We start from the raw sequence: 70831 nt of genomic DNA on the forward strand, positions 1-70831 counted from the left end.
TTGTTTCTCCCTTGCTGGTGGGGCTCGGCTTCGCTCCATCTGCCGCTGCGGGGACAGCTGCTGCTCCAACCACCGAGCTACAGCGGAACGCGCGTCGGCTGGGCAGCAAGCCGCTTCCTTTCCCCGGAGCAGGAGAGCAGATCTCGGGGCGCACTTAGCCGCTCTGCCGCTGCGACGGTAGTGAGATCCGCCCATTGTGGCGATCATTACACCCCTCCCCTCTCCTCTCAGGTTGCCCAGCGCAGAGAGTAAGGGGTTGCTTCGTGGCTCTGCGCTGCGACTGGGATGCCTGCTTCAGCCCCGAGATAACAGTTGTGAGGCGCGATCAGGGGATCATCAGCGTTGAAGCGCGGCTGCCAGTTTCCTCTCAACCGAGGCTTCACCTCGCGGCTTCTTGGCTCTGCGCAGCGACTGGGACCTTTCCTCAGACCTTAAGGAAGTTCGTTTCTTTGGTGCGTGTGTGTGTGTGTGGTGTGCTGCCGGCGTGTTCCCCCTTCCTTGCATCCCATACAGGACGTTTGCTCCATTCCCTCGTTCCTCCACCGACCTTGCTTTGCCTCCCGTGCGCCTGTCGGTGCTTGCTTGCTTTGGAAGAGCGCAGTGGGTTAGTTTCGCGGAGCTTTATAGACAGTTGATTCCCCCCCCCCCCCGAAAATTAAACCTTTTCTTCGCCGACCGGTTTTTGCTGTGTTATTCAGCCGGCTGCAGGGCTTCCTCATAGCGAGCTTCCCTTCCTTTCCCTGACAGTTAACACTTTCTTCTCCCACCGGCTTTTGCTGTGTTGAGGCGGCCGTGTTGTTTTTGGCCACGTGGGTTTGATTCCTAGCTTTGTTTACCAGCCGCAACGGTTGCGGCGGCCATATTTGAAGTGGGCAAGCGACCTGTATTCTACAAGTCTGCGAAGCTTAGCTGTGGGCCGCCATTGTGTCGCACCACGTGGTCCGAGCGAGACCAATCAAAGTCTGAAAACGTAGTCTCTTTCAGTTGCAGCAATACCGGTAGTAGCAGGCGTGTTCAAACTGCATTTTGTCTCGGCTTTCTTGTGCTTAAGGCTTTGGCACGGGGAATTTTTTTGCGCCGCTGTGCGGGATTCTCAGGTCTTCTTGCTGCATTGGCCCATAGTGAGCTGCTTCCATTATAAGTACAGTAATTGTGTGCTGAAGTTGATTGATTTACTTAAATTTGATTAAATATCACTTGTTTTTTATTTTTACACAATTAATTAAAATTGATTTCCGGAATTCTGAAGTGAAGCTTCATAGCATAATAAATAAATAAATAAATAATTTGAAATAAAAATAAAAGAAACCAACAAACAAATACATTTAAGTCTACGCTTCACTGCATTGTTCCTCTGTATTTGAACCTGGTTACTTTGCTTCTTGCAATCCTTTCAGTGTTTTCTTAGATAATGGAAAATCCGAAAATCTTAAAACCTCATTTGCACTGATCTGCAAGTAGCTCAGCTGCAGCCTGGCGATGCCTTCCTTCTCCACTTCCCAAGTGGAGCATTTCTTCTTTTGGCACTGTTGGCGCAGCCAGTCTGTGCACTTGGCATAGTTCTTCTTCCAGCACTTGAAGCTGCGCACCGGGCCCAGGCTGGTCCCACCGAAGATCCCCCGGCTTTTCTCCATTTCCTCAATTCAGCAGGCTGCAATTCCTGCTGATACACAAGGCAGCGAAGTGATGAGCAGGCTTCAACTTCCACGTCCCACGCTACAGAAAAAATAGGAAGACCCATTTATCCGTGTTTCCAGAGGTGCTGTGCAACTGGGGGTGGGGCTAGCCGCCCGCGGGGGCATGCCACCCGTGGCGAGCAGTGAACAGCCCAGGAGGCTTGGCTATGTCACCCTCCCTCGGGGATGACTCCCGGGGCGGACTGCACCCACCTCACTCCCCTTCCTCTGCCAGTGCTGCTTCCTTGCTCAAATTTTATAGTTTGAGGCACTATAAAATATCAAAGCCTTAATCACCAGGGCTGGCCCCTCGCAAGACCTATGGGTCCATTTCTCTCTCACACACACAGCTCCAGGAAGTATTCCTGCAAACAACCAGATCTTTCTCAGTTTTCTATCCCTTTGCTGCATATCTCTGTGTGAATTTGTGCCAGGATGTCCTCAGATTAGATGTGTTAGTAATATGGTGAGAGCAATTTTCTGCTTCAACTTCCGTTTCTTGCGTTCCTGTCATAGTCATCCCTGATTGCCTCATCTTGTCTCTCGAAAGGTCAATTGTACTCTTCCTGGATCCAGTGATGGATAACAGGGATGCTCTGGGAAGATTACACCAGGACTCAGGTTTTTAAAACCTGTTTTATTATTAGATGGTATTGTTAATTAGTTTTATGGCAAGAGCTATAAGTGAACATTTGCTGTAACGCTTAGTTAACCTCCCTTTACCCTGTTTTTTTAAAAAGCCAATCATTCTCTATCGTCAAGTAAATGGCACCATTCTTGGGGACTTCCTGGACTTGTCAATAATTATTTGAAAAATGCAAGGGCATGATCCAGACCAATGTAAGCAGTGTATGTCCATGGAAGAATTAACGCCACATTGACTTTCTCACTGAAGCGAATGAGATGCAAAAGTGCTTACTTAACTTGAGGTTCATGCCTGAAGTTTATTAAAAATCTTTGCATCCTATATCTACTCAAGTATTTTTAAGTCCCCTTCAGCAGATGTAGACCAAGTCTGATGCATCAAAGAGGCTACAATCCTTCACACACTTAGCTGGGAATAGGTCCCTTTGAACCCAGGTGGGTTTACTCCTGAGTAGAAATGCATAGGGTGGCACTGGAAATCCATCTGTTGACACTTTATTTCAAAAGTATCTTTTTTAATTTACAGGCTTGCCACGTGACCTCCAAAAACAAGACTCGCCGTTATGCGAAAGCACATCACATCTGGCCTTGAAACAGAGGACTCCTTGCTCAATAGTTTGGTTGAACCTGCCAATCTGAAAGCAAGCTAACATAAACACTGAACTTTCTAAGTTGCTAAAAGACCTGTCATCAAAGTTGCATCTGCATCACACCTCTCCCAGGTCTCTCCCCAATTCTCCTTGCTTCATGATCCACCATTTACTGATAGAAGATTAGTAAGCTATTGATCATGAATTGTTAAAAACTGAAAACACCACCCTACATAGCATGTTTCCCCCATAAGGTCACCTTGTCTGTTACCTTTGCAGGGAGAATTGCTCCTCCAGTAGTGCCTGGAATGCAGACAGACAAGATCCATAGAGAGACCTCTTAAAGCAGTGAGTGGAAACGTGAGGAGGGGAAGCAGCCACCTGTTCCATCCTACCTAAACACACACCAGTGATGCATCAAGTGAGCATCTTCCCAGCAACAGCACATTGCCGTGGTGCTTGAAAAGGTCCTTTGGTGCAATGGTGGAGTTAAGAATCAACCTCAGTCACTGAAGTCACCCCCATCCCATGCTAATACTTTGGCTTAAGAAAAAGGGAGCCAATCGTTATTTGGGCAGTGTGGGATAGAGAGCGATAGAGACACAGAGGGATAGAGAGACATAGCAGTTGCATCGCAAGTAAGCACGGACACCGCAGGGGCTTGAACTGTGTCCTGGGAACCAGGAGTACCAACCACCAGTGTCTTTTGCTTTTTTTTGAGCAATGCAACAAGGGGAAAAGCAATGCGAATGTTCTCTCAGGAAAAAAGAAAACCTTAAGATGTTAAGAAGAGCTGTTTGGAGAAACCCGTGGAGAGACCAGCAGAAAAGAAAATGGGAAAAAGGAGAAGCCAATAAAGACCACTGAGTGGTGGGATGTGAACTTACCTGAAGCAGCACAGTCCAAATGCAGGTGACTCTCACTTCAGGTACAGTGAACTCTGGGAAGTTGTGAAGGAAAAAAGAGCTGGAACAAAGGTATAAGTGTTCTCCTACCTCCGGTGAGCCTCATTGTGGTGACACAGAATAGGGCCTCTTTTGACAACTCAGTCACCGCAACATGAAAGAGTCTTAGCATAATGAGTTGCAGATGGAAAACAATAGAGATTTTCTCCCTAGCCAAGCAAGAGATACTCTGGGAAGCCTGAAGGGAAGAAGAGCTGGAACAAAGGAAGAAGTGTTCTCCTACCTGCAGGTGAGGCTTTTCTTACCACCATGACTTCTGGGACTAAGCTGGAAGAACTGGCTTCATTTGAGGGTTGGGAGCTCTTTGGAGAGACCAGCAGGAGAAAAAAAATGGGGAAAGGGAGAGACCAATACAAAAAACATTGTCTTGAAAAAAGACCACTGAGTGGTGGAATGTGAACTTAAAGCAGCACAGTCCAAATGCAGGTGACTCTCACTTCAGGTACAGTGAACTCTTGGAAACTTGAAGGAAAGAGGAGCTGGAACAAAAGATGTGTTCTACCCGCAGGTGAGCCTCATTGTGGTGACACAGAATAGGGCCTCTTCTGGCAACTCAGTCACTGCAACCTGAAAGAGTCTTAGAACAATGAGTTGCAGACGGAATACAATAGAGATTTTATTCTTAGCCGAGCAAGGGATACTCACCTAAATGTCCTTCAATGATGGAATACCATTTTGACCACCATTTTTGATTGAAGCTGGATGAGCCATTGATCTACCTGTAGAGGGGTACAACAGAGAAATGAGATTCAGACTTCAATCTTTGCCATTAAGCTTGCTTTGGAAAGAGAAATTGCTCAATAGTCACCCTTTTGTTTGTCCATTTCAGATGCGACTTCATGTGTCTGTGATCTAGTCACTAGTTTCTCCCAGGCACCTTCCACCAATCCTACAGAAAATGAGTTTTTTAAAAAAACAAAACAGCTTTTCTTACCACCATGACTTCTGATGACTTCTGGACTCTCCAGGAAGAGCAGGCTTCATTTGAGGGTTGGGAGCTCTTTGGAGAAACCTGTGGAGAAAAGAAAATGGGAATAAGGAGAGACCAATACAAAAAACATTGTCTTGAAAAAAGACCACTGAGTGTGGAATGTGAACTTACCTGAAGCAGCACAGTCCAAATGCAGGTGACTCTCACTTCAGGTACAGTGAACTCTGGGAAGCCTGAAGGATAGAGGAGCTGGAACAAAAGAAGAAGTGTTCTCTTACCTGCAGGTGAGCCTCATTGTGGTGACACAGAATAGGGCCTCTTCTGACAACTCAGTCACCGCAACCTGAAAGAGACTTGGCACAATGAGTTGCAGACGGAACACAACAGAGATTTTCTTCCTAGTCAAGCAAGGCATACTATGGAAAGCCTGAAGGGAAGAAGAGCTGGGGGGAAAGGAAAGAAGGGCTGGAAGAAAAGAAGTGTTCTCCTACCTGCAGGTGAGCCTTTTCTTACCACCATGACTTCTGGGATTCTCGAGGAAGAGCTGGCTTCATTTGAGGCTTGGGAGCTCTTTGGAGACACCTGTGGAGAAAAGAAAATGGAAAGGAGAGACCAATACATGGTGGAATGTGAACTTACCTGAAGCAGTGTAGTCCAAATGCAGGTGACTCTCACTTGAGGTACAGTGAACTCTGGGAAGCCTGAATGAAAGAAGAGCTGCAACAAAAAAAGAAGTCTTCTCTTACCTGCAGGTGAGCCTCATTGTGGTGACACAGAATATGGCCTCTTCTGACAACTCAGTCACTGCAACCTGAAAGAGTCTTAGCACAATGAGTTGCAGACAGAACACAATAGAGATTTTCTCCCTAGCAAAGCAAGACATACTATGTAAAGCAGAAAGGGCAGAAGAGCAGGAACAAAAGGAAAGAAGGGCTGGAAGAAAAGAAGTGTTCTCCTACCCACAGGTGAGCATTTTCTTACCACCATGACTTCTGGGACTCTGCTGGAAGAGCTGGCTTCATTTGAGGGTTGGGAGATCTTTGGAGAGACCTGTGAAGAGACCAGAAAAAAAGAAAATGGGGGGAGGGGAGAGACCAATACAAAAAACATTGTCTTGAAAAAAGACCACTGAGTGGTGGGATGTGAACTTACCTAAAGCAGCACAGTCCAAATGCAGGTGACTCTCACTTCAGGTACAGTGAACTCTGGGAAATTGTGAAGGAGGGAAGAGCTGGAACAAAGGAATAAGTGTTCTCCTACCTGCAGGTGAGCCTCATTGTGGTGACACAGAATAGGGCCTCTTCTGACAACTCGGTCACCGCAACATGAAAGAGTCTTAGCACAATGAGTTGCAGATGGAACACAACAGAGATTTTCTCCCTAGCCAAGCAAGAGATACTCTGGGAAGCCTGAAGGGAAGAAGAGCTGGAACAAAAGAAGAAGTTTTCTCCTACCTGCAGGTGAGGCTTTTCCTACCACCATGACTAAGCTGGAAGAACTGGCTTCATTTGAGGGTTGGGAGCTCCTTGGAGACCTTTGGAGAGACACAGAATACGGCCTCTTCTGGCAATTCAGTCCCCGCAACCTGAAAGAAGCTGAGCACAATGAGTTGCAGATGGAACAAAATAGAGATTTTCTCCCTAGCCAAGCAAGGCATGCTCTGGGAATCCTGAAGGAAAGAAGTGCTGGAACAAAAGGAAAGAAGAGCTGGAACAAAAGAAGTGTTCTCCTACCTGCAGGTGAACCTCATTGTGGTGACACAGAATAGGTCCTCCTCTGTAGTGGCATCCTGATGGCAGAAGTTCCTCCAATTGGAAGCACAGGTCATGACTACATTGGTTTTTCAAGTTCTCATCTGAAAAAAAACGATTGAATGAACAGGATTGCTCAATATAGGCTGTTTAGGAACTTTCGTTTGTATTTTATGTGTTATTACATTTATATCCTCTCTTTCGTCTTTCGTCCAATGAGCTGAAGGTGGTGCGATGGTTGTATCGCGACCAAAAAGAGCCTTAGCAGAAAGAGCTGCGGATGGAACACAATATAAATTTTCTGTCCTGCAAAAGAAACAAAAAAAACCCAACAATATTTTGTTGCCCATCTTCTGCGATTCCCCCATAGCTTCAAATTAGGTAAAATACTCTGACCCGTGATGAGTGCATTTTGCTGCTGCTGCTGCTATTTGCAGCACTTGCTATCCCCTGATATCTTGGCACACTCATCCTAAGGGAGGGTTACAGGTGCTAGATGCCACCCTCGGGGCTAGATGAAAAACAAAGAACTTACAACTTCAACAGGGTTTCTCCCCTTCCCCTTTGAGCCACTGGGAGCCAGCTAGGTGCCCGCCATCTTGCCCGACTTCAAATATTGGTCCTTTATAAGGAAGGATTTCCTCTACTTGAGTGTGTGTGTGATGGGCACTCCTAGCTGGCTCCCAGTGGCTCAAAGTGGCAGGGAAACCTGGGAGGTGGGTGGGTGTGTATACACATGGTGAGTCTTTTAGATGAGGCCCCATGGAACGTGTGTACTCTGTATTCACGGGGCCTCTTTTTAAAGGACTCGCCCTATATATACCAGCCCCACACTTCAGCCTTCAGGTGCTATTGAGCTACAACTCCCATCATCCCTGACCCCTGGTCCTAGTAGCTAGGGATGATGGGAGTTGTAGTGCATCAACATCTGGGGATTTGGGTTTGAGAAAGGCACACATCTGTATATGCACAAATGCACACACATTCACACTTGTCCTTTCTGCACCTGTTTAAAAACATTCCTATTTAGACAAACCTACCCAGATGCTTAGAAAGTCGAGGTAATTTTAATCCATTTTAGTATTTCAACTTTTTACGTTTTAAAGTAGGGTTGTAATTTTTGCTTGCTTTTACTGGCTTATCTCTTGTAAACCACTTTGGGGTTTGTTTGTTTTTTACAATCAAGCGGTGTATAAATTTGATGAACTAAATAAACTTACACAAACTTATGTAGGATAGTATTTTGTCATATAGAATCATAGAATGGAAGAGTTGGGAGGAATCCTGAGGGTCATCTAGTCCAGCCTCCTGCAATGTGGGTATGTGTGTGTGTGTGTGTGTGGAGAGAGAGGGGGGGGGGAAACATATTTCATCATAGATGTCTATTGTTTTAACTATATAATTGTTAACTGGATTTTAGTAAATCTTACTCAGCAGCAGAAGTAGGAATGCCAAGCGAAAACTAACAAGTATTATTCTTAATGATGTTTGAATGAACAAGCACATTTTTAATCTAGAATGGAATACTTTAAAGTTAATCCAGTCACTAATAGTATGAATGAAGGGGTGGGGTAGGGAGAAAGAGAGCAAAACAACTTCCCAACCCAGTGGATGTCAGGCCTGTTTCAACCTTTTTACTCCCCTAAAATTTCATTCCTTTGTTTTTATTTGACATAATTTGCCTGACCCAAAGAGTGCGAAAGAAAGAAAGCCAAATTCATAGAACTTTGCACTCTTATATAGGGCAAAGTTACCCTAACTGGAGTGGTACTTCTTGGTGGTATGCTTCTGAAGGTCAACTGCTGGGAATTGCAGGAGGGGAGCATGGTCACTGAGAGAACAAGATGCTGGACAATGTGGATCACTGCGCTGGTGCAACAGGCTTTTCTTATTTTGTATATGATGCAACTCAGGAATAGGTGAAGTCCCATTGATTCTTGAGGGATTAAGGCAGGACTGGGCCTCCTTAGAGTGTGATATTTAAAGATGATGTATTACATTTTCACCAAGTGATTGGTTCTATAAACACAATATCCAAATAACCAGCTTAATCAAAATAATCCACTGTGTGTATGGATTGTGTTTGTGTTGTCAACTGCTTTGAGAGCCTGTTTGGCAGAAAAGAATGGTGGAAATGAAACAAAATCTGTCAGCAGTTTGTTGTTTAACTCTTGAAGCATGTCTATTTTCATGGGAATAAACTACCTCCAGCCTCCCCCCCCCAAAAAAAAACCCCCAAAACCACCATAGGTATCTGAGCTGAAATATGGTAAGTGCTAGAAATCTGTTGCCCTCTGCAGAGGAAAGAAACAGAACAAGGATGGACCAAGGTCCCTCAGGATGTTGTCTCACCATCATTCTGACCTTATGCAGACAAACACCTGGAAAGGCCCAGAACAACAACAAAAATCCCCTTTTGCCAAATTCATGACAACATATGTACTGTGGGACACTCAAATCTCTGTTACTGTGCAATCTCCTTTTTAAAATGTCTTTTAAAAATATTTGATTAAATTCCCACAAATTTCACATTAATGTTTCAATACATAATAAATTTTTATTTGGTTTTATTGGGGAAAAAAATAAGTGCTGGAAATCATGATGACCTCTGAACTTGAAAATTTTGCTCTCTTTCCTCTTGATTTACTAGCATTGGTGACCAAAAAAGCACATTCCTAAAGCAATTTCTACTCTTTCACGTTGTTGTTATACTCATCGTCATTAATTACACAATCTTTACCAACAGGTCCCAGGTTGGGTTACAATTCAAATTTCAAAATTTAAAACAATTAACAATCAAAGGAATAGAGTGGGCCCTGAAAACACACATCTCCAAGGTGGAGAGGTTCATCTCCATCTTTTGCCCAAAGCTGAGCAGTGAAGAAGCCAGACACTTATCTGTGAGGAGGGAATTCCACAATTTAGGGGATTCTACAGAGAATACAATCTTCTGGGCCACCCCCACCCCCAAATTCCAAGGGCTGTGAAACTCCCAAGAACTTCCCCACTGCTGATCTTAACACCTGTGAGGTTCTGCAGAGGAGGTGGTCTTTCAGCTTTTTGGGCTCTTAGATTATTTAGGGCTTAAAACACTCAAGTACTCCTATAAATTGGACCCAGAAAAGAACTGGCAGTCAATGCAGATCTTAGAACAGGAAAAGAACACCAACGACTTAGGCCAAAATAATGATTTCATAGAATCTATAAATAATTCAAGTCTCTTGTAAGTTTTATTCTTTGAGGTTTGTGATAGAAATGAAATGACAATGCCAGGAGAAGATCTTGTTTCGGTATTCTTCCTCAGCTGGAAAATTAAGAGACCCTCTGTTAATTACCAGTATATCGAAGGTCTGAAGTTGTCTACAGATTTACAAATGCATATATAAAATATCCAAAGAAATGTACAAGGAAAGTACAAGGAAAGTTAATCTTACCTATTAGTGTCTAGTAGGTAAGATTAACTTTCCTTGTACAATGTTCTTCTACAAGTTAGATCTTCAAGCTGTGCATACCGGGTAGTCCAACAGTTTAAGTTACCATTCCTCTTTGGTTGGAACCTCACCCATTTTCCATTTTAAAATGTGCTACTTGACTGATCCCCAGGTGGGATTATTGGGTGAAGCCAATACAGGCAAACCGGGACGCGGGTAGCACTGTGGTCTTAACCACAGAGCCTAGGGCTTGCTGATCAGAAGGTTGGTGGTTTGAATCCCTGCGATGCGGTGAGCTCCCGTTGTTCAGTCCCAGCTCCTGCCAACCTAGCAGTTTGAAAGCACATCAAAGTGCAAGTAGATAAATAGGTACTGCTCCGGCAGGAAGGTAAACGACATTTTCCGTGCACTGCTCTGGTTTGCCAGAAGCAGCTTAGTCATGCTGGCCACATGACCCGGAAGCTGTACACCGGCTCCCTCGGCCAGTAAAGTGAGATGAGCGCCGCAACCCCAGAGTCGTCCACGACTGGACCTAACGGTCAGGGGTACCTTTACCTTTAATACAGGCAACTCCGTGGGTTTTTTTTGGGGGGGGGATTGCGTTCCGGGGCATGCAAGACATGCATAAGCCCGCCCACCCCATTCCTCCTCCTGGGGCCGAAAACGGCATGCGTCAGCAATCGTGCGCATGCTGAATGCGCGCAAACGGAGTTGCCTGCAATATGATTCTGAGAGCATTAACCTGTGGCTACCCAGTTGCTGTCAGCCATGAGCAAGAATGTTGGGATTGGCAGCAGAACAACATCTTGAGAGCTGGGTTCTCCATCCATAACTTACAGCGAGGCTGACTTCTACATTGCAGGTGTGTGCTCTGGCAAGTCAAAGGCATCCACTGTGCTGCATCTTTTCTTATTTTAAAGCAGCACATCTATGCTCACCGGCCAGCAGCTTTTGTCTGGTTCTTAATGACCACATTGGCAATTTGAAAGAGATACTCCCGCTCCCCTGATCTTGCCTTAGGAGAAGGGAGAACTGGCACAGATAAGATGATAAGATTTTTCACTCATTGTTTGACATTTGGCCAAGGTTAATTGTGTGTTTTCCCTTTAGTGGTTAACTACCACTGCCTCATCACTTACTGAGACGATCTTTCCAAATATAGCCATACTTAGCTGCAGCAGAGGGAACGAAGCGAAGCTGGGCTCCCATCTGCTTTTCCGAGAAACCAGCTGCATCAGAGTCCTCTCTCCTATCAACACTCATCTAACAGCAGCCATTCTCGGTGATCTCAGTGGCTCAGAGTGTCCATTTCTAACATCAGCTGGTGTACTGCTCTCCCCCTCATCCCTCCCAAACCCATTTCCTTTTGTGTCACACCTTTTAGATTGCAAGCCTGAAGACAAGGGCTGTCTTGCTTCTGACCTTTGTAAGCCACTCAGAGTATTGGGGGGGGCTGGAAGAGTGAGTCAAAAATGCCCCCCCCAAAAAAAATTATTCCATGCTCTTATCCAGCCAAGCAACCAAGTCTGCATAGTTTACCGGTATATGCTTAGTCTGCATAGTATATATACATACTGTGTAAATCATGTAAGGGCATCATGCAATGTGTGTGGGGAAACACCACTTGACAGCTTATGAATGAGCCCTTGCCATCCACTGAAGGGAGTGGATTGACATTGTGAAATTGGTGTTATTCATTATAGATGCAGTAGGTGTATTAGGTTACATCTGGCAAAAGGTAACAAACAGAGGTTTTTTTTTCCTTTTACAAGTGGCAAAAGAGCTTTAAACAGCTCCACAGCGCCACCTACTTATATGGCCTCTAAGGTGCTACTGGAAGGAATTTTTTTTTATTTTTTATTTTGTTTTGACTATAATGAATAACACCAATTCACAATGTCAATCCAACTCCTTTGGCGATCACTCGTAGCCGAGTAATATTGTCTTCCAAAACAGGGTTTCAGCAGTGAGTCCATAAGTGACTGTGGAGGCCAATTCTGGATCCACATGTCCTTCCACAGCAGGGACCTAGGTTTCTTGGCAGGAGTTAATCACAGTGAGGGTTTGCCAAGCATGCCTTCCTGTTAGCACGTTTCTCCCTTGCATTCTGAGTTTGAGTGTCTTCAAAGTCCATGACACCTTTGGTAAAGGCTGTTCTCCAACTAGAGCGCTCGCAAGCCAGTGTTTCCCAGTTGTCGGTGTTTATACTACATTTTTTAAGATTTGCCTTGAGAGAGTCTTTAAACCTCTTTTGTTGACCACCAGCATTACGCTTTTCATTTTTAAGTTCAGAATAGAGTAGTTGCTTTGGAAGAGAATAATCAGGAGGACTTCCTGTTTGGTGCCGGTTGATGGCGGACGGGAGCTGAACAGCTCCGGCTCTCCGAGGGGTTCTAGGGGCTTCCTTGCCTGCGCCAAGGGCCCCTTAAAGCCACGGGAAGAGCGTCCCGTGGACCGTGGTCTCGTGGGTCCCAGACGTGCCGTCTCTGCTCTTGATTGACCCTCGTAAGGGGGGGAAATCAAGCGAGCGGAGCTCCGACACGGGACTGAAGAGACGGCTGCACCCCCCGGAGATCAAAGCAGCGATTTCGCCAGACTCGAGCACCAAGCATTTCCTGTCAATTTAAAGAAAAAAAGAAAAAATCCTGGCTGCAGTAAGTACGGAATTAATTGGATTACAATTTAACAATTGGCAACCGGGAGGGATGTCAAAAGGAAGCCCGTCCCTTTCCTTTGTTGTGCAGAGAAGATAACTAAGTCTTAAGAAGCTGCAGCTGCATTGCTAATTACAATGTTGCTTTGAAGTACTGTGATAGTTGAGACGGATTAAGTCCCTGCGAGGGGATTGAAGACTATGGAAATATCTCTTTTGTGACTTTTGGGTCTTTCTTGGCACTCTGCCTCAGGGGAAAATGGCGCTGAGAAACTAACAGTCGAGGATGGAAAATTACTGACACTTGATACCCTTTATCTCCTTCGACCATGCTCGCTTACGTTTTCAAACTGGTTTTAGATCCGGGCACCACCCAGGAACAAAAGACAATTCTTTTAAATCTTGAATTGATGAATCAGAAAATGGCTTGGATAAGATTGAACCTCAAAGAAATGTTTTATGGATCAAGAGAAAACAGTCAGCTTTGGGAGGACTTTGATAAACTGGAAGTAAACTTTGCCAGGGAACTGCAGGGAATAATGGAGATTTGCAACAAAGAGTCTGTGCAACCCCAAGGTGACGGAAAGCCCGGGTGGAGTGAGAGACACAGGGCTGATACTTTGGCTGAAAGAAAGGTGAGAAGATTCTTAAAGGCACAAGCGGAAGATAATGTGGACTATGAAGTGGAATTGCTGGAAGATGAGAGTTGGTGTTCCCCGAAGCTCCCAGGGGGGAAGTTTATGAACTATGAGCTGACACTAAATAAAAATGATGGAGGGAGATGCAAAGACGACTGGTGGGTGAGCCTGGGAGGGTTCAGGAAAATGGTTAGAAGGGGGATAGGGTGAAAATGTTAGAAGTATAATCAGGATGGATTTATGGTACCCTGAAGACAGCGTGTTAAGACTTTATGATTTTGAACTAGTGGAGAGATATGTGTTTGTTTATCAGCAGCAGTTTAAACAAGGAAAACTTAAGATTTGATTTAAGAATTATTATGTTATATTATAAGATGTTAAGTTTTAATGATTTTGAACTATAGAAATGATATCTGAATGATTTTTAAGATAAAGAAATTTATTGGAATATTTTAACAATAGTGGAGGTGGATAATGGATTTTAAAGTTAAAAATGGATGTTATCAAAGTATATTAGTAGTGAAGGCAAAGGAGAGAAAACGGGGGAAGTCTTTTATAGAAGATCTGGAATAAGAATTCCTTTTATTTGCAAAAGGTAAAGGGAGGTAGATGTTTTGATATAGATGTTGTATGTTTAGGTTTGTTAAAAAATTGTATGTTGCATTTGTGTATTTGTGTATTGTTTTTCTGTTTGTTTATATGGAAAATCAATAAAATCTTATTAAAAAAAAAAAAAGGAAGAGAATAATCAGGCATCTGCACAACATGACCAGTCCAACGAAGTGGAGGTTGAAGAATCACTGCTTCAACACTGGTGATCTTTGCTTCATCCAGTACACTGATATTAGTTTGTCTGTCTTCCCAAGTGATGTGTAAGATTTTTCGGAGACACCATTGATGGAATCTTTCAAGAAGTTGGAGATGGCGTTTATAAGTGGTCCATGTTTCACAAGCATATAGTAAGGTTGGTAGTACAATAGCTTTGTAAACAAGCATTTTGGTTTCCCTGGGAGTGTCCCAGCCCTCAAACACTGCACTTCAATCAGGAGAAAGCTGCACTCGCAGAGCTCAGGCGATGCTGGATTTGTGGAAAGATAACTGCCCAGGTAGGAGAAGTGATTGACATTTTCCAACATTACACCACTGAGTTGGATTTGTGGTGCTGCAGAGGGGTTATTTTGTACTTGCTGGTGCAGCACTTTGGTTTTTTGGATGTTGAGCGGCAGGCAAAGCCTTTTGTAAGTTTCTGCGAAGATATTTAGGATGGTTTGGAGGTCATCCTCTGAGTGTGCAAACACTACGTTGTCATCAGCATACTGAAGCTCTATGACGGAAGTTACGGTAACCTTACTCTTTGCTTTCAGCCTGCTCAGATTGAAGAGCTTTTCATCTGTTCGATGTATGACTTCTACCTGAGTGGGGAGTTTCCCTTCGATACAGTGTAGGATCATGGCAATGAAAATAATGAAGAGCGTTGGGGCAATAACACAACCCTGTTTAACACCTGGTCCCACTGTGAATGGTTCACTTTGAGAGCCATCGTTATCTGCAATTGTTGCTGTCATATCATGGAGGAGCTGAATGATGTTTACAAATTTATCTGGGCAGCCAATTTTCAGAAGGACAGGGCATTATGATTTACAGTGTCGAAAGCCTTAGTATGGTCGATAAACGCCATATACAGGGGTTGGTTTTTGCTCTCTGCATTTTTCCTGAAGCTGTCAAGCGGGGAAAATCATGCCCACTGTCCCTCTAGAAGGCCGAAAACCATTTTGGGATTCAGGAAGGGTCACCCTGGATATTGTTAAGAGATAGTTTGCTAAGATCCTTGCAAGAATTTTGCCGGCCGCAACTAATAGAATCCACTCCATTCATAAGCTGTCAAGTGGTGTTTCCCCACAAACATTGCATGTAGCCCTTGCATCATCTCTACCTAGTATGTATACAAGCCGAAGAAGCTGCTGTAGGTAAAACAATGAAGTTTATCATTTAGACAAGGAATAAGGTGATGATTTAAGTCTATATATTCTATACATTGTTAAGCTTCACAAAAAATCCCCAAGTCTTGGACTCTCTTGAGACCCTCCTTTGATACTTCCTTTTCACATTCCTAAGGATGTGTTCACCACTGTTTGTTCCTGCAAAAGACAACAAGTCATTGTTAGCATGTTATCGATATTAGGGTGTAAGCAAACAAAAAACAGGAACTGGCAGGAAGACGTTTTGAAGAGACAGACAGAAACCCATCCATGCCTGACTCTCTTTTTGTCTCTCCGTTTTAAGGGTTGTATAGATGCTAAATAAAAACCCATGGACACCTGAGGAGGTGTCAATGACTTACCTGTAACCTGTGAAACTTACCTGTAACTCTATCCGATGTCCCTCCTTTCTATGACGTATTTCTGATGTATGACTTGCAGGCGAGGCCGCAGGGAGATCTGACTGTGGATCAAAAGGTATAAAAATTCTGGTTTCCTTTTGTTCTGGATTCTCCTCCCTTCTGTGTGGTGGGGAACCTGTTGCAACAGCTTATTTTTTATTAATAAAGATTAGGCTTATTAGCTGCCTTGCTTCCATATACTCTTCTTGGCCTCTGCTCCGAATGATAGAGACCTTCCCGAGGAACTGTATATGGGGCTCTAGAAAACCCATAAGGGAGATAGAGATTTTTTTCTTTCTTATAACACTACATTTAACATAGATAAGAGACAGCATAATTACAGCCTGCTCCAATTTATAAGCTAAGAGAAAGGCATGTTAAACAAACGGGCAGCAGAGGGCGCTCAGCCTCCACCTGGTCTATTTTTAAATCCTTAAAGTCAGGTATGATTTTTTTTTATAATAATTTTTATTATTCTATACTATACTACAACAAGAAAATCAAACATACATTCACATATATTTTCCAGTTTTGGCTAACATAGCCGTGACTTCCCTCAGACCTTCCACATGGCTTTCAAAATTATATCTTAGTATTATACTTCTTTAATCAACCATTGCTTACATTATCATAAATCTCATGCATACCCTAACTACCATACTTACAATAATATTTCTAGTTACAGGTGGGTAGCCGTGCTGGTCTGCCATAGTCGAAACAAAATAGAAAATTCTTTCCAGTAGCACCTTAGAGACCAGCTGAGTTTGTTCTTGGTATGAGCTTTCGTGTGCATGCACACTTCTGAAGAATATCTGAAGAAGTGTGCATGCACACAAAAGCTCATACCAAGAACAAACTCAGCTGGTCTCTAAGGTGCTACTGGAAAGAATTTTCTATTTTGTTAATAATATTTCTACACATTAACTACAAAACCTCTTGAAGTCCTATTAGCGTATTCAATTGCAAATTGTCTTTCAAATAGTTCGTAAACTTTAGCCAGTCTTTGATGAATTTCTGGTCCCGCTGTTCCCGGATTCTTCCCGTCATTTTATCCAGTTCTGCATATTCCATCAATTTCACTGTCCATTCTTCTTTCGTCGGTAATTCTTCTTGTTTCCACCTTTGCGCTAGCAAAATCCTAGCTGCAGTCACTGCGTATTGGAAAAGCTTAATGTCCTTTTTTTCAATGTCTGTATGATTTAATTTAGTGAGATCGGTCACAGATTCAGCCTGGGTACAGAGCACACAAGAGTGGACTTTATGACATTTTATAATGTCAAACTCTTATAAATCCAGATAATTCCAGATAGCAAAATCAGAACTATTGGTATTGACTTAGAACTCTTGTATAATTCAAGTGTGCAATATATTTATTGCAATATTCAAATCAAGGGACATTGAAAAACAAAACATTGAGTCAACTGTAAATAAAATTTGCTCCCCAAAGTTTTATGGTTTCAATCCAACAGATAACAGGGTCACTTATATTTCAAAATTAATAATTCTAGTCCAATGCAAGGCCTTTACGTTAGCCCAGCTGAATGTTTCCCCCTCAGCTTTTGCCAAGGGCAGATATTTAAGAACCCCCAGAAATGATAGACATTGCAGATGTTTTTTGAATGTGCCAGGGACAGTAGAACATATTCTTTTCTACTGTCCATTGTACAATTAGCTACACAAACGCGTGCTGTCGCCTTTTCTGGGTAGTCTAACATCACGGCACAATGACAATATCAGTTTGTATCTGTCTGACATTAACCCAGAAGTAACTGCAAGGGTGGCTGAGTTTTTATCAATAGTATTTCTTAAGAGTGGTGAATGGTACTATTTAGTGGGAAGAAACTCCAGTGAAAATTCTCATTATTACATATTTTTACATGGCTGTTTATTTGTATATATTTTAAATTTTTATACATGAATGCTTTGTGATGGCCTATATTTGTAAGAACTGGATATGGAACAACTGATTGGTTCAAAATTGGGAAAGGAGTACGACAAGGCTGTATATTGTCTCCCTGCTTATTTAACTTATATGCAGAATTCATCATGCGAAAGGCTGGACTGGATGAATCCCAAACCGGAATTAAGATTGCAGGAAGAAATATCAACAACCTCAGATATGCTGATGACACAACCTTGATGGCAGAAAGTGAGGAGGAATTAAAGAACCTGTTAATGAGGGTGAAAGAGGGTGAAACATCAAAAAAACTAAGATCATGGCCACTGGTCCCATCACCTCCTGGCAAATAGAAGGGGAAGAAATGGAGGCAGTGAGAGATTTTACTTTCTTGGGCTCCATGATCACTGCAGATGGTGACAGCAGTCACGAAATTAAAAGATACCTCCTTCTTGGGAGGAAAGCAATGACAAACCTAGACAGCATCCTAAAAAGCAGAGACATCACCTTGCCGACAAAGGTCCGTATAGTTAAAGCTATGTATGGAAGTGAGAGCTGGACCATAAAGAAGACTGATTGCCGAAGAATTGATGCTTTTGAATTATGGTGCTGGAAGAGACTCTTGAGAGTCCCATGGACTGCAAAAAGATCAAACTTACCCATCCTTAAAGAAATCAGCCCTGAGTGCTCACTGGAAGGGCAGACCCTGAAGTTGAGACTCCAGTACTTTGGCCACCTCATGAGAAGAGACGACTCCCTAGAAAAGCCCCTGATGTTGGGAAAGATGGAGGACACAAGGAGGAGGGGACGACAGAGGATGAGATGGTTGGACAGTGTTCTCGAAGCGACTAGCATGAGTTTGGCCAAACTGCGGGAGGCAGTGAAAGATAGGGGTGTCTGGTGTGCTCTGGTCCATGGGGTCACGAAGAGTCAGACACAACTGAACAACAACAATATATTTGTAATACCTAATAAAGGTTTGGTGAAGTAAATAGGTAAGACAACATTCCTTTTTGCCCCATGTAAAATGCCCTCTGCTTTTAGGTTGGCCAGTCTGGAGAATTTCGCACGAGCTTCAAAAATGGAAGAAGTACCGGTAGTCACATCAGGCAAGAGAGGGCAAAAAGTGATGCCCTGGGCACCTGACCAGCAGTTGAAGACCCTTGAAATGTACTGGCCGACAAGAGTCTGGAAGAGAACATGAAGATGGCCGCTAGACTCATGTTAAATTCCTTTCTGGAGTGATCAGTATTGTTCTGCTCATGCCTTTCTTAAGGAAAATCTTTTCCCCCATTAGCTGGATTGTCAGTGCTGTGAGTTTTAAGGGATTATTAGTTGAAGCAGTGCCGGATTTACGTATAAACTATACAAGCTATAGCTTAGGGCCCAACTCTCTTGGGGGCCCCCCAAAGAATTTAAAGGGGAAAAACCCAGGATGAACATTTCCAGAATATATAATAAAAAACAAATAAAATAAAACCTACATACAGCAACAGTGTTTTGTGTTGTATAGGTTTCTATGGTGTACCGGTAAGTAATGGGCCCTGCCTGCTCCCTAAAATATCACTGGTTTGCTCATTCCTATATATAGAGTGCCTATCCTATTTTGTTATGTGCAAATGGCTTTAGATACCTATTAGGTCCATAAATTACCATAATAGCATATATTCATCACAAAAAACAGTGACAATTTGTTGTTGACAAAGGACAGCTGGACATATAAAGGGCCCCATTACCTTCAGTAGCTTAGGGCCTCATCAAACCTAAATCTGGCCCTAAGTTGAAGCAAGGTGAGCTCGACTCCACCACCGAAAAAGACTCTGTGGCAGGTGTTTTTGCTGCTTAAAGTTGATGGGACGAGGCAATGGCTTCTTTCACATGCTGTTTTGGGCAAGACTGCAATGCCCATCACTTCCAAAGTCTACAAATGCCACAAGAAATATTCTGTTAAAGCTGCCCCAGGACTCTTTCTAGCAGGCAAACATGCCAAACTCCATAACTCTTTCTTTGCTTATTTAAAACCCTTCGACCACGAAGGGAGCCAATAAAAACTTCAAAACCAGGAAAGGACCATCAGCAATGCAGAATGCAAGTAAGAGGAGGAGATTAAATAAATCACAGCAATTAAATACATCTGGAGCAGGCAAACCCCAGCCAGGTAATTAAATCCCATAAAACTCTGCTGGAATAGGAAAGTTTTCAATTGATGTTAATTATACTAAATTATTGTTAACTGATGTTAATTATTATAAATGTATCCATTTAAAATTAACTACTGCCTGAGGCAAAGTTTTTTAGGAGGGGCAGAGGGTGGCACTGTGTAAACCCCCCTCCCCCAGTCTCCAGATCAAAGGTGATCCATGATGAGGCAAAAATACAACTCACGGGACATTGCAAGGTAGGAGCTGATTGTGATTAAAACCACTGAAATGAAATAACTTAAAGCAGGATGGGGCCGTAGCTGTCAACTTTTCCCTTTTCTTGCGAGGAATCCCATTCGGAATAAGGGAATTTCCCTTTAAAAAAGGAAAAAGTTGACAGCTATGGATGGAGCCAGGAGCTTCCTGCAGGACTGGGGTACTCTGTGCTGGAAAGAACAAATTCTGTGCCAAGGTAACCCAAATTCTGCATCAGGAAATGCTGAATTCTGCATCCGGCATATGTTGTACACATCGGGCATATTTTCCAGTTTTGCATAACCTGCATTGTCTGCATGGTTTATTCTGCCACCATTTCTTCCAGGAAGACAAAAGGAGCTATTCAGGGCACCAGAACTCCCACCACCACCAGGCCAGCCACTGGAAAACTTACTTATTGACATCCCTGGCATCTGGAGTCCATTGCCCACAGCCTTTCAAGTATCTTCTTTGGCGATCACTCATAGCCAAGTAATATTGTCTTCCAAAACAGGGTTTTAGCAGTGAGACCATAAGTGACGGTGGAGGCCAATTCTGGATCCACATGTCCTTCCACAGCGGGGACCTAGGTTTCCGGGCGGGAGTTAATTAATCACAGTGAGGGTTTGCCAAGCATGCCTTCCTCTTAGCACGTTTCTCCCATAGCTGTCAACTTTTTCCTTTTTTTAAGGGAAATTCCCTTATTCCAAATAGGATTCCTCACAAGAAAAGGGAAAAGTTGACAGCTATGGTTCCTCCCTTTCATCCTGAGCTGAGTGTCTTCAAAGCCCATGACACCTTTGGTAAAGTCTGTTCTCCAGTTGGAGCGCTCGCAGGCCAGTGTTTCCCAGTTGTCGGTGTTTATACTACATTTCTTTAGATTTGCCTTGAGAGAGAGTCTTTAAACTTCTTTTGTTGACCACCACCATTCCGCTTTCCATTTTTAAGTTCGGAATAGAGTAGTTGCTTTGGAAGATGACAATCAGGCATCCACACAACACGACCAGTCCAGCGAAGTTGATGTTGAAGAATCATTGCTTCAACACTGGTGATCTTTGCTTCTTCCAGTACACGGGCATTAGTTCGTCTGTCTTCCCAAGTGATGTGTAAAAAAAATCAGAGACACCTTTGATGGAATCTTTTGAGGAGTTGGAGATGGTGTTTATAAGTGGTCCGTGTTTTACAAGCATATAGTAAAGTTGGTAGTACAAAAGTTCGTCCAGGTAGTGAAAGTGATATAAGTTTGATTTAAGTTGTTTATTCTAAAGTTATTGTGACTTTTATATTGGATCAGATTGTGACTATTAATGTTTGATGTTCTATTATGTTTTTATGTCTTGGAAGCCGCTCAGAGTGGCTTGGGCAACTCAGCCAGATGGGTGGGGTATAAATGAATTATTATTATTATTATTATTATTATTATTATTATTATTATTATTATTATTATTATCATCATCATCATCAGGCGGCATGTGTATCTTTCATATTTCATGCCTCAGGCATCAAACTGTCTAAGTTCCAAGTCTGAACTTTTCCAGAATGAGTTGCACCTCTGCTGTTGATCTGAATAGCCAAGGTTTTCTCCTTTGGCAGCAATGGAACTCATTCATTCAGGAATGAAACTTGGTGCCCTTGTGTTTATTTTCAATCTGTTTTTTGCTACTGTATAATAGTTGTCCTGTGGTTTGGAAGTTCTAACTCAACTTGGCTCCCTTGGGAAGAATTGTTCCACTACTACACCATCCGCACAAACCAGACTGTAATTGTAGGGGTTGCCCACAAACCCTACAAGCACTGTTTTTGGCTGCGTGCAGCAGGAGGAAAGGGCAACAATGGCGTATTTTCCAAAATAAAAATATTCTGCTTCAGTTTCTTCCTCATTGCACATGCCGCCAAAACACTCCTTTGAAATTCCTGCAAAATGCATGAGTTTCTTCTCTGTCCACAAGTTGGCACTGTTTTGCATCCTGTTTGATTCTCTGTGCAGGAAGGGGGGGTGGGTGGCTGGATGTAGAATTCCAGTCCTTTCCTCACCCCCAACAGGGCAGAATGAGACAGCTGCACCAGGCTGCAGATTTTGGGCAGCAAGTTATTACAGTAGTTATTTAATCCAAGGGTCCCAACTCTGCAATTGATTCTATCATTCTATGAACCACCTGGAAACTGAGAGTCTTGGTGGCTCGCTTACTGATTTTCCCACCTGTTGCAATTGTAATGCACACTAAATGCTGTGTGGGTTTTTTATTGCTTCTTTCATTTCTTATACAGCGGCACCTCGGTTTAAGAACAACCCTGTTTACGAACTATTTGGTTTACGAACTCCACAAAACCGGAAGTGGTGTCCCGGTTTGCAAACTTTACTTTGGTCTAAGAATGGAAGCCGAATGGTGGAAGGGCACTGGCAGCGGGAGGCCTCATTAGGGAAAGCGCGTCTCGGTTTAAGAACGGACTTCCGGAACGGATTAAGTTTGTAAACCGAGGTACCACTGTATATTGTATTTTGTTGAATTACATTTTGAATTCCATACAATTAAGTGAATTAAGTGTCCTGAGTCAGCTTTCTGAGCCCGTCTGGGCTAAGTCATATTATTCTATGCCTTCAAAAATACCCAAAATCAGTTTTCAAATGACACACGATTTCTTCCTCAGTGCAGAAACACCAAATAGCTATCAGTCCTTCCTCATCGAAAATTCATCTTAAAGTGGAAAGTTCATCTGATCATGTGGATCAAAATTCTCCCATGTTGTAGAGATAACAACCAGTGGCGGAGTAAGGCTCCGCGGTACCCGGGGCGGCAAAGGAAACGCCCCGGGGGCGGGGCGTCGTGACATCACATTGTGACGTCATGACGCTCCGCCCCCAGGGCGTTTCCGGGGGTGCCGGCGCCGCTTCTGCAGCCCTCTTTTAAGCCGAAGAGCTCGCTTTTAAGCTCTCCGGCTCAAAAGGAGGCTGTGGAAGCGGCAATCCGATGACAGAGTGCGCCTGCGCGTGCAGGCGCACTCCGTCGTCGGGCCGTGCGCTGCCGCTCCCAGGGTGGCGGAGGGAGCGGCAGCGCGTGGGAATGGTGGGAGGGGCTGCCTCTTGTCACCCCCACGTGCCGCCGTTCGTTCCGTTGCCCCAGGAGCAGCAGCACCGCACACACCGTGCGCTGCTGCTCCCGGGGGGACGGAGCCAGCGGCAGCGCGTGGGGCTGACAAGCGCCGGCCCCTCCTGCCACTCCCCACGCTGCCGGTCACCCCGGGAGCAGCAGCGCTGCACGGACGGGGTGCTCCCTCGGCCGTGCGCTGTTGCTCCTGGGGTGACGGAGGGAGCGGCAGCGCTTGGGAATGGTGGGAGGGGCTGCCGCTTGTCACCCCCATGCGCCGCCGCTCGCTCCGGTCGCCCCGGGAGCAACAGCGCACGGCTGAGGGAGCACCCCATCCGTGCAGCGCTGCTGCTCCCGGGGTGACCGGCGTTGCCTGGGGAGTGGCGGGAGGGGCGCCGCTTGTGGCCCCCACCCGCCGCTTGTCGCCCCCACCCGCCGCTTGTGGCCCCTGTCGCCCGTGGGCGTACCGCCCCCACCGCACCCCCCTAGCGACGCCCCTGATAACAACCATAAAATCATTACTTATGAAGTCCTGTTCTCTCCCCTGATCCATCTCTAAAGAAACAGAATGCTACAGAGCAAAAGGCATTTGGGTGTCATTAGCAAAAGTTTGTAATTACCCTCCCAGGTAATATAAAAGTGTTGCCATTTTTGTTGTTAAAATATATTTACATAAGGCAACAATATTGTTTTCTATGCAGCTCACATGCATAAAATGATAAAATCCAATTAAAATAACAATATCCTAAAATAAAAACTTGCAGCAAATAAACTCCAGCAGAGAGAACAAAACCAAAGTAAATAAATAAAAAATGCACGGACACATGAAACAGTAAAATGTTATAAACTTGGGACCATTTTTATGAAGTCTTGGTACAGGAATGACCATAAAGCTACCATAGTACCAGGCAAGCCTCTCCAGGGAGGCTATTCCACAGTGGCGCCACCACTGAGAAGGCCGTCTCTCTGGTAGCTACATACTTGATTTCATTTCACCAAGGAACAGGCCTCTGATGATCTCAAGGTTAACGACAGGGGAGGCAATCTTTCAAATATTCTGGCTCGCCATTTAAGTGCTTTTAAGGTTAAGGCCCACACTTTGAATTGGGCATGGAAGCAGACTGGAAACCAGTGCTGCTGGTCAAATTGCGCTGTCCCAGTTAACAATCCTGCAGTCCAATTATGGACCAACTGCAGTTTCAGGACCCTCCAGAAGAAGGTACATAGCTCCATAGGACAGCATCGGCTTTGCATGCAGTTTCAAACCCTGGCATCAGGCTGACATCCCGGAGAGAACAGCTGATGTCAACAATACTAAGCAAGATGGACTCCCTCCTCTGGCCAACTCCATCGGGCCTAGGAGGCGGGCCTACACTCAACCGCCACAGCTTAAGAGGCTCCAGAGAAGCCTCCGGAACACTGCTGCTGTTGCTGCTGCTGTGAGTGCCTGGGAAGACCGCTCCCTCCTCTGGCCAACTCCATCGGGCCTAGGAGGCGGGCCTACACTCACCAACACAGCTTAAGAGGCGCCGAGAAGGGCAGCCTCGGCTCTTGCTATGTAAATTACTATTGTTTGTATAATGTATTTTACATTGTAATGTAGCCAAAGCAAATTCCGAGTATATTGAAAAATGTACTTGGCCAATAAATTATTATTCTATTCTATTCTATTCTAAGCAAGATGGACCGATGGTCTGACTTGGTATAAGGCAGCTTCCTATGGTCAAAGGCAGCACCATGCAAGAATCTCAATGGGAAATGGCCAGAGCATGGATAATTGTGGCCATACCATCTCCATTCAGTTATGGTTGCAAGTGGTGCAAGAAGACCTTCACCAGCAGCTGGTACTTCCGGGAGGCTGGGGAATAGACTATAGTGGCTCTCCCCAGCATTTGCCTTAAAAAATAAATAAAAAAAAAATAATTTTTATTGTTTTATACTATTACTACAAAAAATAAAATATACATTCACATTCATTTATCAACTTTGGCTATCATAGCCATGACTTCCCTCAGACCTTCCACATGGCATTCATATTTGTATCTTGATAATATACTTCTTTAGTCTACCATTGCTTATAATATCATATATCTCTTAATCACTTTAACTACCATAATTACAATATTTCTACACATTAACTACAAAGCTTCTTGAAGTCCTATTAACGTATTCAATTGCAAATTGTTAGTCAAATAGTTTGTGAACTTTAACCAGTCTTTGATGAATTTCTGGTCCCGCTGTTCCCGGATTCTTCCCGTCATTTTGTCCATTTGCCTTTTGCTGCTGCCAGACTCCTCTGGAGTAAGAATATGGGAGCCAGCTGTACATCATCTAGCCTAATGAGAGGATCCCTCCCCTCTGAACTGCATTCAATGGCATAGAGTTGTGGGATATAGCTATTAATGATAAATTAACATGTGTCATTAAGGTAAGACGGGGAATACGCAGGGGAAATGATTTTGAGGAGATACGGAGGGTGTTTGCAGAATTTGTGCTGTTAAAACGGAAAGGGGTCAAACCATTGCAAGAGGTGTTGAAATTTTGGGAGGTTGGATAGTTACAATGGAATAGTCTCAGTGGTGGGGTGTACATTTTTATTCTTACTTATTTATGATTATTACTTTGTTAAAATAAAACAATTTTTAAAAAGTCAATTAATTATTATTATTATTATTTAAATGAACTGCATTCAAGTCAGGCTCCTTGGAATGTAGGAAGACCAGTACCAGAAACTTTATTGTCAGTTAACTTGTGTTTTGCTTTGCATTTATGTACATAAACCTAGATCGGTTTCTTAAAAATAATTATAACATTATTATTTATAATATAATTTTATTATTTGTACCCTGCCCACCCGACTGGATGGCTTCCAACATATACAAAACCATAATAGAACATTACACATTAAAAAGCTTCCCTATATAGAAATTGTTGGTTTCTGGCCTTTTTTAAAAAAAAATACTGACATGCTCTGTATTTCATATATTTGCATTTTTGGAAAGTTTGCTGTGAGCCAGTTTGGGAAGGTGAAAAAAGGTGCTCTGATCTACAAAGGCCACTTGGTCCTGTAACGACGGACTGGATCAACAAGCACCCCAAACTGGGAATCAGATCCTTACACAGGATGCAACCTGCTCTAGAACAGGGATAGGCAGAAGGTAGCTTGGGATTACTTTCAGAACTCAGTGTGGCTTGCGGTAGGTTGGCAAGGATTTCTACCCTCTTGTTAAACAGCAACAACACATACACACAAAATTAAGCCGACAGAATGAAGAAAGCAGGGGAAAGAAAAGGGATGCTTCTTTAGTGCAATGAGTATCTTCTATCATCATAGGTAAAGGGACCCCTGACCATTAGGTCCATTCGTGGACGACTCTGGGGTTGCGGCGCTCATCTCGCTTTACTTCAGTGTGGTGCAGTGGTTAAGAGCGGTAGACTCATAATCTGGTGAACCGGGTTCGCTTCCCCACTCCTCCATGTACAGCTGCTGGGTGACCTTGGGCAAGTCACACTTATTTGGAGTCTCTCAGCCCCACAGAGTGTTTGTTATGGGGAAGGAAGGGAAAGGAGAATGTTAGCCGCTTTGAGACTCCTTCGGGTAATGATAAAGCAGGATATCAAATCCAAACTCTTCTTCTTCTTCTTCTTCTTCTTCTTCTTCTTCTTCTTCTTCTTACTGGCCAAGGGAGCCAGCATACAGCTTCTGGGTCATGTGGCCAGCATGACTAAGCCGCTTCTGATGAACCAGAGCGGCGCACGGAAATGCCGTTTACCTTCCTGCCGGAGCGGTACCTATTTATCTACTTGCACTTTGACGTGCTTTCGAACTGCTAGGTTGGTAGGAGCAGGGACCAAACAACGGGAGCTCACCACGTCATGGGGCTTCAAACCGCCAACCTTCAGATCAGCAAGCCCTAGTCTCTGTAGTTTAACCCACAGCGCCACCCGCATCCCTCTATCATCATACTGGTGAGAAATTGCCATCATTTCGTCCGACATCATTTGGTCTTACTACCAGCCTCTGGATTTGGCCATTTGGGGTAAACCACATTCACCTTTCTCAAGCTGGAATTCAGCTGATGTGTGAATTCCATTAACATGTGACCCTGAAATCCTGGATCCCCCCCCCCGCAAAACTGATGCCAAAGTTTAGTGCTAGCTTTGTGCCGTTTTTGTGCCACAAACCCGTTTCACGCTCCCCCCCCCAACCAAGCAATTGACACATCAAATTGGGGTCACAAGTTAATGCAAACTGACTTCAAACATATCACATGTGGGAAAGCTCCGGGACCCCCTTATAAATCCAAAGAGTGCATTCTTTAATCTTCTGTTACAGCTGTCGCTTAAATTGGGTGCTTTTAAAATTCAGCGGCTTTTTCTAACACCCATGGCAACAGAAATATGCGCCAGAGTCCAAAACTCCAGAATTCTCGCCTCTTTCCCCTAGCCTTTGACACCTGGGACATGTGCCCTCAGGACAAACACACTCCAAAAAATTCGTGTGACTGCAATTTGTTTTAACTGTTCTTAATACTGAATTTTAACTTGTAACCCGCTTTGGGAACCACTGATGAAGTTTAGCACGCTACACCTCATGTCCACAGGATGGACTGTGCGGAGGCACAGACTAGGGCAGCACTTTTTTGGAGGGGGGAGGGAGAGAACTTCGCCAGATGTAGCTTCTCCCTTCTACCCTACCAACACAGTTTCCCCAAGGCAGCGAGAAATGGCTGGGATTCCCCCTGGCTTTTACGCAGAGCCTTCTTCCTCCGGCCTCGGACGTGGCAACACAACTGAGAGCCAACCAACGGATCGGCTGGCTTTCGTCGGGAGCAGCTCCGATTGAACCCGGGGAGCTCGCTTCCAAGTCGATGCGGCTTGGATCGCATCCGGCTTCCCTTTCCCTGGACGGAGCGGGGCTGCGCCGGGAGGAGCGACCAGAGCGGGGCTGGCCGGACCAGGCCAGTCAGGCTGGAAGAGGACAGAGGGCGAGACACGCTTCGCTTCGCGCTCCGGGCCTGGAGGAGCGACGCCCAGGCGGGTCTCTGCCCCGAGGCAGCTGCCGCCGCCGCCCCCGAACGCGCTCCGCCCTTCGACGGGAGACGCTCTCGCTCCGCCCCATCGGGTTGCCCGAGCATTTCGGGGGCGGGGGGACCCGGAGGAAAGCTTCGCCCAGCGCCTCCGGGGCCGGCGAGCGCTGGGTTGGCTCTCCCACCGCCACCCGTCCGCCCCGTCGTGCCGGACTTTGCCCGCTCCTTGGCCCCGCCTCGTGAGAGCGGGTGGGGAGAGTCGCCAAGGGTCCTTCCCAAGTGGCCCCGGGCCCGAGGCTGCTGCGCTCTCGTGCGCCCCCCTGAGCGCCTCCGGAGCTGCTCTTTGTTCCCGTGCTGATGCCGAGGCGAGGAAACTTTGTTTGTTTGTTTGTTTGCGCTCCTTGCCAGGCGGTCTGCCCCTCCCCCCCTTCGATCCCTGAGAAGATCTGGATTGCAGAGGACTTCCAGGAGCCGACGGGAGCCCCTGCCCCACCCTGGCGCTCCAGGTCCGGCTTTCTGCCCCCTCCAGCCGCTCTCACCAGGGACTAGAAGACTGGCGCCTTCCTCCCCGTTGACTGAAGCCCAGCGCGGCTCTGCTCTCCTTCCCCCAGGGACCCGAGGCTCCGGACTGTGTTTGAACCGCATGGACTAAGGAGCTGGATCCCGCCCGATCCCGCAGCGGCAGGTTGCTCTGCAAAGATCATGCAAAAAGATCCCGACGCACTCATCCACGCCCTGTCCCGGCAGCCGCTCAACGCGGAGCCTCTGGCTTGGCCTCGCCACCAGGGCGACGTCCAGGTGACGGTGCGGAGGCCCAGGTCTCGAGGTGGGGACTTAGCTGCTCCCAGAGCTGCGCTGAGGAAGACCTTGGTGGCTGTGGATGTCGTGTGCCTGCTCGTGGGTGAGTGGGGCGCGGAGGGGCTGGGATTTTACCAGGAAAGTGGGAATTTGCTCTGGAAACCAATTAGCTTTCTCGAGATGAAATCCTGAATCCAGGCAAAGGATTCTCTTAATCCCCCTAATTGGTGATTTGCAATTGCTTGATTTTTTTTTTTTGTGTGTGTGTGTGTGTTGGCGTGCTTATTGCATGTAGCTTATTTCACCTTCTGGTTATTTGCACATCTGGTAATGCAGCAGGGAGCTGGGTACAATGTTAAAAGATAACCAGGCAGCCTGTGCTCATTTCTCCAGCCTTTCATAGAATCATAGAGCAAGAAGGCACCCTGAGGGTCATTTAGTCCAACCCCCTCCAATGCAGGAATCTTTTGCCCAACATGGGGCTCGAACCTACAACCCTGATATTAAGAGGCTGACTGGTGCCAATTCTGCAAGCTGGAAGGGTCTATCTAAATCGGAACATGTGCAGCCCAACACTCTGCTCAGATATTATTTTAATTCATGGAGCACTTTGCTTTGATCCTTGGCAACCACTGCAAGGGACATTAAGCCTCCATATATTCAGCCCAGCTGGAACAGGAATACCTTAATCTTTTTCCCACTGAGAAGTTTAAGACACTAACAGCAGCATAGTTCTTTCTTTACCCTTTTGAGTTGTTGGGCCAGAGGCTACTGTTGAGATCCCAGCTCAGGAGTAATTATTATTATTATTATTATTATCATCATCATCATTATTATTATACCGCGCCCACCTGGCTGTGTTTCCTCCAGCCACTCAGGGACCGTGCTGGATACCTGGAAGCCATGTGGAGGATTCGAGGAATTGTAGCAGTTGCATTTCTTCTCTGGCTCTTTAGTTCCGGATGCCATTGCATGATTCCTGGTGGGGAACTGCTATGATTAAAACATCCTGATCACACACACACACACACACACACACAATTTGTATTGGAAGCTCTTCAGCTTTTATTCCCGTCTTTTGGACTTGTTCCTCTCTGGTAGACTTTTAGCAACACGTTGCAAAGAAGTGCACATGGAAGAACCCGAGGAACCCAGTTTGTGATCAGAGGTGACCTTGCCTTGAGTCAAGGGGAGGAGACTGCCTTCAGGGCAGAACTACACATGAGAAGGAACCCATACAGCTCCCCTGGTTAATGATAATACAGAGGAGGGGTCACCTTCAGAGGAGATCTGGTGGGTGGTAGGGCAGGGCTTCCTGCTTCCACACACCCAGTGGTTTTCCCAAACCACCCCTCCCCTTCTTTCCCCAGTCAGGCATATTTCTGGTCACGGGTCATGGAGGAGAACTGGTGAGTGGAGAAGGGTTAATTACCCCTGAAATTTGTGTTTTTATAAGGAATCACAGGGTTGTGATAACATCTAGTTTCTCCCTTAGACATTGGATTTTCAGATGCCTGGCCCATGGGGCACAGTTGCTCTATTAAGCCCTAGTGTAAATAAATATAAATATAAATATAAATATAATATAAATAAATAAAGTATTACTTATACCCTGCCTATCTGGATGTGCCTCCCCAGCTACTCAAGGTGGCTCCCAACAGAATATTAAAAACACAATAAAACATCAAACATTAAAAACTTCCCTAAACAGGGCTGCCTTCAGATGTCTTCTAAAAGTCAGATAGTTGTTTATTTCCTTGACATCTGATGGGAGGGCATTCCACAGGGCGGGCGCCACTACCGAGAAGGCCCTCTGCCTGGTTCCCTGTAACCTCACTTCTCGCAGTGAGGGAACCGCCAGAAGGCCTTCAGAGCTGGACCTCAGTGCCCGGGCTGAACGATGGGGGGTGGAGACGCTTCTTCAGGTATACTGGGCAGAGGCCATTTAGGGCTTTAAAGGTCAGCACCAACACTTTGAATTGTGCCTGGAAACGTACTGGGAGCCAATGTAGGTCTTTCAGGACCGGTGTTTTATGGTATCAGCGGCCACTTTCAGTCACCAGTCTAGCTGCCGCATTCTGGATTAAGTGTAGTTTCCAGGTCACTTTCAAAGGTAGCCCCGCGTAGAGCGCATTGAAGTACAGTGGTACCCTGTGTTACATACGCGATCCATTCCGGGTCGCGCCACGTAACCCAGGCGTACTTAGCATGAACGAACAAAGAAAAAAAGGAAAAACCCGGAAGTTTGCGGGTTTTGCGCTTCTGCGCATGCGCGAAGTGCGCAGAACGCTTTTGCGCACTCGCATGTTGCACAAGCTTCGTGGAGGACTTCCGGGTCGTGGAGGTGCGTAACCCGAACCTACGCAACACGAGGTATGACTGTAGTCCAAGCAGGAGATAACTAGAGCGTGCACCACTCTGGCGAGACAGTCTGCGGGCAGGTAATAAACCTATGGTCAGAGTTTAATGAAATGTCATGGTGGAGCCATTGCCCCAGGGCACCCAGCCATCCTATCTTAGCTTGCTCTGCGTGGTTCAATGCAACTGTTGGTTTCTGATTCAGCTAAGTATGGAGAAGGGCAAGAAGCTTTGGGGGTTCAAAACTCAACCCCTAGAAACCTAATCCAGCAACACTTCTGCCTTATGACATCTCCCCAGGCACAGCCCATTTGCTCCCAAAGCATTGCTCCAAAACCTCAGGGCTAGAAACTTAATTGGTTGCCGTTTAATTAAAACTGATTTTCCCAGGGAACTAAATTCTATCCCCCAATACCAGATTTGGGGTTTACACAACCCCTTAATTACCTGCTGGATGGTGTTGATTAATACATAAGAGAGTTGAGGGGAAACTTGGGAAGGCAAGTTTCTGAAGCGGGAAACGCAAGTTCGAATCCCAGCTCAGCCAGAGAACTATTGCTCCCGTCTCTTTAAATCATTTTCTGGCCAGGATCCCAACTGGATGTAGCTTGGAAGTAGAGGAGGGAGGAGGTATCAGGAGGGAAGCATTTGAGAATTGAGACTGATGGGAAGTGGAAACCACTGAGGTTTGGAAACCGTAGCTCTAGCGCAGGGGTCAGCAAACTTTTCCAGCAGGGGGCCGGTCCACTGTCCCTCAGACCTTGTGAGGGGCCAGACTATATTTTGAAAAGAAAAAAAGAATGAATTCCTATGCCCCACAAATAACCCAGAGATGCATTTTAAATAAAAGCACACATTCTACTCATGTAAAAACATGCTGATTCCCAGACAGTCTGTAGGCCGGATTTAGAAGGTGATTGGGCCGGATCCAGCCCCCGGGCCTTAGTTTGCTTACCCATTCTCTAGCGCAGGCCATGGGCCACATCATTCCCACGGAGATTGTCTGTGGGCCAGACATGCGCAGCGCGATGCCAGAAATCGCGTCTGTGCATGTCTGCGGCGCCGGAAATCGCGTCTGTGCATGCCCAGACGCCGAAAACCGTGCCTGTGCAGAAGCGATTTTTGGCGTCTGGGCATGCGCAGATGCGGTTTCTGGTATCTGTGCATGCGCAGACGCCATTCCTGGTATCTGTGCGTGCAGGGACTTGCCAAGCAGGTGGCTCATAGGCCGGTAAAACGGTCTTTGTTGGCCGCATCCAGCCCATGGGCCTGAGGTTGCCAACCCCTGCTGTAGCAGGACAGGGAACAGGATGGCCCTATGCATTCCCCTCCTCTCTGCTACAGCAAGGGCAAGAGTCTTCCGCTGTAGAACAAACAAAGCTGAGACAGTGTGTCCTGCAAGAACCAACGTCTGCCTTCTTTCATGCTTCCCTGGTTATTCTGGCCCAGATGTCACCAATATGCCACTCTGCATGTGCCTGCAAAGCCTTCCCCATTGTCCACAGGGTGCCTTGCCCTCCCCTCTGATGAAATTAGGCCTGTCAGGGGCTAATGCAATAGGTTGGGTGCAAGATGTTTGGTGTAGTGCCCATAACAGTTTCTGCAGTTTGCAAATGGGCCCATGGGCCCCAAAAGAGGGAAACGTGAGTCACCTGAAACATTTACTGAATATCTCTCTTTTTTATATAACAATCTATTGATTTAACAAAAAAACAAAAAAACCCAATAACAATACAGAAACTAAGCAAAACAAAACAAATTGACTTCCCTCTAGTCCCTTCCTTGTTTCTATAATTTATCAATATACTGCATGTCCATTGTTCAGCTTGAAACCATATTTAAATTACTTATTATCCATTCATAACAAAATTACAAGTAATTTAAAAACCCTGCTAATGTAATAATCATAATCATAATCATAATTTATTTGTACCCCAGCCACTCTGGGTGGCTTCCAATTGAGTGTTAAAACAATACAGCATTATTTCATTATAAATCATTTCCCAACATTTCTTTATGATTTTACAGTCCCACCACATATGGAAAAATGTCCCTTTACTAGATATCTCAAAAGGACATCATAAGAGACCCTTGCTGGAGCGAACCAAAGTCTTCTCTAGCCCAGCATCCTGTTTTCCACAGTGGCCAACTAATTCAAATTGAAGGCCAGGTGGAATAGCTCTGTCTTACAGACCCTGCGGAAGGAGATCAAGTCCTGCATGGCCCTAGTCTCGTGAGACAGAGCATTCCACCAGGTCGGAGCCATCACTGAAAAAGCCCTGGCCCAGGTGGAGGATAGTCTGGCTTCCTTAGGGCCCAGGACCTTTAAGCTATTATTGTTCATGGACCTTAGGGTCCTCTGCAGGACATACCAGGAGAGGTTGTCCTGTAAGTACGAGGGTCCTAAGAGAGGAACCGCTTGTACCATTGCTGCCATGGTAAGGTTATCTGTTTCCATAAAGTTCAAGGAAGCCTGTGTCTCAGTGGGCTTCTGTCTATAAAGGCAAGCATTTATATAGTGCTTTAGGGTGTTCAAACAGCTTAACGAGCATTAGATTTTTTTTTAATCTTTTAACAAACCTGTAAGTTAGATCAACTGTGTTGTACCCAATTTGCAGATACGGCAACTGAGGCTGAGAGAATAGATTGCCTAAGGGCTTCCTATTAGTTCATGGCGGAGGAAATATGATCCTTAATTGCTGGCTGTAGATGTTTAAGGGCAGAGGGTTCACCTCATTCTAGTGCCCTTACAATAGTACAGGTGTTGTTAACCAGGGTTTGAAATTAGCAGGCGCATTTTGCGCCTAAAGATTCTCAATTTGCAAGCACCTCAAAAAGTCTGGGTGCCATTTTTTGTGCCTGGCTGACACTCAAGGATTACTGAAATGTGTGTGCTTTGAAGGCTCAAAGTACATTTTAAGGATAGGCAATATGTTAAGGAGTTTAACAATAAAGGGTAGAGTGTTTTGAAAACTGAAGTATGGTACCAATATTTTTTATTGTAAACACCAAATTAAACATGTTTTAACAATTTATGTTAAAAAAAGTGATATCAACAATGTGTCACATGTGAATTAGGTATTAGTTCATGCTAATCAAAATAATAAATAAAAAGTGTTGCCAATACCCCCCTCTCCAAATGGCAACGAGATATTCTGTTTTGGCACCCACAACCCAGGTCCCAGGAGCTGTTTGGCTCCTAGCTGTTCTATCCCAGTTTCTAACACTGTTGTTAACTTTTAAATGTGGCCATATCCCTGTGAAAGAAGCCGAGTAGATTGGCAGTGCTCTGTTTGCATAGAAACCAATGGATCCTTTCTCCTCCACTTAGCTATTGCCAAGGCAATACAGGTGAAACTTGGAAAATTAGAATATCGTGGAAAAGTCCATTTATGTAAGCAATTGTTTTCATTAGCTACTGGAGTTTAATATATGAGGTAGACTCATGACATGCAAAGCGAGATATGTCAAGCCTTTGCTTGTTATAATTGTGACGATTATGGCGTACAGCTGATGAAAACCCCAAAGTTGAAATTGTTAATTTGGGGTTCTCATCAGCTGTACGCCATAATCATCACAATTATAACAAATAGAGGCTTGACATATCTCGCTTTGCATGTCATGAGTCTATCTCATATATTAGTTTCACCTTTTAAGTTGAATTACTGAAAGAAATGAACCTTTCCACAATATTCTAATTTTTCGAGTTTCACCTGTATGTACTCTGTGCTTACAAAAAATAATAATAGTCAAAGTTCTGCACCAGAAATGGGAACATGCAAATTAAGCAAAATGTGCCTATAGATATACAGTGGAACCTCTGTTTTCAAATGTAATCCGTTCCGGAGGACCGTTCAACTTCCAAAACGTTCGAAAACTGAAACGGGAAGCTTCAATTAAATAGGTAAACTCAAAATGGAAGCTGCGTAGCACGTTCGGCTTCCAAAAATTGTTCGAAAACCAAAGCAGTTACTTCCGGGTTTTTGGCATTCGGCTTCCAAAACGTTCGTCAGCGGAGCCGTTCGTGAACCGAGGTTCCGCTGTACAGGTATATTTTTTCCCTTGGTTTTAATGTATCCATGTGGGTTGGGGTTTTTCTTTTGTTTGTTTATTTGGTTGCAAGTCACTTTGAGTTGCCTTGGGCAAGAAAAAGCAACGGACAAATGTAATAAATAAAATACGTTGGCAAATTTTGCATGGTTTGTGATCATCTAGTAGGCAAAAGGGGCACACAAGTGGCGTTCTCAGACCACCGGAAAGCCCAATGGAAACTCATTTGGTGCCTGAAATTCCTCTGAACTTTCAAGTGCAGGGCAGGGAGAATATGAAGAGGAGTTACTTAGGACTTCATTTTTTGCCCCATTACCTCATTCTCTGCTTATGTGCAACATGACAGAATTTCACAGTGCCCAGCCCTTGGCACTGCGACCCTCTGAAGCAGGGGTCCCCAAACTAAGGCCCAGGGGCCGGATGCGGTCCAATCACCTTCTAAATGCAGCCTGCAGACGGTCAGGGAATCAGCGTGTTTTTACATGGGTAGAATGTGTCCTTTTATTTAAAATGCATCTCTGGGTTATTTGTGGGGCCTGCCTGGTGTTTTTTACATGAGTAGAATGTGTGCTTTTATTTAAAATGCATCTCTGGGTGATTTGTGGGGCATAGGAATTCGTTCATATATTTTTTCAAAATATAGTCTGGCCCACCACAAGGTCTGAGGAACAGTGGACCGGTCCCCTGCTGAAAAAGTTTGCTGACCCCTGCTCTAAAGGGCTAGAAATGCCAGGAGCAAAACTATCCTATTAGAGGGAGGGGTTGTCCCTTTACACTGATCCTTGGAGGCCAGTCTTGTGAGCTGCTGCCTCTATGCAGCAGGACTTAGCAGAATGAACTCGCTATGCTTTGAACCAAAGGAAGTAATACACAACCCCTTCCCATCTGAGGAGGGAGCCCTGCAAGGCCACTTGAAGTAAGCTGTGATCATGCACCTTGCTCAAGCCACACTGCGACGGAAGATCCTGCTGAGAGGAGCTTCCAACCACAACCGCAAACCCAGATTTCAGCAGTGGTCAGCTGCAGCTGAGAGTTCCCAGTGAGATTTGTAGGGATCCACTGGAGAGCTCTGATTGGGAGCTACCAAGTGAAGCCACTTGGTATTTGACACCAGTTCTAAAAGGTGCCACCTACAGTCCCTGCTTGCCAAGGAACAACCAGGAGCTCATTCTTTCTTTCCCATACACATCTTGACCTGTCCCATCAGATCTGTGTGATGTCGGGTGACAGGCTGATAGGGCGTGGGTTTTTTTTGGGGGGGGGGGGGAACAGCCTTGCAGACCAAATTAGGATCCCTGACAACCCTGATCCAGGGGTCAGATATCAGTTTCCTTGAGAGTTAAAGGCATGGTAATTAATTTTGGACCTGGTCATGCCATCCTGCTTCTTAGTTTCTTGGCATCTCTGTTGTGTGTAGGCAGGTATGCGGGGAAACTTGAAATACAGTTTGGGGTTTATGCCTGAAGTTGTCTTATCTGCTTTTGTGATGGTAGCCTGTCATACCCACAGGATTCCTGATTCAAATCCCTAGACACGTTTTTTTGGGAGAGGCTCATAGCTCACAGGTAGAGTGTGTGCTTTGCACAGAGGCCTATAGTTCATATCCTTCGCATCACCAGTTAAAAGGATATTGAAAAGCAAGGCTGGGGTAGAAGATTGCCTGGAGAGCTGTTACTTGCCAGAGCGGGCAGTACCAAGCCAGCTGCACCAAATCAGTGGTTTGGTATAGTTCATTGTTTATTTATTGAAAGTACAGTGGAACCTCTGCTTACAACCATAATCCGTTCCGGAGGTCCAGTCATAACTGGAAACGTACAGTGGTGCCCCGCTAGACGAAAATAATTCGTTCTGCGAGTATTTTCGTCTAGCGGTTTTTTTGTCTAGCGAAGCGGCAATGCAAACCGCGGTTTTCGCTAGACGGGGGAAAAATTTCATCTTGCGAGGCAGCCCCATAGACAAATTCGTCTTGTGGGGCAGCCTTCCGCTAAACGAATGCCTTTGTCTAGCGAGTTTTTCGTCTAGCGAGGCATTCGTCTAGCGGGGCACCACTGTACATAAGTAGAGACGCACGGGTGAGCTCCCGTTGCTTGGTCCCAGCTCCTGCCCACCTAGCAGTTCGAAAGCACGTCAGAATGAAAGTAGATAAATAGGTACCACTCTGGTGGGAAGGTAAACGGTGTTTCTATGCGCTGCTCTGGCTCACCAGAAGCGGCTTAGTCATGCTGGCCACATGACCTGGAAGCTGTACGTCGGCTCCCTCGGCCATTAACGCGAGATGAGCGCCGCAACCCCAGAGTCGGACATGACTGGACCTAATGATCAGGGGTCCCTTTACTTTTACCTTAAAAGTATCTAAAAAAAGGCTCAGGAACATTGGGCGGGTGTGGAAGAGCGCAGAAGGCTGATATAGAAAGGCTTTAACTATCATTTACAGAGCACTCTGTTATGTTCATTAAAACTGATTTGTGGCACAGGTCGTCCTACGAATCTCGAGCGCTGCTGTGCGGAGCCGAGCAACACTGTACGTTGCAGTAGGATCGGTCCCCGAGAGCAGCAGGGAGGTGTAAAATCGTCCTGTACTTATGAAGTAATGGGGAAACCAGGCTAGCGTGAATTGGGGAGCAGGCCTTGACCTTTCGAGGGTTGAAATGTGTGACACTGTGGGAAAGTAATTTATTTATTGATTACATGAAATTTATATACTGTTTGATTGTTTGAACAAAACAAAACAAAACCTCAAAGCAGTTTACAAAACAATAAAACCCAGAAAAAAATAAAGCAATATTTTTTTAAAAAAAAACACAAAAAGTTAAAATGGTAAAAGAGTTTAAAATCCACACCAGCATTTCTAAGCATCTGGACAGGCTTGCCTAAACCGGAATGTTTTTAGCACGTGCCGGAAATGAATACAGCGAAGGTGCCTACTTGATGTGAACCAGGCAGGGAGTTCCAAAGTATGGATCGCATTTTCACATTGCTGTTACTCTTGTCCTTTTTTGGGGGGGCCCTCCCCCACTTGAGGAAGAGAGTACAGTGGTACCTTGGTTCCTGAACTCAATCCTCTCTGGAAGTCAGTTCGGCTTCCAAAACATTCACAAACTAACGCGCAGCTTCTGATTGGCCCCCGGAAACAATGCTGACAGCCGAAACAGACGTTCGGCTTCCAAAAAACATTCGCAAACCACCTGAGCCCTTGGCTCTGGGCAGCTGACCAAGCAAGGCAGTGTGAATGTCTCAGTGCAGCTGAGAGCCCTGTATATTAATTCGCAAATCACTTCTGGATTTGTGGCATTCGGGAGCCAAGCCATTCGGGAACCAAGGTACAACTGTAGAGGGCTAGCCAAGCGAGGCTGGCATCTGGTTCTTCCTCTTCGTTCTGAGAGTGGGCCACTGGGGAATAAAGCCATGGTGGAGCTGGAATTTTGGTTGGTGGGAAGTAGACTGTTGGACAAAACAAAATTAAAAAATAAAAAATTCCTTCCAGTAGCACCTTAGGGACCAACTAAGTTTGTTACTGGTATGAGCTTTCATGTGCACGCACACTTCTTCAGTTTGTTTCATTGGACAAACAAAGCTTCCATCAAGTGTCTCTCCTCAGTGGGTCACAGAGCAAGAGGCTCCTGGTTTTTAGCCCTGGTGGTCCAGCCCGCCTGCTTTGCCCCCTGCCTGGCAGTGTTCCCAACCCCTGTGGGCATCCCCTAGCCTTCTTCCAGGCCCAGCCCTGTTTTTTTAATCCCTCTTCCCCCTTTGCACTGAGGAAGCGCCACAGGTTGAGTCTTGCTCGCCTGGGTGTTGCTGTGGGAGGGGGCCAGGCAGGCTGCCACTTGTTCCCAACATGTCAGGAGCAACACCCAGCAGAAGAACGCCAGAGGAATGTCGCCGAGGGCACAGAGCTGGTCCCTTTGGCACAAAGCAGCTCCATCCAGGAGACTGAGCCGTAACAGGCAGCTGCTGAGCAGGGACGGGAACTCTAGCGTGAGGGTTTGCAGCCGTGCAGAGCAGCAGCCAAAGATGTCAAAGGATGGCAATTCCAGATCTGCAGCTCATGGTGCCAGCTGGGTGCTGCTTCGTGCCTCGTGGTCACAAGAAAGTCCTATATATATAATTCCTCTGGGGTGTTGCTGAGCCCTGGCACCCAGTCACTGGGCCTCTCCCTCTCTGGACCGCAACACCTGAGCCCTTGGCTCTGGGCAGCTGACCAAGCAAGGCAGTGTGAATGTCTCAGTGCAGCCGAGAGCCCTGTATATTAATAGCCCTCTCCAAGTGCCAGGGAATCTGTGCATGCATTGAGAAGGCTGAGGCTCCATATAAGGTGAGATGGGTAGTGATTATTCCAGGCAAGGGGGCTATTGTGGGAAGCTGGAAAGTTTATTGTGAGATGACGAGCAAGGCCTTTTTTATGTTTATAAAGGGGAAAAGATATATTTGCAAGAATTAGTCATAATAAATAAATGGAAGACGAACACAGCCTACAGTCGTTCCTTGGAAGTCGAACAGAAGCTGTTCCGGAATTCCGTTCGACTTCCAAAACGTTCAGAAACCAAAGCGCGGCTTCCGATTGGCTGCAGGAAGTTCCTGAAGCCAATCGGAAGCCGTGTCGGACATTCGGGTTCCAAAGAGCATTTGCAAACCGGAACACCCACTTCTGGGTTTGTGGCGTATGGGATCCAAGGTACGATTGTACTTGTGTTCTTGGGTCTTGTGCTGAGGTACCGGTACGTTTTTTTCAGATTTCTCGTCTGTACAGTTCTAAGCAACATCTGGAGAGCCGCAGGTTCTGCCCCCCCCCCATTCTAAAAGAAAGTGTGGTGATCTATAGTCTGTCCACAGATCTCCCAGCTGCAAACTGATAAACAAATGGATGTGGTTCTCTTGTCCCTCCAGGGCTGACCTGCCCACCAGGCAAGGTGAGGCAGTTGCATCAGGGTGGCAGGCTCTGAATACCTGGAAGAGGTGGTAGATCTGCCTCCTGAGCTTATTGGCCTCCTCCTCGTGCCCACTGGTGCCATTTTTCTGCTGCATCTTCCCCTGTGCGCACCCCCCCCATGTGTGCCCACCATTGTCACTGGGTGGCAGTGGGCAGGTGCAAAGGTATGGTATGCAGCAGAGGAGATGAGGGCATTTTCTGTTTGGCCACTAGCAGTCAAATGGCCATTGCTGGCCCTGCCATAAATATAATTCCATCTGGGTTGAGAGCTCATTCACTCCATGACTTTTGCTGAAGGGACGCTCTCTGGTAAGAAGGCCACTTCGAGGAGGCATGGCCCATGTTTCTCTGGTGTCTCTGGCTGGAGCAGACACTGATCCACCCCAAGTCTGTGGCTCAGGTCCTTGAGCTCTTTGTGTTGGTTGCTTTGCCCAACTAAATCTAGCCCTCTTCCTCCTCCCCGCTGCGAACCTTCACGTCCATCTCGTTGCCCCTGAGAAGGGGAGAATGGCAGGAGTCCAACGGATTCCGGTGGAAAACCAGAGCCTTCTCAAAGAGAAGGCTAGCTACACATGCATGTGCCGAGCTCAGCGGATGCCAAAAGGCTTGGCTGTTTGACAGAGAACCCTGATTGTCTTGGCCTATGGCGGTCTTCGCCTTGGCGTCTCCCGTGGCACAGCTGTCTGTGCAACCTGACCCTTGCTGGACCACTCACACCCTACAGGGACCTTCTTGCTTTTTAAAAACCTTTCGTTTGTCTCCTCCTCTTCCAGGGAGCACTTCTAGGAAGGCTAAAGTAGAGAGAGCAACTTGCTCAAGGCCCGGCCACTGAACTTCTTGGTCACACATGGGAATTTTGCCAAGGTTTCCCACTCCCATACTCTAGTAGAGAGGTTTTCAACCTTTTTGAGCCCACAGCTTCCTTGACCAATTCCATTCTTCTTGCAGCACCCCTGTGGGGCTCAAGAGCCCAGTTATGTCACCCCTTGCCTGCAGAGCTGGCAGCCTCTCACCCTTTTTCAAACACCCTTCCTTGTGGAGGGTTCCCTCAGCCTCCTCTCCTCTCCTCTCCCCTCTCCTTGGGCGTCCTCAAGGCAGCTTCTGCTGCCCTCCCCACACACCCCAAAGAGAGGTGCCTCCTCACACTGCCCCACAGGGGCCTGGAAAGCACTCCCTGGCCAGCCCCAGAGGCACCATTCACCTGGAGAGTTTGTATGAACAAACAGCTGCTGCCAGCCTTTGGGAGGCAGAGATGCAAGAGGGCATCAAAGGAGGGAGGGAAGAAAAGAGGGCCAGAGGCCAGTGTTGCCTGCGGCATGCCTGACTATCATTCAAGGCATCCCAGGGTGACACGGCACACTGGTTGAAAACCACTGCTCTAGTGACTCAATTTCATGACTGCTTCTTGTTGTGTTGTTCTTTCATCTGCAGCATCCATGCAGTAGCTCAGAAGGGAGTTGGGTCTGCATGCCTTATATGTTGGAAGGTGGGGGGTCCAAGAAAGTCCTTTACACCCATGCTGATCCTCTCCCACCCATCTGGCAGGAGGAGTCAGAGTCAGTTACTAGGGCTTGGCTGGGGGGGAGAAGAAGAAGAGGAGTTAGGATTTGATATCCCGCTTTATCACTACCTGAAGGAGTCTCAAAGCGGCTGACATTCTCCTTTCCCTTCCTCCCCCACAACAAACGCTCTGTGAGGTGAGTGGGGCTGAGAGACTTCAGAGAAGTGTGACTAGCCCAAGGTCACCCAGCAGCTGCATGTGGAGGAGCGGGGACGCGAACCCAGTTCCCCAGATTACGAGTCTACCGCTCTTAACCACTACACCACACTGGCTCCTTTGGGCCTTCCAGATGTAGCTGGACTACAACTCCCATCATCCTTCAGCATGGGCTGAGGCTGATGGGAGTTTAGGTCCAACAGTAACTTGAAGGGCTACCAGGTCCCCCACGTAGGGAGCAACAAAAAAGTAGCATTACTTGGTGGCAGGAATAAAGAACGCGAATTGTCCCCAAAGAACGGTTTGACCCAAAATGTGTTGGGCTGCAGCTTTCTTTCTTTTTCCAAAACCTACTTCCAATTAACAGTTCCGACGACAGACAACTGATGCCAGGGAGGGAGTGTGCTCCCGCAGGAGGGGCAGGTCCCTGCTCTGCCAGTCCATTTGGTTTCCATGCTGGTTGCAGAGGAAGCAAAATCTCTTCCCCCACAGCTAGCATGATAATCAAGTGAGCTGATGGAGGAGAAACAGATTGCTCTTCCGCCTCTCCACCATTCGGCTTGCTGAAAGGCATTTCCCACTTCCGGCCTCTTGATTCCATGCTGACCATGGTGGGAAGGGGACTTCTGCTGTTCCCTGCTGGCTGCTAACCTCTTAAAAGGCTTGGAAATATTATTATTTTTCAGGCTAGTTATTTTATGCGCTTATTCACAAGACTGCGGAGGGAATATGGAAAGTGCCACAGTGAAGCAGACTTGGGCTCCCCTAGATCGCTTGCAAATGTTGCTTTATGGAAAACCAAGCATTACACTAGGCCAGGCATGTCCAACAGGTAGATCATGATCTACCGGTAGATCACTGGACGTCTGTGGTAGATCACCAGTAGATCAGTGGCTCCCCCCAAAGAAGCTAAAAAATTTTGGCTCCCCTAAAAAATATCTCAATGTCTTTGCCCTGCACCCCTAAAATGACCTGAACCACCAAAAACAGGGCTTTCCTGCCTAAAAAAAGCTCAACGTCGCTTTCCTCTTCCCTAAAGAAGCTCAACAACTTTTACGTGAACCCCCAAAACAGGGCTTTCCTTCCTAAAAAAAAGCTCAACAACTTTGACCTGAACTGGGTAGATCACTGCCAGTTTTTAACTCTGTGAGTAGATCACAGTCTCTTGGAAGTTGGCCACCCCTGAACTAGGCAAATCCATGGAGGAGTCTGTTGCCACGAAAGCAGAATGAAACCTCCACAGTTGGAGGCAGTACACCCCTGAATCCCAGATGAGGGAGGTAGCAGCCAACAAATGTTGCCTATCATCTTCAGTTTATGTGGGAAGGTCAAGTAGGTGTTTGGCATTGAGAAACCTTTTGCCGTGTATGTGAGCCAGTGGGGTCATTTCTAACAGTTCTTCCTTGATTCTTAAATGTTGCACTAAAACCACCCTTGGGTGTGGTAACTGGTGATCCCTCAGGGTGGGGTGGGGAGTTCGTTATGCCAAGGCCCTTGTGTTAATTAGGACAAATGACACACAGTGTGTCCCATGGGCCAAAGCTCTTGGGCAGAAAGAGCTGCGACTGAAACGCCTTGTTCCGTGTTTTTCCCGGGGCTTCTACTGTGCCTGGTTTCACATTCCATTCCCCAGTGTGTGGCAGACATCGCTTGTTTCTTATCGGGGAATTTGATGGAATGGATGGAAGAAACCTATTTTTGTGGACCATTTCACTCCTGTCATTCAAATCTGCTTCCTTCCCACAGCTGCCTCCCAGAGGTCTTCCTAATTGCAAACCTCTGGGGCTAAATCTGCTTTGTTGGAAGAGCACGAGACCCTTTATCTCAGGGTTGTGGGTTCAAGACCCACTTTGGGCAAAGAGATTCCTGCATTGCAGGTGGTTGGGCTAGAAAATCCTCCAGCTCTATGATTCCATGGAGACCCCAGCCACTGAGAATCAAGCAAGTCCCCGGTTTGCGTAGCTCCACCCTGGGTTATGTTTTTTTGCTCATGCTACAGTAGGATAATAATAATATTATAATAATTTATTATTTATACCCCGCCCACCCGGCTGGGTTTCCCCAGCCACTCTGGGTGGCTCCCAGCAGAATATTGTTATTAATAATAATAAAGCAATAAAACATCAAACATTAAAAATCTCCCTAAGCAGGGCTACCTTCAGATGTCTTCTAAAAGTCAGATAGTTGTTTATTTCCTTGACATCTGATGGGAGGGTGTTCCACAGGGCGGGCCCCACCACCGAGAAGGCCCTTTGCTTGGTTCCCTGTAACCTCATTTCTCGCAGTGAGGGAACCACCAGAAGGCCCTTGGAGCTGGACCTCAGTGTCCGGGCTGAACGATGGGGGGTGGAGACGCTCCTTCAGGTATACTGGGCCAAGGCCATTTAGGGCTTTAAATGTCAGCACCAACACTTTGAGTTGTGCTCGGAAACGTACTGGGAGCCAATGTAGGCCTTTTAGGACCAGTGTTATATGGTCTTGGTGGCCACTCCCAGTCACCAGTCTAGCTGCTGCATTCTGGATTAGTTGTAGTTTCCAGGTCACCTTCAAAGGTAGCCCCATGTAGAGCGCATTTCAGTGTCCAAGCGGGAGATGACCACTCTGGTGAGACAGATGGGATGTTCGGGACTAGCATTACATAGGCAGGTAGGGAGATCTGTAATCTACAAAACGCTGGGCTTTGCAGTCCCAGCTCAGCCTTCGGCCTCCAGCCTTGGCCACCACAGCTTTGGAACTCAGAACCCTTCCCTCTCCCTGACTTTCTCTTTCTCTTGCCCGCTTCCTTGGCTGCAGCATCCATCCCGTTCTTCATCTGCGAGGTTGGCCTCGTTTCCCCCATGCGCCGCGGCTTCTTCTGCAACGACAGCAGCATCAGGTACCCGCTGCAGCGTACTGAGACCGTCAGCGACTCTGTGCTCATCTCCGTGGGAATCCTCATTGCCTGTCTGGTGGTGAGTCTTTCGGGGGAATGAGGGAGGGAACCGTGCGCTTTAACATCCTGCGCCGTGCCTTGTTCCTGGCAGCAAAACGCCACCCACCCGACCATAGTATTTTGCTGATTTGTCTTATTGCATGCATTTATTGCATGCCTTTCCATCCCAGGTTCCCCTGAAGAGCTCAGGGTATACATGACCATCTCTTCTCTCCCCACCAGACCCCCTCCTAGAGCATCACAGCACCTGTATCCTGGTGCCACGCGATTTTCCCTTGCAGGAGCCCTCCTTTTTTTCGTCCAGCACAGATGACTCTCCATCTCCATTTCATGCAGCAAGCTGTCAGGGACCGTGCTGAGGAGGGCTGCACTTGAGGTGGAACGGTGGGAGCCTCCTCCTCCCCCTGCTCCTGCTCAGGATCCTGAATCTTCCCAGGAGCAGTGGGACAGTATAGAATTGGAACAGTGGTTCGCAGAGGGTCATAGTTCAGAAGGCAGAAGCTGGGAAATACTGGATGGGGAACAGCTAAGAGAAGAAGCACTGGGAAAGAGAGAGTTAACAAACTCACTTTCGCTGGAAAAGTCCATCTGCTCAGCCCAAGGTGGAGGAGAGCAGATAAGGTGGCTGCACAGAAAGCACAGTGGTTACGAGATCAGGTTAAAGACGCTGTAGTGATGTGGTTGACTAGGGAGGAAGTGGGTGAGAACCTTAATTGGGAGCACCTTCATCCCGAGGAATGGATTCTTTGTTCTCTCACTATGTTCATTACAATTTCTAACTGGTAAGAGACTCCTTTCACTGTGTTCTGCTTATCTACTGCCAAAGCAGGAAGAGGAAGCAGACTCCCTGAAGCCTGACACTTGCAACCCTTTCTCCAGCACTGTAGCTAAACTTTGTTCAAAGAGGAAAGTTTCCTCCCAGCCATATTCATTTCTGATTTGGCTCGTGTGAAAGCTGTTCTCTTTGGAAGCCCACGGATCCCATTTTACGGTTCAGTAAAAAAAAATCCTTTCCTTTGGTTCTGATCGGCTAGCCCAGGGGAATCTTCTTGATGGCTGGGACACTGCGAATCGCTGCTCGCCATTAAGAAATGTGCCCCGCTGCCAGCGCTGGAATTGCTTGTAGCCGGGTCGCCTTCTCTGTTCTTTCTTTCCAACGCAGATCACCCTGGGCGAAAGCTGCCGTGTGTACAGCCGGCCCCACAGCTCACGCTCCATAGTCTCCAACCGTTATGTGGCTGCCCTCTACAAGGAGATCGGAGCCTTTCTCTTTGGCTGCACCGTGGGCCAGTCACTAACCAACATGGCCAAGGTTGCTGTGGGCCGCCTCCGCCCACATTTCCTGGCTGCCTGCAGGCCTGACTTTGCTCACATCAACTGCTCTGCTGGATACCTGGAGGACTACATCTGCACTGGTGGCCCCTCGGAGGAGAAAGAAGCGAGGTGTGTATGGTGACATCTCCTCTCCCTCAAAGAGGGATGTCCTTCTGATGATGATCGTAGGGTCTGGGCCAGTTCAGCTGGGAAGAGGCAGTAAATAAAAAGGTAAAGGTACCCTGGACAGTTAAGTCCAGTCAAAGGTGACTACGGTGTTGCGGTGCTCATCTGACTTTCAGGCCGAGGGAGCTGGCATTTGTCCACAGACAGCTTTCCGGGTCATGTGGCCGGTATGACTAAACCACTTCTGGCACAATGGGACACTGTGACGGAAACCAGAGCACATGGAAACACCGTTTACCTTCCCGCCGGAGCGGTACCTATTTATCTACTTGCACTTTGACGTGCTTTTGTACTGCTAGGTTGGCAGGAACTGGGACAGAGCAACAGGAGTTCACCCCGTCACGGGGATTCAAACTACCAACCTTCTGATCAGCAAGCCCAAGAGGCTCAGTGGTTTGGACCACAGCGCCTCTTCAGCCATTTAAGGCTTTTTAGGTCAAAGCCAGCACTTTGAGGCAGAGATGAATTTAGGGGAGCGCAACCGGTTCACGCACACTGGGTGCCGCAGGGGTCCCACAGCTATGACTCAGAACGGAAGGCAAAGCTGCACTTTGGTTTCCAAACGTTTTGGAAGTCGAACGGACTTCCGGAACGGATTCCGTTTGACTTCCAGGGTACAGCTGTACTTTTAACACTGTGGAAAGAAACATTTCCATTGAAACATCCTGAATCTCCCACTGTTCAACTTCATTGGATGATGTGAGTTCTAGTATCCCGCGTGTTGTCAATAAAATATAACTAGACAGTGGCTCCTAAGGACAGGTGGCTCCTCGGGCCAGCCCATCCTGTAGTATATTTTACATTTCTTCTGTGAAAAGGGGTTTGAGCATCATGAACAACACTGGCCTGCTTTGAATAGAACTGAGGAAATAGATGCCTACCCCACCCCCACCCCCACCCCAAAATGGCAAGGCCTGGTGTGTGGAGCAGGTCTGTGTTTTGAAGCTTGGGCTGCCTCAGATGCTTAGAAGGTGAGATGAGATTTCGATTTTAAAAGCTAAAGGGACACATGCAGTTGGGAGTGTAACACCATCCCTTGCCTGCAACTCACCTCCTTCCCAGCCCCTTTTCTCCCTGCCAAGGCTGCAGTGGGGATTTTATGGAGGTTTCTTATCAGCTGGCTGAGGTCATTCACCCTGACTATAGTCAAAGGAACAGAGAGATGTTGGGAAGAGAAGCTGGGTCAAAGTTCAGCATCCCTTAAAAGAACAATGTGCATATTGTAACATAGAATCTGGTCGCTAGTCACCATTGATCTAAAACCTAAAGAAAGACCTAGGTGTCTAGCTTTCACACCTTAACCAAAGAGTATTTAATTTAATTTAATTTTGTTACAAGTACAGTAGTACCTTGGTTCTCAAACTTAATCCGTTCTGGAAGACTTTCCCTAAACCAAAGCGTTCCAAAACCCAAGGCACGCTTTCCCATAGAAAGTAATGTAAAATGGATTAATCTGTTCGGACCGTTCCAGACTTCTAAAAACAACCCCTAAAACAGCAATTTGACATGAATTTTACTATCTAACGAGACCATTGATCCATAAAATGAAAGCAATAAACAATGTACTGCGGCCACACAATCAATCAGTCAGGAGCTGAACTGGGTTCCACACAGTCACACACAAAAAAGAACCACGAAAACGCAAAATAAATAGCAAAAAACAGACAGACCTCAGCGTAACACTCTAAACGGAAGTGTGGCTCTCAAAACGGAAGTGTAACACCCAAAATGGAGCACATTCGGCTTCCGGAAAAAAGTTCGCAAACCGGAACACTTGCGTCCAGGTTTGCAGTGTTTGGGTTCCAAGTTGTTTGAGTACCAAGGTGTTTGAGAACCAAGGTACCACTGTATATCCTGCCTTTCTGCCAAGGAGCTGAAGGTGGTCTTCCTTGCAAGAAGGAGAGCAGCTGACCCAAATTCACGCAGCGAGTATCATGGCGGAGTACAAATTTGGGAGGGGCTCTCCTGCCCTTGTTCACTTCATTGAACCTGGGTCACCACACAGTTAATATCAGGGATACAGTGGTACCTCGGGTTACGGACGCGATCCATTCCAGGGTGCCGTTCGCACCCCGAAAAGTCCGCAACACGAGCGGCGATATCGCGCTTCTGCGCATGCGCGGCCTGCGCAGAACGCTTATGCGCGCGGAGAAATACGGAAGTAAACACTTCCGGGTTTGCCGTGTTCGTAACCCACGCCGTTTGCAACCCGCAGCGAATGCAACCCGAGGTACGACTGTATCTTGGTCTTGTTAAAATGAATGGGTTAGATTTCACTTAAGAAGAAGAAGAGTTTGGATTTGATATCCCGCTTTTCACTACCCGAAGGAGTCTCAAAGCGGCTAACATTCTCCTTTCCCTTCCTCCCCCACAACAAACACTCTGTGAGGTGAGTGGGGCTGAGACACTTCAGAGAAGTGTGACTAGCCCAAGGCCACCCAGCAGCTGCATGTGGAGGAGCGGAGACGCGAACCCGGTTCACCAGATTACAAATCTACCACTCTTAACCACTACACCACACTGGCTCTTACCTCAGTGGGACTTAGACAAACTGTTGCCCAACATTTTCTCAGTTGAACCCTGCTGCTAGGAAGTAGGAATCGAACAGAGGGAAGCTGGTGGTGTGAGAAGTGTCTGAAGGAACAGTGTTGTAAATAGGTTACAGGGACTGCATTGTCATGATCTGTGAGCAGAAATCCTCTGCCGTAATAATCTAGCAGACTGTATGCTCTGTTCTATCTAACAAAGGAATCATTTTCTCTTCCAGGAAGTCATTCTACTCCGGCCATGCCTCCTTTGCCATGTATACCATGATGTACCTGGTGGTAAGTCCCTATGCGCCGTTTTACATGTGGAAGGTCTTCAGGTGGTTGTGTTGCGGCCCGCCTTGTGAGCCACAGGTTCAAAGGGGGCCTGATTCACCGTGCAAGCAGCTGCGTCACTGTCCACAGGAAACACAACTGTTCAGAGCAGCGGCTTCATGCCCTCGGTCTGAGCTGCTTCCTGCATAATTCCAGCAAATATTTGCACGGGTGTGGTGAAAATAGGTGATGCATATGAGGAGCTGCTTCATGTGGATAGTTTGTCGTGTGGAGCAGCCTCCGCCAAGTTTTGTTTCGGATGCTCTCAGGTGAGCGAATGAGACCTTACAGCTCTACCTAGCAACCCATTCTGGGCACAGTGGTACCTTCGTTCGCAAACTTAATCTGTTCCGGGAGTCCGTTCGACTCCCGAAACTGTTCGAAAACAAAGGCACAGCTTCCGATTGGCTGCAGGAGCTTCCTCCACTCAAGCAGAAGCCTCGTCGGACATTTGGCTTCTGAAAAATGTTTGCAAACCGCAACACTTACTTCCGAGTTTGCAGCGTTCAGAAGCCGATTTGTTCGACAACTAAGCTGTTCGAGAACCGAGGTACCACTGTACAGTACCAGAAAATTCCACAGACTGGTGGGGAAATAATTTGGAAATAGACTCTTGGAGAAGTCTTCCTTCTCCAAAGCATATTTAAGGAGGCCTTTTTCTGCATTCCCTTAGCTGTGAATTTACATGTTATTTATATTTGTTTATTAAAATCGTTTATATACTGCCTTTAAGTAAGAAGCTACCAATGTGGTGCGCATCAATATAAAAATAAATAAATTTAACTTTGCTCCTGGACTTCTGTTGCCTAGAAATCTTGCAGGGGCTTTCTACTCTTTCCCAGAGGAGGAACAGAAGTTACCCAATGATCCTTGGTTTATGGGGCACCTCCCAACTGCAAACTTACATTGGTTTAAGAGTTATTCCCTCCACCCAGACAACATCAGGAACTGTAGTTTGGAGGGGGATCTCGAACAAACCAGTGTGGTGTAGTGGTTAAGAGCGGTAGACTCGTAATCTGGTGAACCGGGTTCGCGTCTCCGCTCCTCCACATGCAGCTGCTGGGTGACCTTGAGCTAGTCACACTTCTCTGAAGTCTCTCAGCCCCACTCACGTCCCAGAGTGTTTGTTGTGGGGGAGGAAGGGGAAGGAGAATGTTAGCCGCTTTGAGACTCCTTCGGGTAGTGATAAAGCGGGATATCAAATCCAAACTCCTCCTCCTCCTCCTCCTCCTCCTCCTCCTCCTCCTCCTCCTCCTCCTCCTCCTCTTCTTCTTCTTCTTCTCATCCTCACCAAGCTACAATTCCTAAGGTGCTGCAGTAAAACTGTGAAAAAAAGAAAAGAAAAAGAAACCTGCGGTAAAACATTCCAGTAAAAACTGATATAAAACTGCTATTAAGTTTGCAGGGTAATTATAGTTGGGATGAGAAAAATCCATGGAGGGAAGAGTCTGGCTCCAAGCCAGGAAAGGGTTTTAGAATCTCTGGAGCTTTTCCATTGAGGAAGGAAAAGGTGGCTGGCTGAGGCGGTTAATTTCCACTGCTGGCCAAACAATCTAAAATTGAATGTTGAAGAAGTAGAAGCATTAATAAAAAATAATAATAAAATTCCTTCCAATAGCACCTTAGAGACCAACTAAGTTTGTTCTCAGTATGAGCTTTCGTGTGCATGCACACTTCTTCAGATACATGCACACGAAAGCTCATACCAAGAACAAACTTAGTTAGTCTCTAAGGTGCTACTGGAAGGAATTTTTTTATTTTTTATTTTGTTTTGAGTGACTATGGCTGACCAACACGGCTACCTACCTGTAACTAGAAGCATTAAGACAGAGATGGGGAAACTGGACCTCCAGAAGGATTTGGGTTCCCACCAGCCCCCGCCAGCATGACCAGTTCTTAGGGATGATGGGAGTTGTTTTCCCACAACAGCTGGAGGGTGACAGGTCCCCTCCCCACAAAAAAATTGAACAGGAGAAGTATTGGTTTTGTTGTAAACAAAATTGGCCCTTATTCCCTTATGGGATACACAAGAGCCCTTATAGAGTCATTTGTAGGTTCTCCGTCAGTAGGAGAAAATAACAGAGGCTAACCAGAGAGTATTGAGAAGCAAAGCAGCTAGTAAGCCTGATCTTTATTAAAGCTCTTGCAACAGGGTGCTCCCCTCACACACAGGAGAGAGGAGGAGGACCCAGAATAAAGGTGTGCATGCTCTTATATAGACATTTAAATTGCCCGCCCTGGAGTCCAAGACCACCCCCAGAAACATCATACATACATCACAGGAACGGGTGTAGCCCAAGATCACCCCCCTCAGATACATCATACCTACATCATAGCAAAAGGCGGTCTACAACAGATATCTGAGTGTGTTGTTTATCTCCTGTCTGCCAGGTTATCTGATAATGTCTTATCTGATTGCCTTTCCTGGTAGTCTGGCCATTCCTTTGGGGTGGTAATCACTTAATTCCTGAGACAATGGGAAGGTTCCCTCACCCCCTCCCTCCTTGCAGAGAAACATTTGGTCAGTTTGGGAGTCAAAATGGTTTCAGGACTGTCTTCCTGTGCAGCTTCAGACATGTGGTTCATATATTTATGTTTGGTACATTTATGAACATTTATCATATATATATAAGACTTTTAAAAAAATTATTACAGTTTTAACAGCCATGTTTTCTTACATTACAACTGTGTTTTTTTCCTAAATATTGGGGGGTGTTGCTGCTACTGAAATTATAATGAAATGGTCTTTGTATTGCTTAGATGAAATGAGAGGGCTTGTAAGCAGATAAAGAGGTTGGAAGTGAAAAATGGAAACATTTTATACTAACAAGTTCCACTTGCTGACCAGGGACTGTGTCCCCCACCCCCCCCAAAAATCTGGTAATTTTGGAGATACTTCTTCAATAATGTATTAGTGGCTAATGTTAGGTTTGTTCAGGTTTTAGATCTGTCCCTTGGGTGTTGGGTGGGAAACCGGAGAGGGGCACTTCCGGATTCTGCAAGTGACTGAGCGGTCATGTTTTGAATGAGCTCTACACTGTAGAATAGTAATGCACAATAAATAGTCTTAGCAACTGAGGGCTCTGTCGTTACTCATGAGCAACACTTGGGGAAACCCTGACATCCACGCACATGTTAACACCAAAGCACTGTGCTAAGATATACCATGCCATATCATGTGCCTGGTTCATTTTGAGTTGTTGAAAACCTAATTGCCCTAAAAAGATGTTAGTCTGGCATTTCTGTAAGCAAAAATCCAAGCACCCTCTTTGCTTTTGAATTGGTGCAGGGCTGTCTACCATAGAGTAAATTAGTACAGCAATGGAAGAGAGACTCCAGGGATGTCTGTGGTTTCATATCTGCACTGGGCATGGGGGGGGGGGCTCATGCAGTGGTGCTTGAGAGTAGACCCTGTGTAAATTATCTCATGCGCACGCAGTTGGATCCCTCTTTTCTTCTGTGAAATGTTGGAGGATATGTGCGTTTATACTAGGCTCTGAGAAGAAAGTGGAATGTGCATGATTCAGATGGAAGTGGATGGGAACCAGGAATTTTGGCTCCAGGTGAAGTTATTGGAGTCAGCAGACATAACTTTCTCTACAGCCATTTCCTGTTATGAAATGCGGAAGACGTCGATTATTATCTCCTCCTTGAGGGCTTGGGCTTAAACGCTTAGCAGCAGATATGGATTTACAAGCTCCTGTGAGCTTGCCAGTTGGGCAAAGGAGGGCACAGTGCAGCCTCAGTGACTTGTGAGAAACTGCCAGTAGGGCTTCAGGAAAGGCCATGCGAGACCAAAATGGGACTCCAGAGTCTTTGGGGCTTTGGTTTGTGCCTCCTATTCCCGGTTTGGCTATTTTTATTTTGTTTGTTTATTATTTTTGTTGTTGTTGTTGTGGCTTCTGAGAATCTGTCGTGCTTTATTCTCCTATATTTAGAAGAGGGATTTGCCTGGCATCCTAACAGGGACTCGTCCCCTGTGGGAGATCAGTCTGGAAACAGGGAGTGGCTGAGAGGAGGAAGTGAGATGTAGATGGGAGACACAGGACCTGTCTGGCTGTCTGGTTTCCCTGAAACAGATGTGGGCAACCTGCGCCTCCTGGGCCACGCGTGGTCTTTGGCCTAATTTAATCTAGCCCGTGGCCTGTTTTCATGTAGGTGTTGTTAGAGGGGAAGAGGAGCGGGGAAGAAGTGGTCCTGCACAACTTTGATTCTGACCATGTTCCTCACCAGCATGCAGCTAGGACAAGATTACCTCCAAGGGAATGTGGTCCTCAACAGAAAAAACAAAATTGCTTCCCTATGACAGGGTGCAAAAACTTACCGTACTTTTCTGTCTATAAGACTAGGTTTTCCCCCTTAAAAAACATGCTAAAAAGTGGGAATCGTCTTATACATGGGTAGTACATAGGGTGGACGTTAGATTGGTTGCTGCTGCATCTGTCAGTGGCTATTGTGTTATTGGTTGCTGCGTCAGTGGGTGGTGTTGATTGGCCGATGCTGCAGTAATTGGGCAGGCGGTTGGCAGCTTCTGCCAGTGAGGGGACAGGTGGGAGGCGGGTTTAGCGATGCATGCAGGTGAGTGATTTTCGACTCCCCCCCTCCAAAAAAAGCTCAACAACCCTCGGTAATCCTGCCCAAAAAAGCTCAATAACTTTTTGCCATCTCCCATCTCTGAAATTTCAGTCCCCAAAAATAGGGGGCGTCTTATAGACAGAAAAGTACGGTATTCTATTTCTGTACTGCCCTTCATCTGACAATCACAGGGTGGTTTACAATATAAAAACTCCAAGATATATATAATAACAAAAGAAAAACAATCAGCCTTAATAGCTAGTTATCAGAGATTATGGGAACTGTAGTTCAGCAAAATCTGGAGAGCTATAGGTATCCCTCCCCTGTCCGATGAAGTATCTCCAGCCACCCACGTTTGTGAAACAGATCCTGGGAAAGAAGCAGAGGGTCTGCAGGAGAGCTTTCTCTGAGCAGCTTAGCTGGGCAGCTCTTGGCATTGGCAAGACATGAAGTGGGGCCTCCTGGTTCACCGCTCAGGGTCTCTTAACTATTATATTACAATGGAACCTTGGTTTTCGAACGTAATCCATTCTGGAAGACCGTTCGACTTCCAAAACGTTCGAAAACCAAGGTTCAATGGGTGGTCGGCAAAATCCATTTTAAAAATGGAAAAACACGCAGTGGAAGCCATTGGACTTCCCAAGGCACATTCGAAAACAGAAGCAATTACTTCCAGGTTTTCAGTGTTCACGTTCTGAATCGTTCGGCTTCCGAGACTCTCGAAAATCGAGGTTCCACTGTATACCGGAATATATGCACATCTATATATGTACAAAAGGGGCGCGGGTGGCGCTGTGGTCTAAACCACAGAGCCTATGGTTTGCTGATCAGAAGGTCGGCGGTTCGAATCCCCATGACAGGGTGAACTCCTGTTGCTCGGTCCCAGCTCCTGGCAACCTAGTAGTTTGAAAGCACATCAAAGTGCAAGTAGATAAATAGGTACCGCTCCGGTGGGAAGGTAAACTGTGTTTCCGTGCGCTGCTCTGGTTCGCCAGAAGCGGCTTAGTCATGCTGGCCACATGACCCGGAAGCTGTACGCCGGCTCCCTCGGCCAGTAACGCGAGATGAGCGCCACAACCCCGGAGTTATCCACAACTGGACCTAATGCTCAGGGGTCCCTTTACCTTTACCTTTTACATGTGCACACACAAAATCAAAACAAAATAGAAAATCCTTTTCAGTAGCACCTTAGAGACCAACTGTGTTTGTTCTTGGTATGAGCTCATACCAAGAACAAACACAGTTGGTCTCTAAGGTGCTACTGAAAAGAATTTTCTATTTTGTTTCGACTATGGCAGACCAACACGGCTACCCACCTGTAACACAAAATCAAGTGGGAGATCAGTTTTGCAAGGTGAGAGTCAGAGGAACACAGCAAGAAAACAGATTCAATGTACATCTGAAACAATGAAGCAAGCAGTTGTCTCTCTTGCCCTTCCTTCTGGCAGCTCAGGACAGAATATGCGTGGGCTGTCTCTTATTTATCTCTGCTGCAGCCTTGCAAGGTTTGGCAGAGAGGTACTGACCGGCCCAAGGTCACCCAATGAGATTCATGGCTAATTGGGGATCTAAATTTGGGCCTCCCCAGTCCAAATCTTCACTCCCCCTACATTGCCCCGTCTGCTCCGTGCCTTTTGCTCTATTTACCTAGGGAAGCTTAAGCCACCATAAGCTTGTTATCCTTCGAGGGGCCACCGAATTCTTTGCTGGCTTTGCTGCAGCAGACTTAGTGGGGCTGCTTCTCTGTAATTTGCCCATACGTTGTAGGTTGAATATCTCCACCTTCCCTTACTAAACCCCCTAATGTCCCATTCCCCTTCTGTATTCGGGAGCCTGATCCTTCCCTTTGCATGCTTCTCTGAGAAAAGTAGGGGAAAGGGCCTGTTGTTTCCTTTTTTTTAAAACGCTTTTCAGGTTTATACATTTCACTTAATTCTACAATCATTTTAACATTTCAGAACTTGACTTCCTTCCCCCTCTTTCTGCGGTTCCTTAAATTAGTTTTTAATATCTTCTTCATATCCTAATTAACTGAATTTGCTCATTTATTAATCTACGTTAAATATGTTGTTGTTGTTCAGTCGTTCAGTCGTGTCCACCCAGCCCCTATGACGAGACGGCCCTGCTTCCAAGTTAGGTCTTCACTAAGATGGATTCCCAGGTATTTAAAGGAATATATTGTTGTTGTTCTGTTGTTCAGTCGTTCAGTCGTGTCCGACTCTTCGTGACCCCATGGACCAGAGCACGCCAGGCACGCCTATCCTTCACTGCCTCCCGCAGTTTGGCCAAACTCATGTTAGTAGCTTCGAGAACACTGTCCAACCATCTCATCCTCTGTCGTCCCCTTCTCCTTGTGCCCTCCATCTTTCCCAACATCATGGTCTTTTCCAGGGAGTCTTCTCTTCTCATGAGGTGGCCAAAGTACTGGAGCCTCAACTTCAGGACCTGTCCTTCTAGTGAGCACTCAGGGCCAATTTCCTTGAGAATGGATAGGTTTGATCTTCTTGCAGTCCATGGGACTCTCAAGAGTCTCCTCCAGCACCATAATTCAAAAGCATCAATTCTTCGGCGATCAGTCTTATTTATGGTCCAGCTCTCACTTCCGTACATTACTACTGGGAAAACCATAGCTTTAACTATACGGACCTTTGTCAGTAAGGTGATGTCTTTGCTTTTTAAGATGCTGTCTAGGTTTGTCATTGCTTTTCTCCCAAGAAGCAGGCGTCTTCTAATTTCGTGACTGCTGTCACCATCTGCAGTGATCATGGAACCCAAGAAAGTGAAATCTCTCACTGCCTCCATTTCTTCCCCTCTCACTGCCTCCATTTCTTCTTCCATTTTATAAGAGCGTAAATATACGCTCTTATAAAACTGCAGGTTATTACAAGAATCCTGCCATTGTTCTTATCTGTTTATAATTTATCTGTAAATATTCAATAAACCACTTCCATTCTTTTATTTTAAAAAAATGTTTTCTTGATTTCTTATTCTTCCGGTAAGTTTCACCATTTGTGCATATTCCAAAAGTTTTTGTATCCATTCTTCCTTTGCTGATACTTCTGCTTCTTTCCATTTTGGGGCGAGTAACATTCTTGCTGCTGTAGTAGCAAACATGAATAAGTTTCTATACAGTATAGGTAGTTCTGTCCCTATAATTTCCAAAAGAAAAGCTTCTGGGTTTTTGTTTTGTTTTTTACAAATGTTATTTTGATCATCCTTTTCAATTCATTATATATCACTTCCCAGCAAGCTTTAACCTTACTACAAGACCACCACATATGATAAAAAGAACCTTCTTTCTCTTTACATTTCCAACACTTATTTGATTTAGATGTATACATTTTTTGCCAATTTACTTTGTGTTAGATAGGGACTGTTGTTTCCAATGGACTGGGGTCCTTGTAGGTCCCTGGCTGATGTTTCAAGGTTCAAGATGTGTCCAAACCATGGGTAGGCAAGCTAAGGCCCGGGGCCTGATCCGGCCCAATCACCTTCTAAATCCAGCCCGCGGACGGTCCGCGAATCAGCATGTTTTTACATGAGTAGAATGTGTCCTTTTATTTAAAATGCATCTCTGGGTTATTTGTGGGGCCTGCTTGGTGTTTTTACATGAGTAGAATGTGTGCTTTTATTTAAAATGCATCTCTGGGTTATTTGTGGGGCATAGGAATTCGTTCATCCCCCCCCCTCAAAAAATATATATAGTCCGGCCCCCCACAAGGTCTGAGGGACAGTGGACCAGCCCCCTGCTGGAAAGGTTTGCTGACCCCTGGTCTAAACGGATTGGCAAAACTTGCCCTCAGAAGTTCTCTGTGCTAACAGCCTTTTTCTGCCTCTTCTCCCCCCAGTTTTACTTGCAGGCCCGCTTCACGTGGCGGGGAGCTCGACTGCTGCGTCCATTGGTCCAGTTTGTGCTGCTGATGCTAGCATTGTACACAGGACTGACCCGCATCTCTGACTATCGGCACCATCCATCTGATGTGGTGGTGGGGCTGCTACAGGGGGCACTTGTGGCTTGCTGGGTGGTGAGTTCTGATTCCGGCCTTAGCTGACCCTTTTTTTTCTTGTCTTTTTTTTGGGGGGGGGTGTCGCTCCATGTTGAGGTTTGAGAGAGAGAGAGAGAGAGAGAGAGAGAGAGAGAGAGAGAGAGAGAGAGAGATCTGGATGCAGAATCCCCACCTCCTGACTGCTCTGCAAATCTTACTTAGCAGCTCCTCCTCTTCCAAGCGCATTAAAGGGGAGAAAACCATTTGAAGCAAGCAAGTTGAGGTTCTTAGGGAGTGAAATTCTGCAACCGAAGTTTAGTTCTGTGTCTTTGTTTGGCACTCATACGAAGGCAAAGCATTCCTAACCAAGCCTGCATCTAGTTCTTGCTGTGGGGATTGGTGTTTCTGGCAAACTGTATTTCTTTATGTATTCAGAACACTTTATGTTGCATTTCTGTTGGGAAACCTTAAGAAAAAGCCTGACTGACTCAAACTCCAGGTGCATCTGGCCCAGCCGCCTGGTTACAGAAGTGGGAAGGGCAACTGCATGCCTCCAGGAAGCCCACAATAAGAACCTGAAGGCAACAAGGCCTCTCCGCTATTTGTCCACCAGAAACTCATATTCAGGGGTAGACTGCCTCTGAACATGGAGGATTGATTCAGCTATGATGGCAAACAGCCAGTAATAGACGTGCCGAAGAGGGATTTGTTTATTCCCCTTATAAAGCTGGACAAACCATGAGCCATGTCCACATCTTGTGGCAGGAAATTGGGTCAGATAAGGCTTTTGCAAAAATGTTTATGCAGAACCCAGGAATGAAGATTCCTTGCTGCTACCCTGCTAGCTTCTTTGAGTGACTCTGGATGAGTTCTAGTATTGAGAAGAGAGAGAGAAAGAAGTTCTAATTCTTCATTTCATAAATTTCCATATGCTGTCACCTTCTGTCATCTTTTTTCTATAGTGCCCAAAACACATTAGCTTTTTCTTGTAGGGAAAATGCCATTAATCTCTGATTCTTCTGGCTTTCCTTTGCTTTCCCCTTTCTCTATAAAGTTGCAAGAAGCTCTGTGGTTGCAGTGCTTGGCAGGTTGCGTGTTATGCTAAGTGAGGCAGAAAAATCCACTCGGATGAAGGGAGCAGGGGTTCGGTGTGAGCCACCAGGAAATAACTAAGGAAGGGCACACCCTTGCTAGCATTGTGTGCAGGTGGCCGGGAGGAAATCCTTCAGTTTCCTACCCTGGCTATGGGATCCCAGCTCCACCCATCAGCCTCCAGTAAAGGGAGTGTGTCGAACCCTGGAGCTGAGATTCCTAGGAGCTGGGAATAGAATCAAGGAATCTTAGCTCAGTAATTTTATCCCTCACTGCGAAGGAGGAGTGGGTTCTTAATATTGATAGTGAGCAGCGAAGAATTACGCACACAGTACGCGTACGTGGTTCACTAGTGTAGTGGGATTGGTGACATAAACCTTTGAAATGTTTTTTGTGCATAAATTGATGTCAAGGGAGGGTAGGCGGCAATTTTTAATTTCTAAAAGGAAAAGTAGGGAGCCGTCGAAGGATACCCTGTTCCTTAACGCCATTTGTGTTGTGGACAGGCCTGTATAACAGTTCATTATTATGATTGCTGCATTGATTAGCCAGGTCTTCCATGGGCTCAGCAGTGAGGATATCCTTTGAAAAACGACCAGGTTCTGAAGTGAAGTGTTCTGCGACCAGTGCCGGATTTACGTATATGCTAAACAAGCTATAGCTTAGGGCCCCACTCTCTTGGAGGCCCCCCTCAAAAAATTAAAGGAAAAAAACCTGGATGTTCATTTCCAAAATACAAGATAAAAAAACCAATAAAATAAAACCTACATCCAGCAACAGTGTTTTGTGTTGTGTAGGCTCCTACGATGTAAGTAATGGGCCTCGCCTGCTAGCCTGCTCCCTAAAATATCACTGGTTTTGTTATGTGAAAAAGGCTTTAGATACCTATTAGGTCCATAAATTACCATGAAGCATATATTCAACACAAAAAACAGCGGCAATCTGTTGTTGACAAAGGACAGCTGGACATATAAAGGGTCCCATTACCTTCAGTGGCTTAGGGTCTCATCAAACCTAAATCCGGCCCTGGCCACAACTTCCAACAGCCCCAGCCGGCATGGCCTTTGGTCAAGCGGGATGGAAGTCAAAATAATCTCAGGCTCACCAAGTTGGGGATGGCTGCCTTCACGTGATTCTGTGTTCAGTCAGGACTGGCAGAGTTGTGTTCTGTGCCTACTCCTTCCGCAGCTACCTGAGCTGCTGCCTCTTGAGAGGGTATTGGGCGGGCATGGCTATCTCTGACACCTTCTTTCTCTTCTCTCCATTTCCAGGCCTTCCATGTATCCAGCATGTTTCACTGCAAGCACCAGCCTCGCCACCTGCCGCCAGTTGCCTTGGACACTCCCAGTTCAGACTGCCACACCGATTGCTAGGGCATGTTCACTGGGGGGTCAGAGACGCACTCTGCCTGGCTGACTACAGGAGCCCTGAACTGTTGCGCCAGTTGCTTGGCATTCAGTGCCACGCTGCCCGCATAGGCGCCGGTCGGGGCAGCCACTGCCTTGCCACCTGCTAGGGGCCACTAGGGAGCTGTTGCTCACGGCCATGCCAACATCCACTGCTGCAGCAGCTGCTGGAAGCACCAAGAAGAGGGAAAGGGAGCAGTTTCCTCCTGGCTGTTGGGGCACCTCTGTGTCAGAGATCACTCTGTCTTCCCAGTGATGGACGGGGCACTCTTGTTTCTCCTCTGGGTTTGTACACATGAGACCACTCCCTTATGAGCTTCCCCTCTATCAAAGGATCCAGTGGTCACATCACCGCTGCCAGTTTGGGTTTCCTTTTAGACGATATTTGCAAAGGAAGGAAATCCCCCATCTTTTTTTTTTTCCCCGACGCAGGAAGATCTGCCCTTCCTCCTCGCTAGTACTGCGATGATCTCACCCTTGAAACATTACGCACTCGGGCTGCGTTGCTAGGAGAAAGGCCGGTGCCTCCTAGAGAACCCAGTCTCTGCTGCACTAGTGATGTCTCTCAGCTGCTTGAAAGGCCAAGTGATGTGTCTTGCAGAAGCATATTCATGAAGGAATGAACCACAGGCTTGGGAGGTGGAGTCGGGAGGAAAAATGCCTGGAAAATCGTGGAGGATCTGCAAGTTCATACCAGGGCACCCTGATGCTGCCAGAGGCCTCCCACCCTCCACCCCACCCAACGCTTCCTCTCCCCATAATGTGAATTGTTGTTTTTTGTAATAAATGGTACTGACAATCGCCTAGATTAATAACTGACTTACGGGAGGGTAGACTGCATATGGACCTCAGAACATCCCTCATAGCCAAGCACAGAATTGAGTTCCTGAGATACTTACCTTTCACTCAAAACAAAAAGTGGTCTTCTAGTCCTCATGGTTGTGAAGATTCAAACCCTTTGCCTCCAGATGCTCTTTCCTATCCAGTCATACCTTTCTTTGAAACCATGCCTTCCGGAAATAATGCATTTGGTTTGAGGATAAATGCTATAGGTGGCAGGATTACAGTATAAAGCCGGATTGCGTCCTAAGGAGCGATGAGGAAATAAGTTTGTGTTTCTCAACCAGCGAGGCATCCCTTCCTGAGGGGCTGTGAAGATGGGGGGGGGGGTTGAGTGTTTCCAAAAATATATATGTTACAATGCAAGTAAAATAACTAAAAGTTGTGAAATTTCAAATGAAAGAATTACAGGAGCCAGGTTTGAAGGGTTCTGTGGGGTTTTTATGTTAGCTGAAAGCAGGGGACATGGGTTAAAAAGGGTTGAGAAATAAGAAAGAAACAGTATCTGTCCATGATCTACCGTATTTTTCGCTCCATAGGGCGCACCTTGTTTTTAGAGGAGGAAATAAATAATATTTTTCTGGTTTTCCTCTTCTAAAAGCCCTGTTTTTTTTGAGGAACAGCTAAAAGTTTTGCAGCTTTTTTGCAAAGGGAAAAGCCCTTGTTTTTTGAGGATCAGCTAAAGTTTTTGCAGCTTTTTTTGCAAAGGGGGAAAAGTAAAGCTCCTTTTGCAAAGGGGGAAAAGCAAAGAGGAAAAGCCCCGTTTTTATGGGGTTCAACTCACATTTCTGTAGCTTATAAAGGAAAGGGAGCCTTCTCTACAGTTTCCAGACAGATAATCTAATCAGCCAGTCCCATGTCGCTGGGGAAACAAACAACCTCCCTCTGCAGCACATTCAACAATGGAGGGCGGGGCTGAAAGGGAGCTGGGGACTCTTATCTCTCTCCTGATCTCTTGCTGATCAGCTGCTGAGCGGGGTCCTTTCAACACTCCCTTTTCTCTTTGTAAAATAAAAAGCATGATCCTCTTTTGGCCCCTGAGCAATTCAGCTCCAGGGACCACCATTCGCTCCATAAGACACACAGATATTTCCCCTTATTTTTAGGAGGAAAAAATTGTGTCTTATGGAGCGAAAAATACGGTAGCTTGCTGCTAAGGCAAGGAATGCAACCTTACACAAACACAAAAAATCATATAATGGGGGATCACTGTAATACTAAAAAAAAAAAAAAAGAAGAATTTGCAGCTACCTCTTATAAGCTGTGATGTTGAACCCAGTTTTAGAGGCTTGGTTCCACTGAAATCAGCATCCTGAAACTTGTATAACCAGACACAGGATTGTAGCAATCTTTTAAGTGCTGGATGCAGTTCAAGCTTAACTGGTTTGCTTCGGTTCACATGCATTGTTGGGAAAAGTGGAATGGGTCACTGGGTTGCTGTTCCCTCTTATGTGTTCTGGGGGATCCCCAGGACTCTTCGGCAATTTGTCGGGGGTTCCTGAGTGAGAAGGAAAATGGCAGATCAGTTTCCCTTGAAGACCGTTTGTCCACCATTACCAATGTTTGCCTGCTTGTACTCGGCCAGTAAAGCGAGACGAGCGCCGCAACCGCAGAGTCGTCCGCGACTGGACCTAATGGTCAGGGGTCCCTTTACCTTTACTGAAGTGCCATTTGTGTGTGTCCACTGCTTCAGACTTTTGGACTTTTGCTTGAGGCAAACTTCTCTCAAAGGCTGGCTTGTCACTGGTCTAGTTCAGTGGTTTCTAATTAACTAAATACTATGGACCGCCTGTTTTTTCAAAAGCCAAGCCATGGACCCCTTACTTTTGATCATTTTGATATCACTGTGGGAGTTTTCTTTATGTGAATGGTGCCACAGATCCCACGGGTGGGACCCCTGGGGTCCGCAGTCCACCAATTGTAGAAACCACCGATTCAGTGAATTGAACAGAATAGAAGGCAAAAGGCAGAGGGAGCCAAATTTTGAGGTCGCCTAGGATGCTGTTGAAATCTGAAAGATCAAAATCCACCCCTGATCTTTGGTAGCATTAAGGACTGTCTTTGCTGAGTTTGAGCCTTCAAAGGCAGCCAGCCTCAGAGGAGCAGCTGAAAGAAACTGTTAGGTAAGGATGAGTCCAAGCTCAGAACCAAACAGAGGGCAGCCCATGTAGCTTAGTGGGGGAGAGGAGAGTGATATACAAAACTAGCTTCATGGCAGAAGAGCCGGCTTTGAGACGAGCAGCTTGCCCAGAGGCTTAGCAAAGCTGAATGGTCTGAAAGAGTGGCAGTGCTGCCATTTCTCAGCAGTCAGGTAAAGGTAAAGGGACCCCTGACCATCAGGTCCAGTCACGGACGACTCTGGGGTTGCGGCGCTCATCTTGTGTTACTGGCCGAGGGAGCCGGCATACGGCTTCCGGGTCATGTGGCCAGAATGGCAAAGCCGCTTCTGGTGAACCAGAGCAGCGCACGGAAACGTCGTTTACCTTCCTGCTGGAGCGGTACATATTTATCTACTTGTGCTTTGATGTGCTTTCGAACTGCTAGGTTGACAGGAGCAGGGACCGAGCAACGGGAGCTCACCCTGTCGTGGGGATTCAAACCGCCGACCTTCTGATCGGCAAGCCCTAGGCTCTGTGGTTTAACCCACAGCCACCCACATCCCTTCAGCAGTCCTGTACCCACTGCAAATAATGTTCAGTCCTAAATATGGGGGGGGGGGAGACCAGAGACATGTGACACTGGGCAACCGTAAATATCAGGATTGTTCCACAAACAGAAGGGAAATGAGCTTGCTTGCTTTTGCTCAGAGCAGGACCACTCTGGCTCCATGTGACAAGAACCCAGCTTTGGCATTCCTGCCGCAGAGCTTCACGTTCATTCTCCACTCATCCCTCGTCCAAAGGAGGAGGTGGGGAGCCTGTTTGTGAAGTAGCATTAAAAGAGATGCTGTCTGCAATCTGAAGTGCTGCCACTCTGGAGCAGGTTTATCACCTAGCGAAGGGTGCCTGCCATCCAAATAATGTCTCTGAACTACAACCCCCATCAGCCCTAGCGTGCATGGCCAATGGCCAGGGATTGTGGCAACTGTAGTTCAGCATTTGGACAGCCAAAGCTGCCCCCCCCCCCCGGACCTAGCAGGCTTGGTCATAAGGTCAGGCATTTTGCTAGCTATTTAAACGTAAAGCGGCTGCGGTAAACGTCTGTATATGCGTCCACCAGAAGGAAGGAGTGTGTGTTGTGGCCCTCTGCAACTTTGCTGTTTATTAGCAGGGGTTCTCCTCCCTGCTTCTATACCTCAGGCACTTTCCTGGCCAGCTACCGCTCCAGATTGCCGGATCAGCGCACTGCATTTCCAAAGCAGGGCACAGCCACCTGTGATTTCATCGGGATACAATCTGATATCAACTTTCAGCAGCGACACCAGCGAGGTTTCCCAGCCCTCCTCTCCCACTCGATGGGCTGCACCATCCCCCAGTCTGTTCTTCACAACAGCCTCTCCCAGGAGAGCCGCTGAATCCATTCAAGGCCATTCTCAATGGCTCCTTTATGCAGTGTCCGGGGTGTGCTGGAGGCATGTGACTTCCAGGGCCAAGACTTGAGGGGGGGGGGGAGAGAATAGTCCCAAGCTGGCACCACCGAGTCCTTCCTGGCATCCTGCACATCCTCTGTTCAAGGCAGGGGGACAAACAACACTTAACATTTTTCTTGCTTGCTGGTCATTTGCACAGGTCTTTTCATGTGCAAAGCGCAAGGGGGGGTGGCATGATGCTGAAGGGCAACAGAATCTGGAGGCAGAGCGTTGGAGGGTCTTCAGAAAGGGGCTTGCTGCTTGCAGCGTGATGGCACATCTCACTCTCGCCTCTAGTCAACAGCTACTGCAGGGTGGGGTTTTTGTATGGTTTCAGCAACCTGCAAAACTTGCTTGATAGGTGGGGGCGGGGGGAAAGAGACGTGTGTGTGTGTGTGTGTGTGTGTGCATCTGTGTGTATAATATGGGGTGTAATGCTTATCTCAGACATTTTGAAACTCCGATTTAAATCAGTTGCCTTTCTTTAGCCACACCCACTAGTAAGCTCTCCTGCACCTGTCGTCGTGTTAAGGCACAGGCCTCACCTCTTTTGATAAGGTTTGTGCCCTGTGTAAAAGGGGGGAGGGAATGGAATAGGGACCAGCAAACTTTTTCAGCAGGGGGCCGGTCCACTGTCCCTCAGACCTTGTGGGGGGCCGGACTATATTGGGGGGGTGAACAAATTCCTATGCCCCACAAATAACCCAGAGGTGCATTTTAAATAAAAGCACACATTCTACTCATGTAAAACACCAGGCAGGCCCCACAAATAACCCAGAGATGCATTTTAAATAAAACCACACATTCTACTCATGTAAAAACACCAGACAGGCCTCACAAATAACCCAGAGATGCATTTTAAATAAAACCACACATTCTACTCATGTAAAAACACCAGGCAGGCCCCACAAATAACCCAGAGATGCATTTTAAATAAAAGCACACATTCTGCTCGTGTAAAAGCACCAGGCAGGCTCCACAAATAACCCAGAGGTGCATTTTAAATAAAAGCACACATTCTACTCGTGTAAAAACACCAGGCAGGCCCCACAAATAATCCAGAGATGCATTTTAAATAAAACCACACATTCTCCTCATGTAAAAACACCAGGCAGGCCCCACAAATAACCCAGAGATGCATTTTAAATAAAAGGACACATTCTATTCATGTAAAAACACGCTGATTCCTGGACCGTCCGGCGATTGGGCCAGATCCAGCCCCTGGGCCTTAGTTTTCCTACCCATGGAATGGAATGTAGATTTTCCACCTCAGGCACCAAAATATCTTGGGTTGGCCTTGGCAATGTGACTTTTAATGGTTATCTAAGTCTCACAGCATTCCTGCCAGGTCAATGTAGTTCCCTTTTTTACAGCGGGAGAATTGGAGCTGAAATAGACGCTACAGAGCTGGAGCTGGAGCTCTGGGATGCTGTGCAGTGAAGTGGGTCGACAGTAAATTCTGGACACACAGCAGGAAGTACACAATTGTGTAAAGCACTTAACAGCCCCAAAGCAAAGTCTAACACCCGCTCAGATAGTTGGCCGGTGTCCAGCAGCACACAGAGTAGAAGCAGCTCGCCAGGGGATTCTACAAAGTCACAAATAAGACTTGCATATAGAATTACGAGTCTGGAATTCACCTGAAAATCCTGCAGCCCTTAAGACTCGCTGTCGTAAATCACTGGATCCCTCTCTCTGCTTAAAACCAAAAGACATGCGACCCAGGTTAATGGTTTATTGAATATTTACAGATAAATTGCAAACAGATGAAAAACATTGGTAGGGTTATTGTAGTAACCTACAGTTTCATAAGAGTTTGTATTTAATGTAGATCATTAAATGAGCAAATTAAATGAATTTGGCTATGCAGAAGACGTTAAAAGATAAATCTCAGGAACCACAGAAAGAGGGGGAAGGAAGTCAAACTTTGAAATGTTAAAATGATTGTAAAATTAATGAAATGTATAAATTTGAAAAGTAGAAATAAATACTTTTTTAAAAAAAAATAATACATGCAACCCAGGCATCATGGCTGCAAGCCCCCCTTGAGGAACTTTCAGACAGGAGCTTATTGTGAGATTAGTGCTCCTTGTGCACGCAGTTTTTTTCACAGCATCTACACAATGTCATTGACATCAAAATGCCACTCCAGATTCCCTCCCCCATTTAATCCAGATTTAATCCCCTCTCTGGAGAAAATGCAATACAGTGGTACTATGGTTTACATACATTTTGGATTACATACACGTCAAACCCGGAAGAGTGCGTGTCCCGGTTTGCAACCTTTTTTTGGATTACAGCCCATTTTGAGGGGGATTATGAACAATTTTGGGGGGGGAGGCCCCATTGGTGAAAGCACACCTTGGGTTACAACCTGTTTTGGTTTACAAACGGACCTCTGGAACAGATTATGTGTGATGGCCTGGGAGTCAGACTCTGATGCTGAACCTGAGGGATCCCAGCCTGCACAGGATTCCCCGCCTCCAGAACCAGCTGAGCCGGGGCCAGGGCTTGAGCCTGAAGGATCCCCACCTGTGCTGGATCCCCAGGTGCAGGCATCAGCAGAGTCTGCTCTGGCTCCTGATGGGAGGGAGGACCCATTGCCTGCAGGTGCTCCACTCCCAGCCTCTTCAGAGGAAGCTGAGGCAGCCCCTGGGTCCAGTAACCCACCAGCCTCTCCTGAGCTGCAGAGGCTCAGGACAGAGAGGCGAAGGGAGCTAAGTGCCTACAGGAGGAGTGCTCGCCTCCAGGCCCGGAGGAGAGGCGAGTCTCCGGAGGATCGGGGCCGCCCTAAGCATAGGGCCAGATAAAAGACAGCCAGACCCAGCCCAAGTTGCGTGAGCAACTTAGTTGCAAGCGTCTGCTCAACCTGCAACCTCGTGCCTGCACCTGCCTTGGACCTTGACCTGCTCCCTGCCTCGCTCCCCGCCGGACTGACCTCCTTTGGACCCCTGGACCCAGGACTGGACTTGGACCTCGCTTCACGGACAAACCCTTGGGGCCAGCACATTATGGTTGTAAACCAAGGTACCACTGTAATTATTTTTTACAATGGTTACCAATGACTTGTTGCTTCAATGACCCATTTGCAAATTAAACCACCATCTATAAGCATCTTTGGTCTAGCGCAGTGACTCAATCAACACAAGTGGAAAAGAAATGTTTGCATGCTATTGCTGGGGAGGAGACAGACAACAGGAAGTACACAAGCATTCAATGCTCCCAAAGCAAACCTACAGGTGTCCACAAATGTAGTGTGATGGAGAGGAGAACCAGGTTTTATTTCATACTTCAGTTAGCCTCTTTTCTCACATTATCGTAAAGCAGTGATTCCCAAACTATGTGCTATGAGAGTTGCTCAATATGCCATATTCAGAATACGGTCTCAAGTGACAGGGTTTGGATTTCCTAAGAATCTCAGCTTCTCAAAGAAGCAAGGTTCAGAGCCTGATTGTGGGTAAAGACATACTTTAAAGCATATGGGAGAAGCCTGTTGAAATCTCAGAAGCTGGAGCAGGTGCTGAATTAGATCTCCAGTGTCACGGGTTGGAAGCAGGGCTTCCTTGTACTCATCTAACCCACCCCCCCTTACTGGCAGACAGAGCTGTCCTTCCCATAGGGCTTAGTGGTGCGTTGTGCCAGGGCGCCGGCCTCTCAGGGGTGCCCCAGCGAGTGGGGGAGCTGCGTGGCTTTGCCGGCACCTCCCCTTTCCCTGCACGCCTGCCAGCTGCACCCCGCCAACCATAAGGCTGGCAGGCATGCAGCTTCCCTCCCAAACCTCTGTGAGGATCGCTCTCCGGAAGAGGTTTGGGAGGGAAGCTGCGCTCTCCTCCCGAGGAGGCTTGGGAGGGGCGCAACTTCACTCCCAAGCCTCTGCGAGGATCGCTAACCCACAGTGGCATGGGGAAGAGTTGTGTCCCCCCGGATGGCTGGCATTGCGCAGCTACAGCCACCCCAACAGTATCTGTGGTAATTTGGGGGTGCTGGGTGGATATTTGCACCCTGGCGCTGCATCTCCTAAAGACGGCCCTTCTGGCAGAAGCAGAAAAAGGTACAGTGCGCAAGCAGTAAAACAGCACATGGAATTATGCAAAATAAATCATGTAAATATGTTAAATCTGCATAGATTATACTGGCGGCAGTATTCAGCTCTTTTTGTCACATAATTTGGGTTACCTTGGTGCAGAATATTAGGGTTGTTTATTTGTTTTGAAAATGATTACAGACAACCCTCCATGCTAAGTGCACTAAAAAGGTAGAAGTTAAAGGATCCCTGGACAGTTAAGTCCATTCAAAGGCAACAATGGGGTTGCAGCGCTCATCTCGTTTTCAGTCTGAGGGAGCCAGTGTTTGTCCACAGACAGCTTTCTGGGTCATGTGGCCAGCATGACTAAACTGCTTCTGGTGTAATGGGACACCATGACGGAAACCAGAGCGCACGGAAACACCATTTCCCTTTCCGCCACAGTGGTACCTATTTATCTACTTGCACTGCCATGCTTTCGAACTGCTAGGTTGGCAACAGCTGAGACAAAGCAACAGGAGCTCACTCCATCATGGGGATTCGAACCGCCAACCTCCTGATCGGCAAGCCCAAGAGGCTCAGTGGTTTAGACCACAGCGCCACCCGCATCCAATGCACCAGCACCAATTTGCATATGCTCTGTTTTTATCAGGGGTAAATGCACTTTCTTTACAAGACATGACATGAACAAGTAGGGTGCATGGGTTTAATCGCAGGGGTCAGCAAACTTTTTCAGCAGGGGGCTGGTCCACTGTCCCTCAGACCTTGTGGGGGGCCGGACTATATTTTGAAGGGGGGGGGGAATGAATGAATTCCTATGCCCCACAAACAACCCAGAGATGTATTTTAAATAAAAGCACACATTCTACTTATCTAAAAACACACTGATTCTTGGACCATCCGCGGGCCGGATTTAGAAGGCGATTGGGCCGGATCTGGCTCCGGGCCTTAGTTTGCCAACCCATGGTTTAGTGGTATCTGCCACTGAGGAATATGAAGGGGCGTCGCAGGGGGGGCGGAGGGGGCGGGGGGCCCTGGGCAGCGCCCCTGCTGGGGGTGACACATCGGGTGTCGGCCCCGCCCATTGGGCTTTTTTAAAACTTTTTTTTTAAAATTCTTTTTAGGCTATTTTCGGCACTGCCGGGGTGGAGCCTCAGGGGCCGCCAGCGAGTCGGGGTGTCACCCCCCTCACTGGCCGCCCCTGCGGCTCTACCCCGGCAGCGCCGAAAATAGCCCCCGCCCTCCAGCAGCTTTTCGCACCGCTGGCTGGCTTGCGGAGCCGGGGCAAGGAGAGGGGCAGGCCAGCGAAGAGGGGTGATGTCATGACGCACACGCAGCGATGCCCCGCCCCCGGGGATGCCGGGCTGCCGCTTCGGGAGTCTCTGCGGGCTGCAAAGAGCCCCGAAGTCGCAGCCTGGCACCCCTTTGTGCTACAGCAGTGGCTTCGGGGGTCTCTGCAGCCCGCAGAGGCTCCCAAAGCCCCCACCCGGCATCCCCCGGGGGCAGGGCGTCGCCGCGTGCGTCATGACGCACACACACACGCACGCGCCGCGATGCCCCGCCCCAGGGGTGCCTCTTGGCTTTCCGCCCCAGGCAGCCAAGGGGCTAGGAACGCGCCTGGGAATATGAACTTAAAAATTGGTGAAAATGTGTGGTTTCCTTTCACCTCGAACCAAGTCCATGCAACATCCACGACAACATCTTTTCTGCATAAACATCCATCTTGACATTGTATCTGAACGTAAGACTTCCAGGGAAAGGTATTGGTAAGACCAATTAGCGCCTGCCTTACAGAACTGTACTGTGGGAACATTAGTCACATATTCGTATCTTAGCCCTACTCCTCTAAGCTTTAAAGAGATGTCAGCAAAGGGGTGGGTGGGATTTTGGCAGCCTGGTGCATTCCTCTTTCCCGCCCTGATTTGTGCTGAATCTCTCCCCCCCCCCCCCCCCGCCGCCTTCTCAGAATGGGTTTCAGGTGATACTGCAGGAACAATTGATCTTTTGAGTTCTTCTTCCTGACACCACCCTCACATTTGCCTCCAGCTCCAGGGCAAAGAGGGGAGTGTCTTCCCAGTCAGTCAGCAGAGGTTGGCTGAGGTTGCCAATGTACGAGGGAAAAGGATCT

The 70831-nt window shown here is 46.7% G+C and overlaps 1 protein-coding gene across 1 annotated transcript; it reads left to right on the top strand.

Annotated features, from left to right (window-relative positions):
- The first annotated feature begins 28159 nt into the window (after positions 1-28159).
- On the top strand, positions 28160-60477 carry LOC117060866 (phospholipid phosphatase 3-like). Its single transcript, XM_033173442.1, has 6 exons — positions 28160-28970; positions 44713-44870; positions 46014-46294; positions 49119-49176; positions 57636-57812; positions 60137-60477. The coding sequence occupies exons 1-6, from the start codon at positions 28772-28774 to the stop codon at positions 60236-60238; spliced, it is 975 nt and encodes a 324-aa protein (XP_033029333.1). The 5' UTR covers positions 28160-28771; the 3' UTR covers positions 60239-60477.
- The last annotated feature ends 10354 nt before the right edge of the window (positions 60478-70831 follow it).

This window comes from Lacerta agilis, chromosome 16 (assembly GCF_009819535.1).
Source record: "Lacerta agilis isolate rLacAgi1 chromosome 16, rLacAgi1.pri, whole genome shotgun sequence".
In the NCBI taxonomy this organism is placed as follows: Eukaryota; Metazoa; Chordata; class Lepidosauria; order Squamata; family Lacertidae; genus Lacerta; species Lacerta agilis.

Coding starts and splice junctions, on each gene's coding strand:
- LOC117060866 (XM_033173442.1), top strand. CDS start 28,772: ATGCAAAAAGATCCCGACGCACTCATCCACGCCCTGTCCCGGCAGCCG. Junction 44,871..46,013: donor TCCTCATTGCCTGTCTGGTG/GTGAGTCTTTCG, acceptor TTTCCAACGCAG/ATCACCCTGGGCGAAAGCTG. Junction 46,295..49,118: donor TCGGAGGAGAAAGAAGCGAG/GTGTGTATGGTG, acceptor TTTCTCTTCCAG/GAAGTCATTCTACTCCGGCC.